Genomic DNA, 72,089 nt, shown 5'->3' on the forward strand with positions numbered 1-72,089 from the left:
CGTCATGCAGTAGGCTTGGTGGCTTTGGGGTCCAGAGCGGTAGTGGAAGCGCCTCTTCCACAACCTCTGGTTCCTCTCTGTGAAGGGGCACCTTCCCTGGATCTACCTCTGAACCTACTGGAGGGACGAAAGGCAGGCATGTGGGCGGTGGAGCTGCCGACGGAAGGAAGTGCGACTTCCCGCCTGTGGCCTGGGATATCCATCTATCCAGTTCTGGACCGAAGAGTTCGCCGTTAAAGGCCATGGATTCCACCACCCTTTTTGATTCCGCATCAGCCTGCCACTGTCGCAGCCAGAGGCCTCTGCGGGCTGAAATGGATAAGGCAGAAATTCTAGCCGCCACTACACATCTGAGGATGCCTCTATTAGGAAAGCTGAAGCATCTTGGATTTGTTCAGACAACTGCATAATAGTAGCTGGGTCTGATCAGTCACTCACCTCTGCCGAGATTTGTGACGCCCATACACCTATTGCTTTGTTCACCCAACGACCAATCTGCGCCGGACGCTGTAACACGCCAGCCGCTGAAAAGATGCTTTTCAAGGTCATCTCCAACCTACTGTCAGAGACGTCCTTGAGGGTGGTAGCCCCAGGGAATGGAATGACAGTCTTTTTGGACAGAAGGGAAACAGATGAATCCACTCCGTGGAATTTCCACTTTCTTGCGGCAGCAGTTGATAGTTCTGAAAGACCCTTTTAGGGGCTTGAAACAGTTTGTCTGGGTTTTTCCAGGCCTCAGTAACATGCTCATCCAATTCCTCAGCTACTGGGAAATTAGAGGACATTTTTTCTTTTTCCCAAAAAGGGAAGGACGGGAAGGGGTGTCAACTCCCTCTGTCACATTACAGGCCACTTTGACCATTTGAATTAGGTCCTCAATACCCTGAGCAGGTTGAGCAGGGTCTTGTGTGTCATATACTAACACATCCTGTGCATCCTGCATGTCGTCCCCAGGGGGCGCAAATTCTCCCTCCTCTAGGTCTGGCATATCGTCAGAGTCAGGGGAGTGGTGTAATGGAGAAGCCCTTCTCCTCTGCAAAGGTGGGGGCTGCCCGAGGAGGAAGGGCGAGGCTCAGCCTGCCCTGGAGCTAGGGCTCTAGTAAGGCTCTGGACTGCAGAGGCTAAGTCACTCTGCTGGTGCCTAGAGGTCTCTATCTCTCTGAGACTGTTAACTCAGAGGATAAATGGGACAACCTCAGTTGTGAGGCCCAGAAAGGTGGGTCCACTGGGGTTTGTGACAGAGGGATTAACAGTGCATTTTTCACAATTAAGATCCCCAGGGGTTGAAGGGGTAAACTTAGCATTGCAAGTCTTACAGGCAATTCTCTTGGAGCTTCCCCCTGAAATTGTAATATATATATATATATATATATATATATATATATATATATATATATATATATATATATATATATATATATATATATATATATATATATATATATATATATATATATATATATATATATATATATATATATATATATACATATACACACATATATATATATATACACATACATACATACATACATACACACACACACACACACACACACACACGTTGGCACACCATTGCGATAAAAAGTTTGGTACTTGTTTCCTAGCACGGCCACAATCGTATGGATCGTGTACCTTTAAGTTAAGGTACACGATCCATACGATGGACCCGATTTCCTTTGAAATCAGGTCCATTTGGCCGGCTAGGACAAAATATCGGGGGCATCGCGTCGGTCGGGACCATTAACAATGGTCACGACGCGACCGACGCGATGCCCGCGATTTCCCCATAGGCTTCAATGTTAAAAAATATTTTAACATTGAAATCGTGTCGGGAAAGGTAAAATATCGGGGGCATCGCGTCGGTCGGGACCATTAACAATGGTCACGACGCGACCGACGCGATGCCCCCGATTTTTCCATAGGCTTCAATGTTAAAATATTTTTTAACATTGAAATAGTGAAAAAATGTGAAAAATGTGAAATGGGCCAATATGACCCATTTCACATTATAGATGTCCCCGTCGTCACCCCACGATAGACGCCAACCCGAAGCGTGGCGAGCCCGCGAGGGGCGGCGGTGCGCGTCCTCCGACCTTTTCATTCCCCTACTATCCACGTCGGCGTGGAGGTGAGAATAGAATAGTGTGGCGAGCGCAGCGAGCCCCGCGAGGGGACGCGTATAACTTCACAGGTATACGCCTGAGCTCGCCACGCTTCGGGCTCGGTGGCTCGCCACACTATTCTATTCAACTCCACGCCGACGTGGATAGTAGGGGAATGAAAAGGTCGGAGGACGCGCACCGCCGCCGCTCGCCACGCTTTGGGTTGGCGTCTATCGTGGGGTGCGGTGTACGCCGTTAAATTTGGGGGGTTGGGAATATTTTTACATTGAATCCAATGTAAAATCGGGTCCCAGGGTCCAAAATCGGTCGGTCGCGTCGATCGCATCGCATGCGACCAAATCGCATGCGATGCGAATCGACCCGATTTTTCCGACACGACCACCCCGATGTAAATCGGTGTGGCCGTGCTAGGAAACAAGTACCAAAAGTTTTTAAAGTGAAATTTTTCAAAGATCCACTTTCTGCAGCGGAACAGTGGTAAAACAGCAATCCATACTTCGCATGATAACAGGTACATGGAATCACAGGTACATCACTGCAGGATCAGTCTGGCTCAACAGCTGTTTCAGCACATGGTATGCCGTCATCAGGAGCACAATTGACTGAACCTCAGTGCGCGTATATATAGCGTCACTAATTGTGTCTCGTCAGAAATCATTCAGCCCACCTGTGTATAGAACAAACTCACCTGTCCTAGAAGCCGGCATAGACTCGACGCCATTTCCGGTATGACCCGGTCATAGCGTCCGTCTCTTAGGCAACAGAGGACGTCGTCACCGGAAGTGACATCACTTGGGGTAACAGTTATCCGTCCACCGCGTCTGTAACGATGGCAACGCGGGGGATCACGCAATTGGTTCACAGCGGCTAGGATCTGACACTAAGCCAGATCCCGTCGCTGATCCCACAACTACGTAACCAAACCGCACGGAATCACCTATTTGTCATGGAGATACCCTCAGTGTAAGGCATCATCCCCTGACATAGGGTTCCTATTGGTGCGTGACAACAGAAACGGGCATATCGTTCAAAGCAGACACTTAGGACACCCTAATATCAGCGCAGAGAGGTGTACATAATCATATCAATCTTAAAGTGACAGTGCACATGCAAATTAACCAAAAAAGGAGAGAGAAAAACAAGAATTTAAACATGTAGGCTATACTAGGCAATTCATATGAAGCAATGTAAAGATAATTCTTCATTTAGACCTAATGGTGATACACAATTGAGCTTGCGAATCCAATAGCATTCCTTCTGCAGGACTGGATAGGAGAGATAGTGAAGGAAAGGAGCTGCCACAGGGTTTGAACAGCGCTATGGTATGTAACCAGGGAGCGCTATAGCCCTAGTTTTTAACACAGCCCAACTATCTCTCTCTAAGCTCTCAACACCCCACTCTAAAGGCCCCCATACATTAGGCCGACTTGTCCTAGGGACAAGTCGGACCCAATTTCCCTGCGAGCCGCCCGGCAGCTCCCCGGGAGGCTCACATACAATTTGGCACTTGATGTGCCATTTTTACATGGGATAAATCGCATGCGATTTATCCCATATAAAAAAAAACCCCAGGGAGCTGCAGGGCGGTGAGCAGTAGTGGGAGCGGGCAGCGGCAGTAGTGGGGACGGGTAGCGGTGGTGGGGGCGGCCAGCGGCGGTAGTGGGGGCGGGCAGCGGCGGGGGGCGGGCAGCGGGGACGGGCGGCGTTTGCGGTGAGCGCAGTGTACTTACACATAGCAGCAGCGGCAGGGACGGGACGCGCAGTGGCGGCTATTATATTTTTAAAATACTTGTCAAATGACCGGCCGCTCTCTGATTGGCTGAGAGCTCTCCGGCCAATCAGAGCGCGGCCGGTCATTTGACAAGTATTTTAAAAATATTATAGCCGCCACTGTGCGTCCCATCCCCGCTGCTATGTGTAAGTACACTGCGCTCACCGCACACGCCGCTGCCCGCCCCACCACCGCTGGCCGCCCCCACTACTCCCCCGGTGTCTGTATGCATATGCCTGTCAGGTGGCAGGCATATGCATACAGGGAGGTCGGACGTGATCGTATGTACAGACCGTCCGACCTCCCTGATCTGGTCCGATGCGCACGGGACCGCGCATCGGATCGGATCAAATGTCACATACCTACGATTTTGGGCCGATTTCATCCGATTATCGGCACAAAGTGCCGAAATCGGATGAAATCGTCCCAAAATCGCATAGTGTATGGGGGCCTTAACTCACAGTACCGGGAGAGCTTATAGCAGGACGGTCACCAGGATCAGCGATGTACTTGAAGCCTTTGGTGGGGCTGCAGCGGTACAGGAGCTTCCCACAGTCTTATCGCAGTGGCGCCACTGTAAAAAAGATGGCCACCACGCGTGTCTCAGAGAGCGCTGGGATAGCCGAGGCTGCTGGGAGTACCATGCAGTAGCTCCGCCCCCCGCCCGGCAGCTCTCGCTTCTCCGGCGCCAGGTTTGAAAACCCTCTGCTGCCGCCATTTTCCTAATAAACCCTGACCACCACCGCTAGCAGCGGCAGGGAATACTTACAAACTCGCAGAGATGAGATGGATTTTCAATCTTTCCACTCTTGCTCCCAATGGCTTAAATTCGAACTAAAATGGTTCTTATAATCTACTGTTAGTATCTGTAATTGGGTTCAAGATTGTATACAATGATTATCAGTGTAATATAGATGCTTTTTGATGCATAACATTTAGTGTTTTGTTGTTGTAAATGTAGGAACCATTAAATGTGTCTCCTGTTGAACATAATATACATGACACCATAGCCAAGATCTGGCGCGATTAGATATCACCCTTTGGATGAAATTAATCCACACTGAGGTTTAGATCCCGCTATTATAACATCACTTAATTGAGGATTTAAAGGATGGGTTATAATAAAACCCCGTGAGAGGGAACTATGTGCTCCGCATAAAAGACGGAAGACAGAGGAGTGTAACTTCCGCATTTGCGTTCCATGCCAGTCCAAATCACTGTCCGGACGTGTGTTCCACGTCCCGGAAGTGATGTATTATCATCTGGCTGGATTACTATGAACTTCCGCCGGCGCCTATCGCTTTACGGCTCAAGAGACAGACAACTGACTTCCGGGGCGTGCGTTCCATGCCTCGGAAGCAATGTCTGAGCCCGTTTCTTACAACTGAATTTTAAGAGATTGTTTTATAGTGACAACGCCGGAATAATTTTGAGATGCACTACCTCTAACTTTATATAAAGTTTGGAGACCCAGAATTACACTACTATTGGGGCTCTCCATTTGATCACCTCAATTATGGCGACCCGGAAATGGTTCCTACACCATGTATAAATATCCTGTTAGCTCACTCACTTAGCCTCCAACATGTTTCAGCGGTCCCAGCCGCCTTTCTCAAGGATGCCAAGTGAGTTTTATTCTTGTTTTTACTTTGTTATTGTGGCTTATGGCCATTTGGCCACAATATTATTGTTATTAAATCTTTTATACTGAGACCGGTCCCTCACTTTGTTTTCCGGTACTGCTTATCCCTTTGGGGGAAGTCTGTGGGGTAACCACCTTGAGGGGACTCCACCACAAAGATACCATTATATGTGTATCTCACCTGCCCATGCAGTGAGTATGGTACGCCGTTACCCATTTCTTCATCCAACCTATACCAGCGTGAATGGTTTGGCTCGAGTGGCTTAAAAAGATACCTTTTTATGTCTGAAATCTCCTGATATATCAGTGAGTACTGTACGCACCTGTTTGATCACCCATCACTATTTCTAGTATTGATTGATTTCCACTGTGGTGATCCGTTAGGATACCTTTATACGTCTTGCACCAACTATCTCCATGTGAGTTTTTGGTACGGGACACACTTCATATATTGTTTTGGGTATCCATTGACCCCCAAGATACTTCAAAATATTTATTTGTGTCACCGATACACCTTTTTATGTTTTTTCTGCACTAAACCTGAGGAAAAAAAATCACCACCATTGAGCATAACGGTCAAGCGCCATCTAATGTCCACCTTTTGTTCGGGAAATACTTACAAACTCGCCTGCCGTCGGCGGTGAGGACCGCGGCGTGCTTTAGTGGGCAGCGCCCGTTGCCTCCCGAGACGGTTGTCTCACAGCCAGGGAGCCGGGTGCGTTACCATGGAAGTGGCCGGCCCCCTCCGGCAGGCTCCCACGTAGCAGGCAGTGTATCACTATCTGCCTGTCCTCTGCGCAGTGGAAAAAACCCATTGCTGTTTAAAAATCTTATGTGCTCTGAGAGCACACTAGTGTGTGTCCGCTCCCTTTCAGGCACAAACCAAGACTGACCTGGAGGGGGAAGTAGAAGGGGAGGAGTTAGCCACTCAAATCTTTTATTTAAAGTGCCCATGCTCCCTGTGGTCGCCTTCTAGTCCCCAGTGTAACTCCAGTGACACCTAGTGGATGAAGGAGAAAATGGGGTGAGTCTTCCTTAGTTGAAATCGGCAGAAAGGGTCCCTGGACAAAAAAAAAAAAAAAAAAAAAAAAAGCTTGTTCCTCCTCACCTACGCGTTTCGGGCTATGAATAGCATAATGTGTGCGCATAATGTGTTCACACGATCAGATCGTATCGGGACTCGCATAGCACGACGTGCATAGAGTGGCACAATTTAGACTATATAGTGCAGATCTGAACTATAAAGTCTTGGCTGCCCTCTCTATTTGGCTGCCGATTTTCGCTCACATAGGGCACGCAAGCCCTAAAAAAAAAAAAAAAAAAAAAAAAAAAAAAAAAAAAAAGCATGCGATGTGGCTTCAGACTTTCACTATATCAGCAACATCAGAAGCCATATCTGCCCATGTGTACACACTATAACAGATGCAGCCAACCAACGATGCAATCAGATAAGTTTGTTAAAACAGCTCATGTGTGACAGTAAGTTTCACGGATTTGTTGCGTTCATAACTTTGCAAAGCAGATTATGTGCAAAACGGCTAACTGTATAATATATGCCCAGCCTAATGAATACCATTATTTCAACAAACACTTATAACTTTAAGAATATGTGCTGCTCCACTAATAATTAGCACATAAGGGTTCAGGAATACAGTGTAGTAATATTTGCCAGCTAGAACTTGCTATAAATGCAGAACGTACGCCTCTAATCAGATTTATTACCTTAATTTTCACATGGAAAGTCCTCATTTGTGGGATGTACATGTGAAAACCCCCAAATGAGGGAGAAGTCTGTACCTATGAACCAACTTGATATTACCTAAGCAATTTGCAAATAAAATCAAGACAGCAAGAGGTCAAAGTAATGTTCTTTTTAATGTAGATGTCTGTATACAGTATGTAAAATAAATTGAATGAAGCAATAAATAGCATTCAGAACAGGTGGAATTGGCTTCCAGCATAAGGTCATCCAGAAGAGATTTTACTCCTCTGTTTCGCCAGGTCGGCGTACGTCATCAATCTTCAAAATCATCTTGACCACTTGAGTAGCTAAGGAAATTTGTTGTTTTTTACCAATAAGTGTTTCTATCACATGCTGCTGCTTCATGTCTGAAAAAGGAAGGAAATATGCACACAAATATAAATCCATCAAAATTGGAGAGAAGAGGGCTTGTTGGACAGAATGTAAAAATTGCATCGCTCCGTATAAGTTAAACTTGCTATAAAAGGTTTTTCAAGAAAACCAGTGTCCTCACCACCTGTATTAAACAAGCCACTTTAGTAAACCCAGCGAGCTTGGGGAGAAAAAAACAAAAAACTTTGAATTCCCCATGTCTTTCACTAACTGAAAAATGTTTTAGCTAAATTCAAACCTTTTAAACGTTTATGAAAACAAAACATTGTACATTAGAGGGCTCATACAAAGCATCTAAACAAGAAAGCATGGAAGGGGTAAGCAATATCATCTTTAAAATGTCAGTGATTCTCATGTTTCTAGGCATTCATGCAACTGGTTTGATGAATAGATTAACTTACTTCATAATGGCAAAAAAAAAAAAAAAAAAAAAAAAAAAAAAAAAAAAACACCCTACAATTTTCCCTCCTCTTCCAGCTTGATCAACTTCAGAAGGACTTTCTGCTTTTAACACTTGTCTGCCCTCTTCTGCAAATCTTTCACGTCCTCAGTCTGCACCACACTGCTCTCTCTGGAGTGTCCTGCCTCTCTTGCCATCCTATCAGGAATTTGCCCAGTCTTCCTCTAACAGAGGCATGTCCAATCTATGGCCCTCTAGCTGTTGTGGAACTACACATCCCAGCATGCCTTGCCATAGTTTTAGCATGCCCTAATAGTAAAACTGTGGCAAGGCATGATAGTACCTGTAGTTTTACAACAGCTGGAGGGTTGCAGTTTGGAGATGCCTGCTCTAACAGTTTCATAAAATGTTGTGTTCTACTTTCTCATTAAGATCGTTTAACAGCACTTTTAGCCAGAAATAGAATACTATGCTGATGTTACTTTTTCAATCCTGACCTCTCTTCTCTGGTGTCTCCATTTGTTTCTGAGATTTCCTTCTGGATGCCCAGCACGGTCTTTAATGTAACATGTCTTAAGTCTGTTTTCTCACCTTTGAGTCCCTAATTTGTTAGATTTCACTATTATCCTCCTCACTACAATTTACATCCAGTCCGGTACTTATGTATTATCTGGGCTCCCATGTTAAATGCACCCCATTTTTTCATACCTCTACTATCCAACTACGCATGGAGTTGATTTTATATAGTGTGGCGAGCGCAGCGAGCCACCGTGCCCGAAGCGTGGCGAGCGCAGCGCGCCCCGCGAGGGGACGCGGTCTCATAAGAAAAACGGGAGCCCAGATATTACATAAGTACCTCCAGTCCTTCTCCCAGTCTTAAAACGTCAACCTGTAGGATCAGCTGCCTCACCCAGAAGGTAGCGAAGGCAACCATCCACTCACTGGTCAACTCTAAACTGGACTGCTACACTACTGCATTTTCTTCTCCAAATAAGCAGCTTCTGTCTTCCATCTACATCAGGCCCTATACCGGCTTCACCTAGCCCTCACTTAAACAATGTACATTTCTGACTATGCTGTGATCCAATTGTGGCACCATACAAGTAAAGAGGGCAACATCCAAAACAATGTAAAGGTCTCATAGTGCAAGGATTAATCAGACAGAAAATGCAATGTTATATGATATAGGATTAGAACCATCTTTTGAAGGAATACATTCCAGTACATTACATCTATGAGAGTTCTAGGAAAGACCCGTCTCTAACTTCAAGTAGTCCTCTATAATTTAGACTAGATTTTTTTTTTTTTTCTTTTAAATGCTCCATTGTATCATGTCTACTTTACAAAATTAGTTAACTTGGTAATTAAGCAGCCATGCATTAAAGTTCGTAAATAGTTTACAGAAATTGCCTGAGCATGTGCCATCAGGTTGCTGAGTGCCTACTGTGCAGCTGTGTTGTTGGGCAAGGTTCTACAAGTGCAATATCCCTGCATGCAAAAGATTGTTTCTTGGGCAAGAGGTTTTATGTACATCGACTTGAGAGGATTCTCTACGGTGTGTAAAGTCCTAATGGCTCAAGTGTTCCCCACTGGGATGCAGAAGAAAGGAGATTGATACTGTCAATTCATTTGGTGGTGGGATAACAATTTTTGCTCTGAAATGATCATTCCCCCCCATTACTAAATAGACATTTAGAAATTTTCAATTCACTTAATTAGTGAAATTTACATATTCTTGGGAGTCATAAAATGAAGAAAAAAAAAACTCAATTAACAAACTTTAACCATATCTGATTAACCCACTAATCTTAGCAGGCCAGTTTTGTTTGCTAGAAGCTGAACATATGTGGCTTTTGTTTTTAAGGAAAAATGCTTAAGTTTCATTCTACATAAAATCAATCTAAAAGATTGAATTAGAATCTTACAACTGCATTGACCATCAGAGTTTATAAATACAGAAATATATTGGCAGAAAAAAAAAAAAACCCTTACCATTGGTGCCTTTGTGCAAGCAGTCAATGCCAAGTGCAGGGTTCTTCTCTTTAACTTGCTTTGCACGTACTTCAGTCATGTTTTGAATAGGGTTCCTACCACTGTTCTCAGCAAGTGACATTGGAATAGTTTCCAAAGCATCAGCAAAACATCTCATTGCATATTGCTCCAAGGATGGACACTAAAGAGGGCAGGTGAATAAAAACAAAGTTTAGACAACAGGCTTATTGCAGAGCACACCAACATAGCATTTTTCAACGTCATGCAATTCTAATGTATTTGTCCAATGTACCATGTTTTTAAGTATGTTATGCGACTAATTCCTATGGGAGAAAAGCGCTATATAAATTATTAAAGTCGGTTTCATTTTATGTATAGTACTATGCATTAGAACTACGGGATTCAGTTATAATCCTGACACTTTCTCCCTCTATGGGTGTCCACGACACCCATAGAGTGAGAATAAATTAGTGTGCCAAGCATAGCAAGGCACCGGGCCCAATGCGTGGCGAGCCCACAAGGGGGTGTGATCCACATCCCCCCATTGTCAGGATTTCGGCGGTCGGGATTTTGAATGCCGGGATTCCGTATCAAACCCAGCACTACTACCTTACTTTCAGATTGTTCTCAGAAGTTAAAGGACTTACAAAAGGTAGAACTAAACTATACAATTTGGATAATATATATATATATATATAAAAAAAAAAAAAAACATTTGATGTGCTGTTGGTCCTAATGATCACGCCCATTTATTCCCCTTTTTTTAATCTCACGTCTATAAATACTTTTTTTTTTTCATATCAGAGACTTACGAGGTTTCCCAGGTGCAAGGTATTTTTTACTGCCTTCTCCCCATTTCTGCCCCTAATTAGATGCCCACAGGTTTACTCTACCCTCTGCCCAGCCATACAAGTTTATTCTTAAGCAGACGCCATTTAATTCACACTGCACTCGCAAAAAAAAAGTACTTGTGTAGTTTCACGGCGGCAGGCTACGCTACTTTGTCAGCATAGCCTCACGGCTGCCTAGCAGCCCAGCATCCCAGTCAGGCAGCTAGTCACTGTATTGTCCCCGGCAAGCCTAGTGAGCGCCTCACACTCCACCGGTAACCGCCAGATCATGTGGAGAGGGGACAGAGGTGGGTGGATCATGCGGGCGCCGGCTGAGAGGCACTCCATCTGTTTGAGACACAGGAGCGTCTCAGATGCTTGTGCGTCTCAGTAATTATTGCGGCAGGGTAGGACGCATTTGCCATTGCTCCATGTTACATTCTGGCAAATGCCTCCATTTCAAACCCCCACTATCCACGTAGGTGTGGAGTTGATATTATAAAGTGTGGCGAGCGCAGAGAGCCACCGAGTCCCACGGACTACTTGACTTGTATTCAGCTGCGCTCGCCACACTTTATACAATCAACTCCATGGCGACGTGGATAGTGGGGGTATGAAAAAGTTGGGAGGACGCATACCGTGTACGCTCGCAATGCTTCGGGCTGGCTTGGATAGTGGGGGTGATTCAGGAACACATTCACACCTGTCATGTCAGACAGGTTAAATGGTCAATGGTTCCCACACAATGTAATAAGCGCTGACTGACTACGCTAACTGCGTAACGCATACTGATTACACTAACTACATAAGCTCTGGCTAGCCGTGAACGGGTGGGAACACTACGCTAACTACGTAACTGCCGCCATGAAACTACACAAGTACCAACAAAAAAAAACACACCACATTACATAAAAATAAATTATAACAGTTATCACCACCCAACAACCAGGTGAATAAAAAGGATGAGAAAAATTACAAGGTTTAGACTTATATTAAGTTTGAAACGTCACCAACATTTTTTTAAAAGACGGAAGAATTGAATATCACAACATAAGCTGTGGGAAAAAAAAAAAATAGCCATGAAAAAGGGAACCAGAACAATTGAATACCCCCCCTGTATTTTAAGTTTAAATAAAAAATAAAATAAAAAAACACATTTACCTTGTCAGCAGCTTGGCTGACTGCTAAGGCACAGGATATTTCTGCAGCCCCACCACCATAGACAATGCGACTATCTCTTATCAAGTTGCGAATGACACACAATGCATCATGTAGTGAACGCTTCGCTTCTTCGATGATCTTAAGAGATAAATAAAAAAAGTTTATTAACAAGCTACAGCAGGAAGCAGAAGACTATATACAGGCATAGTGTAAATGTAAAAATGATTATATATATATATATATATAGCAAGAAGCAAGTGGGCACTTAAGATTTTTCACTCTGCACGGCAGCAGGTTTTAGAAGTAAATAAGTTTAAGACACAAGTTGAGTGGGTCAACGTTTCGGGCTCCTGGCCCTTTATCAAGACATCTTGCACTAATATATATATATATATATATATATATATATATATATATATATATATATATATATATATATATATATATATATATATATATATATATACACACACACACACATACACACACACATATATACATATATATATATATATATATATATATATATATATATATATATATATATATATATATATATATATATATATATATATATATATATATATATATATATATATATATATATATATATATATATATATATATATATACACACACACACACACACACACACACACACACACACACACAGTGTTCCCACTAGGTGGTTTTAGCAGGGCGCGGCGCCCTGCCCTATTTTTAAAGGGCAAATTGCGCCCTGCCCTTTTAGCAGCGCCCTGCTAAAACAGCCGGCCCGGGACTGTCCCCTCCACCGCATGCGGTGTCACTGCCAATGCAAACAGGCAAGTAGAGAATGGGGGAAGGAGCCCAGCAACTCCATAGGGGCTGGGCCCGCCCCCCACAGTGACGGTGGTGCCCGCCCCCCACAGTGACAGTGGTGGCCGGGCCAGCCCCTGACATCAGCGGGCCTGCTCACATTAAATCTGTGCCACCGCCACCTCCCAATACAGTGACTTTGGCGGCCAGGGGGGGAAAAAATCACACCTGTGGGAGCCGGTTAGCAGTGGCTGTTCCGGGCCAGCTGGAATAGCTGACAGCCGATCTCAGCAGGGGGATCAGTGGCATGTCAGCACGGCAGGGGGGGTACCTGGAAGAGCTGACAGTCTCCGTTGACAATGACTGTCAGCTCTTCCCAGTGCCCCTTGCCGCGCTGACACGCCACTCCTCAGCGGCGTATCAGCGTGCTGTTATTCCCTCTGCTGGGGGGGGGTGTTAAAAAATGTGTTGCTTTGAAGTGTCCTCCCGATTGAAAAATGTGTTCACTCGGTAGTCAGCACCATGCCCTAAACAAATCCTAGTGACATACATATGACTGGGATGCAACTGATGGAAACAGCAGACATTTATAAAGACATGGGTTCAGATCAATTTCAGAACATAATCACAAATCTGGCAGTCAGTCTGGGTTGTAGACACCATCTCATGCTACCACTAGAGTGAAAGCACCGCCAGCTTTCAAAAGTGACCAAAACATCAGCCAGAAAGCATAGGATCTGAGAAGTGGTCTGTGGTCACCACCTACAGAACTCCTTTATTGGGGGGGGGGGGGGGGGGGGGGGGAGAAAGAGAACGAGAAGAATGTTTGTGGCGCACTGAAATCAGTAATAAATTGTTAAATTGTAAATTTTATTAGTTCATAATAAGATGGTGATCCTTTGCCACAGCAAAATTTTTTTAAAAAACTGTTCATAGATAGTGTGAGAAATTAAATTAAAAAATAAATAAACTGTGTCCAGATTGGCTAAGTGTGTGTGTGTGTATTGATTTCCTTTATTATCTTGTAATACGATTGGGTGTATACCTGTATATTTCCAGCATATATTTGGTTGATTTAGATACTTAATTATTGTTGTGGCTAGCCAGAGATTCTGAACTTTGTTAGTGTTGCTCTTTTAAATGTAACACTTGTAATTTCACAAGATGTACGGGCTCAGTGCCCAGTTCCTACTGGGTGTCTGGTCACAGATCAAACTCCTATTTCACTGGAGTGTGTGTGTGTAATTAACAAGTAGTGATTTGTATGCAGCGTGCAGTTCCTTGCATAAAGGTTGCACAGTGAAATTCAGTGACATCCGTCTTCCAATAATGCCCACAAGGGAACTGGTGTATACTTTATCACGCGTACATTATCAAAGTTGTTGTCCCTTGGACTGTGCGATTAGATCTTAGTCCTTTTGTTGGTTACCCAGATTGTCACGACAGTTAATTAGTTATTCTAACATGGTTAGCATTCATTTGCTGGTGTAATTTTTTGCAGTGCACCAGGACCGATGCTCCTGCTGATCAGCTAATACATTAACTGTATGTATCTCCTTTATTCTGGTGCACCAGCATATATGCCGACTATTATTGCTCCCTGGGTGAAGCCCAATTCACTGAGGTGTATTTATTGGTACATACACGTTTATTTTGAAACGCCACATATATATATTACCCCACGGGCTGGGCTGACAGCTCTCAGTATATTTATTGCACATACACATCTAGTACAATATTGATGCAACATGGGCTGTGTTGATAGAGTTCCAGTACGTCTTATAAATTACACTATTTGCGTCAGCCGTTTATTAACTGTTCGGTGCCAATGCTGCCTGCTGGACATTCAGTGTTTGCTTAAAGTATAGTTTTTCCTGACAGATAGATGTATCTATACCAGCTGTTCTCAAACTGTCGGTCCTGGCCCCAAAGTGGGTCCTGACCTTCTGAGCATAGGGTCGCGACTCCATGTTGCTGACCATCAGGCTGATGAGTTTTCTAATCTCAGTCAGAGATAATTCAACAGATTTGTCAGACTCCTTGAATCAGTTATTTTTAGACTCATCCCATCATGTTGTGCCTCCACAATGCTGCCATGTATGTGCAGTCTGTTGACTACACATGTGATGTGATGACCTTCTGCATTAACTTGCTGGGGTCCTGTCATTTTTATAGTCTGATGGGGTCCCATAGCAAAATAGTTTTGACCCCTGATCTATACCCACGTGCCCAGTAATAAATGGTTATTTTATAGACTGTATTGGCAGCTCTCCTTTGCGTCCAATTTATGAAACGCAGATCTCTGTTTTGGCATCCGCTTGTTAGCTTTAAGCCCGCATGCCTATAGAGTTATTGCATGGATTTAGATTGGACAGTTGTATGCATATATTCTTTGAAACGCCCATATAGTGACAAATAAATATTGCCCTACGGGCTGGGCTAATAGGTCTCAGTCCTTCCCGTTATCTGCTCCTGTTCTCGCCTGCCACACTACTTGTCTATATTTCAGTTAGTGCACATGGTTGCGCTTAGACAATATGTCTATATCTAATCAGTACAGGTATCACATGCCTATTAAATTATTTCATTGAGGATCAGACAATTTATATCTAGCCGTCTGGCACACAGTTTAAGCAGATGCGAGCTTCGCTGGTGCTTTAAAAGGCCTTTTAAAAGTATCAGTGAAGCGCTGTGACAGACTTCTAGATATAAATTATGTAGAATACCCCTTTCACACTGCAGTTCTTAAACGGTAAATTGCAGAAGAGGAAAGGGGGTTTGGGGTTGCTTCTGCACCAGATATATGTGAATTTGTTGTAATGATCCCCAAAGATTAGTTACTAGATTAAATTATAGTACATCTTAAGTTGGGGGTGCTGCCGAAGACAATAAGGGCGGGATGCTATATAGCAGAAATGCGGTAAAAACCCCGTTTTCGGGGTTTCTACCGCATCTCTATATGCTATATGGCGCCTCCGCAGTGTCAGCGCTGCGGAGGGAATCGCCAGCTAAAGCTGGCGAATCCCTGCAGAAGCCTATGGGCTTCTTACCGCAGCGCTGTTTGAGGGATCCGTCACGGATCCCTCCCAGCGTGCCCTGCGGCCGGCGCCGGGGTCTGCGCATGCGCAGATGGACTCCCGGGTCACAGACCCGGAAGTCCAGTGCCGGCACCGCATCGCAAGGGACAGCTCTTACCGCAAGAGCTGTCCCTTGCATGAATAACGGCATATGTTATAGCATATGCCGTTATTAAAAATGCGATGTCCGGCGAAGGGGGCCGCGGATGTTACAACATCCCGCCCTAAGTGAGATGCAAGAAAGAAGGACAGAAAAAGGATTGTCTTTTTGCTGGCGCCAGCAGAAAAGACCATCCTTTTTCTGTCCTTCTTTCTTAGAGCTTCAATGCTCCAGGGTGCTTTAACCGTTTAACAAATACCGGTATTTGTTAAATGGTTAAAAAGTAGTGTGCAACCCGTTTCAGAGCCTTTTGGCAGTGTGAACGGCTCTATTTCTATGGCTTCAAAATGTGTTCCTTGGGGGTTAAATGGGTTGAATGTGTTATTGGTATTACATGCTATTTAAAATGGTTTGCACCTGCAATGTGAAAGGGGTTTAGTGGCTGAAACCAGTTTTTAAATACAGTTTTTAAATACCAGGTCTTAAACGTTAAGGCAATGTTAAAGCAGCATAAGTAGCAGAAATAAATAAATGGCACTGTACAGGTCACTTTGCTACACCCTCATCTAGAATGTGGTGTCCAGTTCAAAATAAATATCTCCAGAAGGATATAAATACATTAGATACTATAAAAACAAAGGAAATAAAGATTGCACATGTCCTACAGCACAAAACTTGCTGGGGGTGGGGGGGGGGGGGGGGGGGGGGGGGAGACGGGACACGGAAAGACAGCAGTTTCTGACTTGAGGGGTTCAGACCTATACAATAAAGGGCTGTTTTTCTGACAGGTCGGAATGCTCCGACCTGTCGGAAACCACATGGAATGGTGGGATAGCCGCAGATCCATATGCTTCTGTTGGAAATGCAGACAGAATCAGCCAGGTTTTGGCCCAGTTTCCGGCAATCTCAATGTGACTTTAAAAAACCAGTCTGATTGAGGCAGGGAGGACGGCGCAAGGTGAACAGCAGCAGATCACCCAGACACCGACCTCCCGCCGTTCACCCTGTCCCACCGCCAGGGGAGCACTCTCCATCATCCCGTCCGCCTTCTCGGTCGCTCATAAACGTCCCGGCCGGGTGAGGAGAAGCAGCAGCCAAATCTGATAGTTGGATTTGGATGCTGACATGTCGAAATGGATCAGACTTTAATTGAATATATCCAATTGTATGAATCCTCATGTTTTATATAGCTATGATAACACTTTGCAGGGTGTGGGATTGGAGTGGATGATCGTGTAATTAGCTAATAAAAGCTTTTATAAATGTGTTAAATCTATCCACAAGCGCACGCCTTCCAAATGTATTTGTTAAACCTACCATCTTATTTCCCCCTCTGATGAATATGGTTGCAGCTCTGGAGTTCTTGCATTGCTCTATAACAAGCATCCGATCCTTGGTTGTTCCAAATGATATTTCTCTAACTATTCCAGCAAATCCAAGTTTCTCAGGCATCAGCTCACAAAAACGCGGAACAATACGACCTCCAGTAGCAATAGCAATTAACTGGAAGAACAATGTATATTGTAAAATGGTTAAGGATGTAAAGCAAATGATAGTGATTATTTATTTACAGTTTCTTATATAGCGCAGCAGATTCCATTGCGCTTTACAATAGTGATTGCAGCAGTCTTCTACTTACCTCTATTTCAGGACCTCCAACCCAACGGACAGCAGGAAGCTCATTTTGCAGTAATAAGTGATTTGCTTCATCATCAAAGCCCCACTGACATATAGCAAGATTAGCACCAGTGTCTTTAATCTACAGGGAAGAAAAGACAAAAAAAAAAAAAAAAAACAGCATGATGCATATCAAAAGTCCATGGTGGATAGCATAAGCATGGGTAATAGTTTTGCTTAAATAGAATAGGAGAGATTGTTAAATACTATTAATAATGAAAGATGATTCTAACATAGGGTATAGTATAGTTAAATAAATCTGTAGGGATAGCTTAATTTTGAATGTACAAGTTAAATTTTTAAAATAGTGGTTCCCAAACTTTCTAAAATCACAGCACCCTACAGTGTCAGAATTTTTTCACAGCACCCCTAGGCCTTAAGTATTTTAAAATGTATAAAAAATAAATAAAAAAAAAAAGTAAATGTTTTTAGTCATCCTTACGTTCATTTATGTGGTGATGGATACCATTTGCTTCTAGAAGTTTTGTCTGCCGCTTGGACCATAAATAATTTAAATTGGTCCTGGAAAACCAATCCAAGGCACCCCTGCAAGTGTCCCAAGGGTAACATGGCACAGTTTGGGTACCACTGGTTTAAATGATTTAGGAATAGGATTTAAATTTAATATATAAAAATATGTATCTAGTTGTCTTACTGCAAATTAAACCTAACAATATTGTGCAGGATTACAGGTTATGTAAGCCATTTAGACAACACAAATATTTTGGACATTACACTGGTTAAACCCATTATTCTAAGTAATTTCATAAACAGATACTCTAGGTGGCCTTATATCCTGCATGCCACTATAAACGGAGGGCTTACTCAAGTAGCAAGAAGTGTTAGTACCCTTCCTCAGTTATCTATAATTGTATTAATAAAGCAAGCAAGTTTACATGTACAACATATATGTTTGATTCCAGTACAAATAAATTATACTATAGTAGCAGCAGCAGCATGTGACCCTGTGTAGAATGGGTATGGATAATTGAGTCCCCAGCACGTACATTGACAATCATTAGGTTGACGACACTAGGTCGACATGCAGGAAGGGCGACTTTTTTCTTAGTATTTTACCTGAATTTTGACAGTCAACAAACACTAAAACGTAGCACCATGCCCCCTCGCATGGCTCGCTACGTTAGTGCCGTGATGGCTAACCTATGACATGCGCCTGACTAACTGGTAGCTGCGTTTTTGACAGACACTGTATTAATGCAGCCTTCTTAAATTATATCTTGCTCTTTCACATTGACTTTCACATGTATAACGGGCACCACGGTGTGTGGCACATTTATAACGGATGCAAATATCACCAAGTTGATATTTCTTGAAGTTACACACGATTCGAGGAAGGCCACACTTTTACAATTTTGGACACACCAAGCTGAAAAGGTTAGCAATCACTGCCCTAGTGGATGGTAGGGCATGAAATACCGCCAGTTGGCACAAAAAAAAAACCCCCACACGTAAAATCCCCAGGTCGACCTTCCCTTTGCCAACCTAATGACCCTGTCGACCTTCCTGCATGTGGACCCAATGACCGTAATCCATGTAGAACAGACCACAATTTTTTACACAAACAGGTTTCTAAATTACTCCCATTACTCAAAGGGATAGTAGGTTTTAGATTTTGTTTCATCTCTGTTTTACTGGTATTTTCAGGCTCTATTATAGTTTTAACAGCAAGTTTCTTATTTTTTTAGCAAAATGCTTCAACGATTAATGGCCTCACAAATCTATTTGTAAATAGAAGCTTTAGATTAAGTCCTTGATACCACAAATTAGGTACTTAGTAAATAGAAATGGTATATATGTCACTGCTATCTTGTTTCAGCAGCCTCAATATAAAAAAAAAAAAAAAAAAAAAAAAAAAAAAAAAAGGAAGGGTACACATTTTTGGGGATTTTAAGGCGCTTGTAGTAGTCGTGCTGGGATGAAGTTGTGAAAAATGAAACAATGTGCTTGCCTGTAAGGAAAAAATGGGTTAGAAAGCTTTTTGCTTTAAAAGGTTTACAGCCCTTGGAGTTAGCTGTGGTTGGGTATTTGTTGTTTTATATTAAAGATGGTGGCATCGGGGATAACGCACAAAATGAGCAGACCTACACTGTCCCTACAATAACTCTCCTTTGTTTGCGGGGATTCGTGTAGAGCTTTCACTGTTGATGTCTTTCTGCATCTCCGTCTCCAGAGTCCTCTGTCCGGTCATGGAAACCGTAAGTTGAGGCAGCGTGTTTCCGGCTCTTCGTTCGACGCTCCCGACAAGTTCATCCAACGCGTTCCGAGTTCACCACTCTTTGTCAAGGATGTTGGACCCTTGTTGGGACTTCCTTTTTATTCTTAAACTAAAAAAACAACTTTATTTAAAACTTTAAAAAAGCACATTTGTTTTTTTCGCAAGCTATCTTTAAAAAGGTGGAAGTTGCCATTGTTTTGGTGGCAAGCACATGTTCTATTGTTGTGTGTAGATCTAATGCAGGTATTTTACAGAAAGGGATTTAGGTCTCTATCGATATATAAGCCTGCTGGAGTTAATGAAACAAGATCTACGAGCTAAAAATATTCTGTTACGATGTCACCTCCTCGCCAGTGCGGTGTGATTTTTTTTGTATGGTCAATTTCAAGGTTGATGGGTCTTTGTGAGATTTTGCATAGTGGTCTGATAACAAGAGGGTTAACAACCCACAGTGTATGTAATATATGTGTTCTGCTAGTCTGATCTTCATTTTTCTTTTTGTCTGACCCACATATTGATAATTGCACAGGCATTAATACATAAATGACTCCTATGGTCTCAACTTATTTGCCGTTTTAACTTGTATTCCTTCTTCGTTTGGTTTGAGAGAATTGTTTGAATTGGTTTAGTTGTTTTTTTTTTCTTGTTGCTGTGCATCCCATACAGTTCAAACATGGGAAAAAAACCCAGTGAAATCCTTTTCTACTCTTGATCTAGTGCAGTGGTTCCCAACCTTTTTTCTCTCCCGTACCCCTTGATTAGGCTTTTCATTGTTAAGTACCCCCTCCTCTCATTTTGAAGTATGGACAGTACTTAGCGTTATGCATGTCCTTATATTAAGGAGGAGTGGAGGAGTAGTATACAGCAAGGAATCATGCCCTTCTGTGTCTAGAGACTCGTTGTGTACTATCTCCAGGATTCCCGCTAACACCGGTAGGATTAATGCCGCTGCCTTCTCCACCTTTGTCAGTGCTGGGTAGATGAAGGCTGATGTCTGAGGGAAGCACGGGAAGCTCCCAGTGGATTGCTGGTCAGACATATGACACAACATGGTTTGTCTCCATGGCAATGGGTCTTCTTCAGCCATCAAAAGACCTTTTCACCGTCCGCCATTACCAATATTATTTTCAAGTACCCCCAACTGGTCTGCAGAGTACCCCCAGGGGTACTAGTACCCCAGGTTGGGAACCACTGATCTAGTGGGATAAAACTTTGTGAGTTCATTGTTTGAAGTAGTTGCTCGCCTGTATATTTTTTCGTTTTTTGTGGTATGATTGTTTAATTCTTGATCTAGTTGTAGATCAATGTTTATTGAAGAGGTCTTCTATTTGTCTGAAGTTACTACTGTACTGGGTAATGAGACTTGTGGATCTTGGTTTATGGTAGTTTTTTGTTTGTATTGGATCATTTCTTGTCTGTCCATTTGGTATACTTTAATTCTATCTTCTTTTTCAATTTGGATTCTTGGTATCCTTTGTTCATGAAATTCTGTTTTGCAGCCATACTTTGTACATTGTATGTTTCTATTTCTGTTCAGTTCCTTTTGATCCGTCGGAAGTTGCCGTTGGGATATTTTGTACCCATTTTCTGTGGTGGTTGCTGTTGTAGGGCAAGATGTTATTCCCATCTACTTGTTTTGTATGGGTCCTTGTCATCGCCATGTTTTTGATATAGATCTCCAGGTCTAGGAAGACCTAATTTCTTTGCTGGTTACTGTTGTCAATTCGAGGGCATAGGTGTTTGTATTCAGATGTTCTTTGAATCGTTCAAGGTCGTCTTCTAGGCCGTCCCATATAAAGAGGACATCTATGTAGCGTTGCCAGCTTTTGACGTTCTTTCTATAGGTGTTATTGGACCAGATCTGCTTGATCTCCCACTGCGCTACAAAGAGATTTGCGTATGATGGTGCGAATGTCCCCATAACAGAGTGATTCTGACAGGGAGCGGGAAAAACACTGACTACGCAAATAATATATCTGACTGACTACGTCAATTCTGAAACCAGAGTTACGCATAAAACACTACAGAAATAGTACTAAGTACTGAAATCGCATCACATGCCTTTATTGGTGACCATGCAATGCGATTTCACTACAGTGACGTACATATGTTAATTGGGCGCCGTGATAATACACAAGTACCGAATTTACAGATTTGATATCAAATTTTTTTTTATCATTGCTAGTGTTGGGTGGTGGTACCAGATATATGGACCTTGCGCACTCCAATAATATAGTTGCAGTGTTCAATTTTTCTGTACTTTACTAACAGGTGGGATATATTACTGCAAGACAGGGCCTACACCTTTTGTTCTATAGATCTATATGTGGACAGTAACAGTTGAACACACTTAATTAGCAGTCAAAAAAAAAAAAAATGATTATAAACATCCCGTAATTTGTGCAAGTTCGCAAAAATTGCAATTATGTCAGATTCAAGGAACAATCTCATAGAAAACATAGAATTTGATGGCAGATAACCATTTGGCCCATCTAGTCTGCCCCTTTATCCTTCAGATAAACTCAACCCTTTTTGATCCTTATTTCTTTGTAAGAATATTTATATGCCTATCCCAAGCATGTTTAAATTGTTCTACTGTCTTAGCCTCAACCACCTCTGATGGGAGGCTATGCTACTTATCCACTACCCTTTCTGTGAAGTCATTTTTTTTCTAACATTTCCCCTGAACCTACCTCCCTCCAGCTTCATGTCCTCGTGTTCTATTACTTCTTTTCCTTTGAAGAAAATTTCCCTCCTGTACTATGTTAAAACCCTTCACATATTTGAATATTTCTATCATGTCCCCCCTTTCCCTTCTCCTCCAAACTATACATGTGAAGATCTTTTAGTCCTTCCAGGTAAGTTTTGTGATGTAGGCCATGCACCATTTTAGTTGCCCTTCTTTGTACACTCTAATGTATTATTTATATCCTTCTGAAAATATAGCCTCCAGAACTGGACAAGAGCAAGAGATGGAGATAAAAACGATCCCACAGACTTGGTTGAGAGATGCAGGCTGGAAGCAAAGGCTCACAATAGATCGGGAGTTATAAATTTAGTATACAAAAAAAAAAAAAAAAAAAAAAAAAAAAAAAAAAAAACACAGCCCACCACCTTTATTCCCTTGGTAGTTTATTTGCACTCCAGTGTGATGGATCAAGAATAAAAAGAGCAAGTGCACGAGACAGAGCATGCGAGAGGGAAAGCAATACAGAGCGATAAAGAAGCAGTAGTAGCTTCACTTATTTGGAAGTAACTGACCCATAACAAGCTCAGCCAGAGAAGAAGTGGTACTACGCAACACCAGGCTTTGGGGTCGATCCCATTAGGTCCAAAGGGTGCGAGGTGCAAGCGCTTTTAAGCAAATTTAGCCCGCCGTAAAGTGTGCCTGGTGCCATGATTCACACTAGCGAATCATACGCACGGAATAGAATTGTCCCCTTTGTCTGATAGTCCATACAGTATTTTAACATTACACTGAATGCAAGTAAAACCCAGCAATAACCCCCCCCCCCCCCCATTGTAAAAAAAATAAAAAGTTGTACTTAAGTTTAATCCTTCTCTGAGTCCACAGGAAACACTGGAGTGCTTTACAGTGGGGAATAAATGGTAACCACAAGTAGCATGGGCACTTTAAGTATTGAACAGTGTGGCTAGCTCCTTCCGTCCCCCTCTCTTCCCTGATTCTTACTACGCTGACTATCTTGCAGTGGTGGAAAATGCACTATCCAGCATTTCTCTCCCCCGGGCACCACCCCCTATGGTGTGGCTACAGGAGCATAAACTGGGAAAAACAAAGTCCTATTTAAAACAAAAACTAAACTACCTAGTCTAACATACAGGAAAAAGACTGAGGGGCAGATTTATTAAGCTTGGAGAAGAGATAAACTGGAGATACAGCGGAGAAAAGGTAAAAAGGAGATAAAGCACAGCTAATCAGCTGTGTTTAAAATAGACAGTTGGAAGTTGATTGGCTTGTACTTTATCTCCTTTTACATTTTCTCCGCTTTATCTCCAGTTTCTCTCTTCTCCAAGCTTAATAAATCTGCCCCTGAGGAGGTGAAGGAGGTATATGTACCCAATGTGGGCAGAGCTACAAAAAAAAAAAAAACCTGTCTAAAGTTGGGGGATGGTATCTAAACATAGAGTAATGGCTGCCATGGAGACCAGTTTGTGCTGTAGTACCTGACGGACCAACAACTGAAAAGAGTAAACCCTGTCCTGAGGCAAGACTACTTTCTGGAGGGACATGTTCATCCCCAGAAATAGCAGCTTCTGTAAGGGTAGAGGCTGCAACTTCTGGAAATTGAGAATCCATACGTGATGTATTAGGGCAGTGGTTCCCAACCCTGGTCCTCAAGTACCCCCACAGTGCATGTTTTCCAGGTCTCTACACAGAATCACAAGTAATATAATTAGCTTTACCTGTGGATCTTTTAAAATGTGTCTGAATAATCTGTGCACCTGCTGGGTGACCTCGAAAACGTGTACTGTTGGGGGGGTACTTGAGGACCAGGGTTGGGAACCACTGGGTGCTCGGTGTCAACTGGACGTTGTGCACCAGAATCTCTGGTGTAGCGGCTTTAATGAGATCTTCCAAGTAAAAAGTTATTATGATACCTTGTGCCCTTAGTAGCTCCATCATCACTGCCATGACCTTTGCAAAGAACTGTGGCAATGACTAAAGGCCAAAGGGCAGGGTCCAAAACTGGAAGTACATGTCTGTTTGTGAACCGTAGGAATGCCTGATGAGGTGGCGAAATAAGGATGTGTAAGTATGCATCCTGTCCAGTGACACCAAGAATTCTCCCTTTTCCACTATCATGGTCTGTGGAGACTCCATCCTGAACTTGACGGCCTTTAAGAAAGGATTGAGCTGTTTCAGGATGGGCCTGGCCGAACCATCCGTCTTCGGCACAAGAAACAAACTGGAGTAGAACCGATATTTCTGCTGATCCTGAGGTACAGGAATGACCACCCCCATGTTTATGTTTAGTGGTTTGCCAAAAGCTTACCCCAAGATAATGTGCTTGTCCGGAGAATGGCCAACCAGTTGTAAAAAGTAGTGTGTGAGTGTGTGTGTGTGTGTGTGTGTAATTGAGAAGTTCCTACTGTAACCCGAACACAACCAACTCCCTAACACAGGCATCCTGACACTAGACCCAAGTGGGTGAGATGCAGTCATGCTGAAGGCTTTGATGAGGTTTAGGGTCAATATAGGCTGAGGAGAAAGCACCCCGACCTCTGGTTCCTCTAGAGGAGGATCACACCCTTGGATGGGTGACAGGACCAAAACTACGCCCCCTGAAGGGTTCTACTCTATACACTATTAGTATAGGATAGTAAAGAATTACTGTACAAACAGGAACGGCTTTGTCACAATAGCGCTATGGTATTTGAATATACAGAGCACTAGGAAAGCAAATTTATACATAGTCTTTGCTTTAACAAGCCACTAAACCCCACTGTCTGGCTCTCAGATCCAGGGGTAGCGGCAGCGAGACACAGGACACCTCCGCTTACTTCTCCAGCAGCATATGTTAGGGAATGCTGGGAGTCAAAGCGCGCAGTGTAGCTCACCCCCTCACTATGGTGCCTGTATTTTAAAATGTAGCTTTTAAATTCCACCTGAGGTTTTTGCATGGACTCCCTTCTAGCAAGCGGAGGACCCCAACGTGCAGCACAAGCAGCTAGTCGGCCCTCACTGTAACGGAGGTTATAGCAGCAGGAACTCTGGCTCCCACCGCACGCAGTGACAGAGACCCCCGTCAGCACACATGTTGCAGGCAGGTAGTGGCAGACGCTACCTGCATGTCCTCTTGATGAAAAATACAATTCTAAATAGCCCATGAGAGGCAAAAGCTCCAGCTCCTGGAGCTACCCATACCATTTAATATTTAAAGTGCCTCTACTCACCACTGTAAAGCACGCCAGTGTCACCTAGAGGATGTAGGGGACATATTGTATTACTTTTTGCCTTGCCTGTTTCATCAATCTAATCACCACACTGCCCAGCTATATATAGTGGTGTATGGGTCATAGGGTCGACATGCATTGTGTCGACCATTGAGATAAACATGCGCTTAGGTCGACCGGTCATTAGGTGGACACAAGCATAGGTCGACATGGGGTTTTTCACTTATTGCCACAAATGTCGACAGTCGATATTGACACCGTATTGGTGCTCCGCTTTCTGTCTCATGACTTACCATGCTTTGGGCAAGGTGCCTAGCTACATTCGGCACACTTTTATTCTTCAACCAGCCCTAGTGGATGGTAGGTTATGAAATACCTCCGATCAGCACAAAAAACAAACAAAACATGTCGACCTTTAGTGGTCAACCCAATGCATGTCGACCTGATGACAGTAAACAGTATACAGTGGACCCAACTGGAACAATACCGAAGATAGAACATTTTTATACATTTATTTACGGTTTCTTATGTAGTGCAGCAAATTCTGTTGCACTATGAAAATTAAACCATACAGAAAGTCACTGCACTTCTATATATTGATCCAGCCCTGTAAAGACACAGAAACTTACAGCATCACCATACAGGAAAGCACTGATCGTATAGCACCATCTAAAAATGGGAGTGCGCGCCCTGTCCCTGGGTCCAGACAGACTAGAGTGTACTGGGGAGTCCCACCAGTCAGTGCTTCCCTCAACCCTGACTAATATGGAGAGATCTGGTAAAAGTAATCTTAATATCAATCAGCAGGTTAAACTCTTATCAATCACTCCCTGTGAAGAGAGGTTAACAGCATTGGCAATTTTTTTTTTTTTTTTAAGTGTTGTGTTATACATTCTGCAGTAGGATGAGGTTTATTTACAGTCCCTCATCTGGTATCCCATTCGATAAGGGGAGAGAGTTTCCCATGTTTCCAACTAGAAGATAGTTTACGTTTAAAATTGGCCAGCTACAGTTTAACATATGCTCTATCAGGTCCACCTTGTATGTCCTTCTTGCAGTTGTTCCAGCAAGAGGGTGGTTAAGAGTAAAACGCTAAGTAAAGGTTTACACACTTGGAAAAAGGGCACAGTGGAGCGTCCTTCTAAAACAGACTAAAGAAGTTCCCAAAATTGGTGATCCAGGATCAAAACAGTATTTATAATTACTGTAATATACACTTAGTACTGTTAATCATAAAATGTGTTGCCAGAGGTGCAAACATGTCCACAACTGCATAACCAAACCCAAGAATGACATTTAAGCATAATTTACTTCATGTCACTTCAGTTTCTTAACAACTCCGTAAGAAGCTTTAGGCCTAGAGTGCGCAACGATTCAAGTTTTGGAACCACTGGAGTAATGTAAATGAGGTTAACTCTCAGCATAAGAAACAATACAAGCTATGGAAAACACTGAAAACCATTCAATTCAAGCTGCTATTCTTGAAAACTAGGGTGGCCAATCCCAGGATTGAATCACAGTACTAGAAAGAGAAAAAAAATGCCCTGAGATTGGCATCCCTACTGCAAACCAGCTATCTTTAAACTAAGTTTGTTAATTTTTAAGAATAGGAGGTAAAACATAGCACACATCTATAAAAAGATCATATTGCCAACCTGTTTAATCATCTCAAGGAACTTTTCTCGCTCATATTTCTGAAGTGCTTTATAGTCCTCCACAGATGTCACATCAAGCTTATGCTTAGTCTTTGGCTTCGGTGGCTCAAATGGACAGGTGAGAATAGCGATTTTAGCATCTTTTACTTCCTAGAATTAAATTAAGTATAAAATATAGCTTATATTGGACAAAATGTAAGAAAATCTAAAATTAATATACAATGAAGAACTATTATCAGTATAAATGGCATCTTCTGAAGCAAAAAGTGCTCAGAAAAATCAGGAAGTTATGTACAGGTTTAGTATCCTTTATCCAAAATTCTTTTGGTCCCGAGCATTTTGGATAATTTATATATTTCCATTATGTATCTTGCATTTCTGTTGTACAAGCACATCAAAAACATGAAATACACACATATTTTATTTCTGCATGAAACAAAGTTTGTGTACAATCTCGGACACTGAATTTGACATAATTCCCTCAGCAGTATCAGTTACAAATGTCCCCAGTAGGGTTTTTTGACTATGGTTTTCGGAATAATTTGGATAATGTATTTTGGATAAGGGATACTCAACCTGTAACAGAATATCTACACTGCACTCCTACAGTCATTTGCAAGTCTGAAATAAATAGAATCTACCAATGGATGTTAAAATAAAAAAAAAAAAAAAAAACTGTTTCTTCCACACACCTTGTCACAATATATATCTAATGTCTTGACCAAATGCTGCCAAATGTGCAGGGCTTCAGTGAGAAAACCTATGGAGGCAACTCAAAATCAGTTAGTCAGAGTAAAGCCGTTAATATAGAACAGGAGTGTTCTATTTAGCCATGCTAAAATGGTGGCAGGGCATGCTGGGATGTGTAGTTCAACAACTGAATGGCCAAAGTTTCCACATCCTTGCTATAGAAGGATAAGCTGTCCTCATTTCTCACCCAGGGGGCTAATGGCATCTTAAGTCTGTCTATACCAACAGGGAGCGATTATTCAAAAGGCCATTACTTGGGCGTTCTGAGCTATACTAGATCACTCAGCACATAGCTATGTGTCAGCGCTTTGTGCGGAGCCATCTGTCAGGGCCATTGTTCTCCAGTGAGAACACTGGCTCTGACCGATTAACTGACTGGTGAACTGACAGTTAACACTTGTGTCCCTCAGGGGTGTGTTTTGAGCCCTCTGCTATATTCATTTACTTATGATTGTTTTTCTAGTTCTGACTGTCCAACTTATTAAATTTGAGGATGATATTGCCATACTGGGTCTCATCACTGATGAGGAGTCAAAGTATAGGTTGGCAGTATCTAAATTGGAGTCATGGAGCAGGGAAAATTGTCTGATTCTGAACGTGAGCAAGACCAAAGAATTGCTTGTGGATTTCAGGAAGTCTCGTAAGACCACGTATCTTCCACTGGTTTTAAATGGTCAACAGGTGGAGACCGTTGACACTTAAGTTTCTGGGTGTTAATATATCCAAAGGTCTCTCATTGAGCACTCATTAATATTGTCATTAGAAAGGCCCACCAGCGTATGCATTTTCTGAGGAAACTGCACTTGGCTGGTATGAGTAAGGGGACTTTGGTGAACTTTTACTCATGCGTGATTGAGAGTGTTCGCACTTATGGTATTGTGGCATGGTTTGGTCCCTGCTCGGCAGCCGACCGGAAGTCCCTTCAGAGGGTCGCGTCAACTGCAGGTAAAGTAAAGCAGTAGGGGTTGTTTTGCCAAGTTTACATGACATCTTTAAGAAGTGGCTTCTTTCAAAGACCAATCGTATTTTGAGAGATCCTACTCACCCAAATAATGATTATTCTCTACTTCCCTCAAATAGGCGTTATCGTTCAGTTTTATGCAAAACTAAACGATATAGGGAGTTTTTTCCCAGTGGCTGTTCGCACTTTAAATACTCAGGGTTAAAACATCGCAATGTACGTATAAATCTTGTAGTCATGTGTTACCGTTTGATGTCTCTGCTTGTATATTTGTATCGTTCACAATTTATTTTCGTTTAATGTTCATTGTATGTGGGCATTTTATGATAAAGATTCTATTATCAAGCATCCTGAATATTAATCGCCGGGCAACAGAGCATCGGCTATGGCCCCTACACACGAAGTGATGTTGACATTTTCTAGTGAGATCACTTAGAAAATGTCCCTAAAATCGCTTTGTGTGTAGACCCCATTACACTATAGCTCATTTTTTGTAGCTTAACTTCTGCGCTTATTAAGTGCCTAATAACTGGACATGTCTGTAGTTGAGACAACCGTATTTAATAAAATATTAACATAAGTAACCCCCATACCTACATTTATCTTTTGTTAATAAGGTACTAAACACAGACAACACCTTTGGTACGTATTGCCAATTGCGCTTTCAAAATTACCTTTGGCATCTGTGGGTGGCTGAAATCCTTATCCACAATTACTCCTTTTATTAACTTTGTATCCTCAAGTTTCCCACCAACTTTACCCTCAACTTTTATTAACTCAAAATCCACATCTTTGCGGTCCAGATCAGCAACAGTCAGAATAGCATTCACTGCAATTTCTGCCATGTGCCTGTGGCAGCGGTTAATTCTAGAAAAAAAAAAAAAAAAAGAGGGGGGAAAAGATTAAAATGAAGACAAGAAGGGGGACTCGGGGGAGGAATCCACTAAACTGATAGTAATTTAAACACTCATAAAGGTTCTCAAATGGCCCGAAATGTAGCTACCCAAATGTGGGCAACCATGGTTCCCAAATCTTTTTAAAATTTAGAACAGTGGGTGCTCTAATGGGGCGATAAGGTTGAGCGATGCTAGATGCGTGGTGCTCTCCCCACATACCTATACAAATGGAGCAGTCCTTATCTACTGCGCCAGCGATACATTTCTGGCGCATGTGGACGCTTGGCTAGATGAGAACAGCTGCCTCTGTACATACGCATATTGCTCTTTATTTTTGTAGAAGGTGAACAGCATACCAGGTAAATACATTATAAAAAAAAAAAAAAAAAAAAAAAAGGCAAGAATGGTTTCAGCATACAGGTGTCAGAGAATAGTACAAAAACACTTCTGGAAGCTCCACTTGTCCCCACTGTAGGACATACCCCGGCCTATTACTTGGGCAGCTGTTTAACTATCAAGAGCAAAGTACCCCCAACAGTGCACGTTTTGCCTGTCTCCACACAGAATCACAGGTGAGATAATTAGCTCCACCTGTGATCTTTTCAAATGTGCCTGAATAATGAGTGCACCTGCCGGGTGACCTGGAAAACGTACACTGTTGGGGGTATTTGAGAACCAGGGTTGGGAACCACTGCTCTAGACTGGAAACACTTATATAAGGAGAACCCATGTGCTGCTTAATCAGCCCAACCCAAATCACCTAAATTAGGAAACCTGGACTGGATCTAATTTTTCTGCTGCTGATCTAAAACCTGATCTGGATTTTCCATATTGTCCTCATGTGGGAATATGCTATATCTGCCACAACATACACATCTCACACATACCTCCCACTACACCTACTGGGGCCTACATGCGTTGCGATTTAGAGGCATTTTCTTTACGGAATTTAGATTTCCCTTAACTGTAACTAAGTGTTAAGTCAAACCATAAGAAGAGTCCACACCATTATTTTCCCCCTTTAGCTAACAATGTGCATCAGCACAAGAAACATTCTCTTGCCGAATCTAGATTCATCTTGACTTTCAGATTACTATGTGTCTAGGGAAATGCATCAGTTTCTCACAGCATTAGGATCCTCAACCACTTGTGGTGGCTTATAAAGAAAATATCTTTCTATTTAGATATTTTTATTTTCTCTCTATATTTGGGAAGACGATATCCTCCACACTCCAAATCTACTGTTAATTTAACTAGAACCAGGTAAAGGTTTTGGAAATAAGGCTGTAAAATCCAATGGGGCAAGGGCAAGTATTTTCTTTGATTGCATACCTCTACTACTTACTTATTGCAAAACAAATATGAAAAACTTACACTTTGGAGCCTAATGTAGTCATTGCAGTTTGAATAAGTGGTTCCACATTCTCAGGATCAATAGGAAAATTATCACTGATCTTATCTAAGTTCTCAATAGCAATTTTTGCCGCTTGTTCATAACCATCTGCAATCCTGATCGGGTGAATACCACGATCCAACAATTGCTCAGCTTGTTCCAGCAATGCTCCTGCAAGAACTGAAGAATTACAGAATGAAGGTTATAACAAATTCACCTTGAAGATCCGCACAAAGTACCTGTCAGCAATTCAATAAAATTATCAGCAATAATATACTTAAAAAAAAAAAAAAACAATTACAAATACATTATACAGTATATTGTAGTTTAAATAGCCTTAAACTATTTTAAATAAAAAAAAAAAAAGCACAGTTTAAAGAGAAGTTGTTAGTTTGAAAACAACCAGCATATAAATAGGATTTTGATACCTACTGTTAAATGCTTTTCTCCACAGGGTACACTGGGTATAGATGGTGATGAATAGAGCTGGCACTTTAAGAAACCTAGACATGCTCCTCCCCCTCTACCTGCATTAGTCCTAGTTACAGAAACTGAGCCCAAGAGAATATGTAACAAGAGTGGTAAAACTAAGAACATGAAGACACCTTACAAACAAGACAGCTATGTGAAAGAGATAGGAAGGCACACAATGTACCCTGTGGAATCCAATTAGTAAAATTTGGAAAGTACCAAAATCCTATTTTATCCACTAGAAACTAAAAGGCAAGACAATGTGAACAAAGTTTTCCCTTTGGCAAGAAGCCCTGGTGAAGCTGAAAAAAAAAAAAAAAGTGACTGCCTTTCTTCTCCCTTCCATGCCTAATGGTTTATTAAAAGGAACTAGGCCCTTCTACTTAAATTAGTTTTTTTTGCTTTATAGTCCCAGATAGGAACTTCTGCAGGAGGACCCACCCTAGTCTTTATTTTATTTTTATTCCTTTTTTCTATTGTCGGTTCTCGCTCGACTTTCTCTAATAGTTCTCTTGGTTTAATTATCTGACACTGAAGTAAATCATGTCAGCTTTCAAGTCCATTGTCACTTCTACCAGTTTTATTACATACTTAAATCGGATACTTGTGTTTCAACACTGATTCATGTTCAAATGAGACCATGGATTTAATGTGCCATTATGTCTTAACTGTATGGATCAGTTTTTTGTACAATATTCAAGAAACCGATCTTAAATATATATATATATATATATATATATATATATATATATATATATATATATATATATATATATATATATATATATATATATATATATATATATATATATATATATATATATATAATACATTTTTTGATGGCCAAAACTGGAATCAGAAGCCATGCAACTATCGGTAATACCAACATATTTACAGTTTCTTATATAGCGCAGCAGATTCCTTTGCGCTTTACAATTGTAGACAGTGATAAAACAAACTGGGTAGGAGGGCCCTGCTGCAAGCTTGCAATCTATAGGGACATAGGAGGGAAACACAAGGACAGGCACCAGTAATAGCATAGCAGTCCCACCAAGTTGCAGGTCCAGAAGTGAAACTATTTAATACATAAGTGTCTCAGAGGGTTATGCGTGTAGTATTTAAATATGATAGGCGTGCCTAAAGAGGTGAGTTTTCAGGGAACGCTTGAAAGGTTGGAGAGCGTCTTATTGTGCGTGGAAGGGCATTCCATAGGTTGGGAGCAGCCTGGTGAAAGTCCTGTAATAGTGAATGGGAGCTAGTGATCTGTGCAGAAGAGAGGGGCAAATCTTCAGCCGAGCGGATTGGCCAAGATGGGAGATATTTTGTGATAAGTAAAAGATATAAAGCTATTAACCATACTACACCAGTATATATGAGAGTAGAAGTATTTTATATTGAATACGGTAAACTACAGGCAACCAATGGAGGGATTGGCAGAGCAGATCAGCAGACGATGAGTGTCTGGCTAGGAAGATCAGCAGCATTTAAAATGGATTGCAGTGGCGAGAGTCTGTTCTTGGGAAGACCAGAAGACCATTGCAATAATCAATGGGGCAGATGTATTAAGCTTTAACAAGAGAGAAATCCAAGGGTGATAAGGAGAGATAAACGTCCAGCCAATCACCAGCTAACTGCCATGTTGCAGCTTGCGTTTGAAAAAGTCAGAAAGGAGCCGATTGGCTGGACATTTATCTCTTTATCACCCTCGCATTTATCTCTTAAGACTTAATACATCTGCCCCAGTGCGTGATATGAGTGCCTGAATAAGAGATTTAGTAGTGTGAGCTAGGGTCCCATTTTGGATATGTGTTTATTAGATGCATGTAACATGATTTGGAGATAGATTTAATGTAGGAACAAAGGACAGTTCATAGTAGATGATAACCCCTAGGCAACGGGCTTGTGGGGTAGGGTAGATTGTCAAGTTGTCAACAGTTATGGAGATATCAGGATGGTAACTGTTCTTGGCCGATGGGAATATAAGTAATTCCGTTTTGGAAATATTGAGTTTGAGGTGGCAGACAGGATGAAATGGCAGAGACTTGGCCCAAGACCACTGGTGACAACTCTGGGGTTGATAGATATATTTGAGTATCGTCCACATACAAGTGATACTGAAATCCGAGAAGAGCTGATTAAAAACAAATTTTAAATGCCTAGTATGTAGCAAGCTTCAGAGACCACATCTAGAAATAAGATTCCCGTCTGTCCTTCATTTTGCCAAAAGCGGCAGTAAAAGCTAGATTTTTCAGTAGCAGGCCAGTACAAAGTATGGAAGTATGTAACATTGGCTTTGATGGTTATTTGGTTTTAAAATCTAGCCATCTGTAGCAAATTAAAAACAATAGCTTAAAAATGCTATCAATGTATAGAATGTTTAGAATTCTTACCAACAACTCCTGTGGTCCCATCACCAATTTCATCATCTTGAGATTTGGACAGTTCAACCATCAGTTTGGCAATTTGATGATCAACATCCATCATGCCAAGGATTGTGGCACCATCATTAGTCACAGTTACCTGACCATCATTGTCAACCATCATCTTATCAAGGCCTAGAGGAAAATGAATAACGATCAGTAAAATAATGTAAACTAACTGGTAAAGACCAGAAAAAATAAAATAACCAGTTTACTCACCATTGGGTCCCAGTGAAGTTCTTAGGGTATTAGCAACTGCTTTGGCTGCCATTATGTGAGACTGAAATATAGAAGGTTTTTAAACTTGCTGAGCCAGCTTTATATAAAAACATGTTAACACTTAAGCATCATTCCGTATGTCAATACGTTGACCAATCTACTTCATTGATATTTTCCCAAGAATGATTAAAACACATAGGGGCAGATGTATTAAGCCTTAACAAGAGATAAATGCAAGTGTGATAAGGAGAGATAAACGTCCAGCCAATCACCTGCCAACTGACATGTTACAGGCTGTGTTTGAAAAAAGTCAGTAAGGAGCTGATTGGCTGGACATTTATCTCTCCTTATCACACTTGCATTTATCTCTTGTTAAGGCTTAATACATCTGCCCCATAAATCCATACAAAAAAAAGGTTTCAAGTGGCTTCTTGTGTACAGCCATCTCACCAGACCCCTCTGGACAACTCCATCCTTGATACTCTTCAGTGTGGCTTGCACCCACTCCACTATTGAAACTGACCTTGTCAAAGTAACCAATGACCTACATTGAAACAGGTCCCGAGGTAACTTCTCACTACTCATACTATATCATCCACTCCTCCTCCACACCCTCCAGACTATTTGCCTCTCTGAGCACTATTCTGAACTGATACACCTCTTACTTCACTAAGCCCTCCTTCTCAGTGGCTGCCTTTGGCCCCACCTAACCCCCCCATTCAATCCTCCCTGTCAGGGGTCCCCCAGGGATCTATCCTAGGCTGTCTTTCTCTCCTCAATGTACACCTCTTGCATTTATAAGCGCCTTTGGTCTTCAATAAAAACTCTATGCTGGGGACAAGCAACTATACCTCCCCTCTTCCTGCCATCTCACGCTAGTTGAGGGCTCTCTAAAGCTTAAGATGGACAAATCTGAACTCATATTTCCTCCACCCCCACTCTGCAGCTAGACTTCTTACTCTTCCACCGCTCCTCTTCTGCCAGAATTTTTTTTTTGCACTGGCTTCCATTCCCCTACAGACTTTGCCCTCTCTAACTCCACTGCTTCCTACATCTCCTACCTCATTACCGGTCAGCCAATGGCCATCACGTCTCCTCTACCTAGGTCACCCCTTCCCATGCTGGTATACAATATCTTGCCCACACTACCCTACCATTAATGGAATGAGTTCCCTCACTTTATTAGACTCAATTACCTTACAAAGCTTAAAACGCCTGTTCATCAAAGCATAGCTTGCTGCATAACCTAGCACTGAGGCTGCGCCCCTTACCTGCCAGCTCCTGTCTTGGCCATCCATGTCATGCTCACTTCAGGAATCTTTGCCTGCACCTAATGTCACTTGTCTACCTGACCCTCTAGATTACGAACACTTATTAAGTTTCTTATATAGAGCATACATATTACGCAGCACTTTACAGAGTATAGTTGCACATTAACATCAGTCTATGCCCTAGTGGAGCTTACAATCAACATTCGTTACCACATGTGCACACAGACATTCTAGGGTTAATTTTGTTGGAAGCCAATTGACCTACCAGTATATTTTTGGATTGTGGGAGTAACCCCTGCAAACACAGGGAGAATTTCTAAACTCCATACAGTTAGGGACATGGTGGGTATTGAACACATGACCTCAGCGCTGTGAGGCTGTAATGCTAACCATTACACCATCCATGATGCTTTATGCAATAAGTACCAGGCAAATGCATGTTAGAGTCATTATAAGAAACAGTGTGCCTAGTTCAATACTATGACAATCCTACTGCTCGTCTACATACAGCTGTAGACCATGGATGGGGAACCTTTGGCCCTCCAGATGTTGAACTACACATCCCTGCATGCCTTGCTTTTTGCCCATCTTAAAACTGTTAAAGGGCAAGCTGGGATGTGTAGTTCAGCAACAGCTAGAGGACTGAAGGGTTCCCCATCCCTGCTGTAGACCAACAACTTTGGTACACACACACACACACACACTCTCTCAAACAGTATTTTATTCTGTGAATAAGAATAAAGGTGCGTACACACGTACAGATTCTCTGTCTGGAGCAGCTGGCAATCAAAAAATTGTTCTTAAACGCTTGAAAGCAGACAGTAATCAGTCAGACAAACTGTTTAAATCATTCTGATAACAAATTTATCAAAGCATATATTTATTTCTGTTTTCCTGCATTTGGGTGGAAAGGTTTTATTGTCATTTGCTCCCATTCATTTCCAGGTTTATGTTCCCACCAGATAGATCAGACAGAAAATCTGTACGTGTGTACGCACCTTTAGAGTTATATTTTACACCACTTTGTCATACATTTCTGGTTGCAAACAGGCACAGACCTGGGAAACAGCACAGGTTAAAGCTAGGGCTACTCCTTTCACGCATGAATAAGGACACAGACTTTCAGTGGGGATTTGGAGAGCTTATCTTCAAGTGTAACAGCCCCAGCCAATCAAATTTTTTTTAGGTGTTAAGGTGCCCATACACGTACCAATTTCCCGGTACTTTTAGTGCCAAAATAGCATCGCATTGCATGCACAACGATGCTATTTTAGCACAAAAAGTACCGGGTAATTGGTACGTATATGGGCACCTTTACCGAGACCCAGGTCACACCTTTCAGACATAAATTGGATCTAAGTAGCGTCATAGACCAAGGACTATCTACCTGGGTTGATGGATTTTTTTGTACCAAAAGTAAGGATTTCCTTGACTTGAGGTAGCGGGACGTTAAGATATACAGTTTACACACTAGGCAAAATTGTTCACATTATTGCTCCAAAAGCCCTTTCTGAGTGATAGTGTGACCAATATCATATATAGTGTATATGGGCCTTTAGATTTTTAAGCGATGTCCCTGTTCAGAATAAGGAAGTATGCATCTATGGATATTAGGAAATCTTCCCTTTTCAAACCCATTAGGATAGGCTTTGGGGTGTCTCCATGTAAAACTTTCTTCTATATCCTTTTAAAGTTTCTTAATTCCAGATTAGTTTTGAAATCTTCTGAATTATTTTTTTTTTTTTTTTACAATTAATAGGCAAGAATAGAATCCTGTTCCTTCTTCTGCAACGGATACCTTCTCAATTCTCTTAAACTCTACATTAATGCCATGACTGTTTTTACAATTGGAGGTCTTGAAATTATAAATTAGTCCACTCTTGGTCTGCTGACGAAGTCTAGTTGATAGTCCCTGGCAACTATATCCAAAATACATATCTCCTAAAAGGATTGGTGGAAAAAAAAAAAAAAGATCTTCCCATTCCTGATGGAGTATTTCTCTCTATAAGGACGCCCAGACACTTACAATTTAGCCTGTATAAAATACTATATTAAAGACTGTTCCATGACTAACATGAGGTAATCTTATTGATTTCCCACCAAATATTCCCTGGATCTGAAGGTGGACATACACGTTACAATTATTGCATACAATATCGCATCTCATCACATCTCGGTTTTGCGATGAGCTGTAGTACAAAAAGTATGTGCTGCACATACTTTTTGTATTAGATCTCATCTCAAAGCAAAACAGAGATCCGATGAGATGCGATATTGTATACAATATTGTATGCAATAATTGTAACGTGTATGTGCATCTTTATAACTAAAGCTGAGTACACATATACAGTATACAATAGTTGGGCCGTTCTGGGTCGGACAGCCGTTCGATTGTATAGGTGTGTACGTTGTCCCGATTCCTGCTGTGCGATCGATAAACAGCAAAAAATGGTTAGTCCGTCCATACTCAGTCAGTCGAAGGTCCAGTGCTGTTTAATATTCATCTGACCGGACGGGCCCATATCGGAATAAAAGTGCAGTGTGTACGCACGTTCGATATGGAGAGAGAGAGAGAGAGAGAGAGAGAGAGAGAGAGAGAGAGAGAGAGAGAGAGAGAGAGAGAGAGAGAGAGAGAGAGAGAGAGAGAGAGAGAGAGAGAGAGAGAGAGAGAGAGAGAGAGAGAGAGAGAGAGAGAGAGATGTTCCCGCTAGGCTGTTTTAGCGGGGCGCTGCGCCCTGCCCGATTTTTAAAGTGCAAAATGCGCCCTGCCCCTCTGGCAGCGCCCCGCTAAAACAGCCTGCATTGTCCCCTCTATTGTGACCGGGGAAGCCCGGGGTCGCTGTACTTAGCGATGCCCGGCACTTCCCCGGCAGTGTACAGCCGTCCGGGTGGCCAGGATGCAGGCGGCCGGTCCCGCCCCTTTGCGTCACAGCCCGACCCCCTCCCGCCCTAGTTCCTAGAAGGAACACACACACACACACACACACACACACATATATTCTCCTGGGTATCAAGTAGCACTCACAAAACTCCTAGGTGACAACTGCTGGGGTGTCTGTGTAAACTTAGGTCAAGAACAAAGTCCTCCAATGCATGCCATATGTATCCAAATACGTTGCTTGGTACAACAAAGCGCACTCACCAGGCTTTATCCACTGTTAAAAGGTAATTCTTTAATCCATATCAGTTAAAATCATCCAGCATAGACGACGTTTCGAGTCATAAACGACCCTTTGTCAAGACAGCTTTACGGTGTCATTACTCCATTTGAGCAGCAGCTTTTAACAGTGGATGAAGCCTGGTGAGTGCGTTTTGTTGTACCAAGCAATGTATTTGAAGAGAATATATATATATATATATATATATATATATATATATATATATATATATATATATATATACATACACATACACACACACACACACACACACATATACATATATATATATACATATATATACATATACACATACATACATATGCACACACACACACTATGATCTTTTATCAGATATCACATATATATACATACATACATACACACACTGCAATGTTGTGGCCATAGCATGTTCTTGTATGCCTTTAACCCAGCCTATTATGATAATTTTGTTTAGAATGAATGGATAGATATCATGTCAATAGCCCAAATCGAGAGTGTGTGTACGGTGGTTTAATCTTTTTCTTGCGACTGTTTGGACAGGAGTACATAGGATGTCGCAAGTAAAATTGTACAGGTGTGTACGCCCGTATCGACTGGTGTTTCTGGATGGTCGGTCGCGTCTATGGTCGCAAGAAAACAGGGAATGTATAGGTGTACCCAGCTGTAGTTTGCAAAAAAAAGTGTGTGTTGGGGGGGGGGGGGGGCTTCAAAACAGCAACATTGAAAGCTAATTTTTTCTTTTTTTATAAATGGAGTCAGCTGCCCAGGATCTGAGCCATTAGGCTCTCCTTGCCACCATTCCAGGGGTGATAGATTTTGTGAAAATGCCGCCAGCTAAGCAGATGAAAAAAAAAAAAAGGGATTTTTGTAAGAACTTACCGTTCGAATCCCTTTCTCTGATATGGTCCTGGTGACACAGCTTCACATTGGGATGTAGGAGGGTCCGCAGGAGCCAGGCACCTATCCTAAAGCTTTTGGAGGGTAGGCTCCTCCCCTACTGCATCCCAGATTCCTCAGTTCAATCTTTCAAAGCCACTGGAATACATTAACTCAGTACAGACACCTGCACATATTATATGCACAATTTTAACTTTTCAACCAATTATAACATGAAACATCATGAACACTGGCATACTTACTGAGCGTAAGGGAGGGATCGCTGTGTCACCAGGACCATATCAGAGAAAGGGATTCGAACGGTAAGTTCTTACAAAAATCCCTTTTTCTCTTTCAATGGTCCTGGTGACACAGCTTCACATTGGGACGTTCCAGAGCCGGTCCTTTTGGGTGGGTACGCTCAGGTCTGCAGTTTTCATCACTGCTCGCCCGAATGATGCGTCCACCGACGCGAACTCATGGAACCTATCGAATTTGGCAAAAGTATGAACAGATGACCAAGTGGCAGCCCTGCAAACCTGCTCAGCTGTTGCCCCATGTCGAACCGCCTAAGAGGTGGCAACCGACCTGGTGGTATACGCATTAATCCTGGCCGGTACAGGCCTACCAACTTTAGTATATGCAAACGCAATAACAGAGCGCAACCAAGTAGCAATGGTCTGCTTAGAAGCAGGCCAACTAAGTTTGTGTATGTCATACAAAAACAGTAAAGTATCAGTCTTTCTGACACTCTTAACTCTGTCCACATAAACGCGCAGGACGCGCACAACATCCAAATTCCTCAATTTGTCCCTTTTCCTAACAACCCTCTGGGGGTTGAAACACAGGCAGAACAATCTCCTGATTTAGATGAAAAGCAGAGACTACTTTTGGTAAAAAATCTAGGGGTACTGTCCGAAAGACAGCCCTATCATCATGACATATAAGGAAGGAAGACTTGTAGAACAAAGCTATCAACTCGATACTCTTTTTTTTTTTTCTCTGACACCACCGCCAACAAAATACCAGCTTCCCTGTTAAGGTCATCCGACCTTAACGGCTCAAAAGGCGCCTTTTTAAGGTACTCCAGAGCCAGAGATAATTCCCCTGGCGCTACTGGTTGGTTGTAGGCAGGTTTCAATAGAGAAACCCCCTGCAGGAAGGCCTGTACTTCTGGTTCTAACGCAATCCTTCTTCGGAAAGAAATTGCCACGGTCGAGATATGTACTCTGAGTGACTGAAGGCCTAACCCAGAGGAAAGGCCCTCCTGTAAAGAACTCCAACAATCTAGCTATTTCAAATCTCGATGTGTGTGACCTCTGTCTTACACACCACCAAATATAGGTCTTCCAGGCCCCAAAATAATTTACAGAAGACACTGACTTTCTGGCTTTACTCATTGCGTTAACCACCGCCTCTGAGAATCCTATATTCCTCAAAATGGCGTTTTCAACAGCCAGACCGTCAAAATTAATCGAGCTGAATCCAGCTGGTTGAACGGTCCTTGTTTTAGAAGGGCTGACCTCAGAGGTAGACGTAACGAGTCCACAGAGAATCTCTGAAACCTCGAGTACCAGGATCTCCCTGGCCAATCTGGGGCCACTAAAATTACTGGAATTGTCTGGGCCTGTATTGTTTCAACACTCTTGCCAGCATTGGAACTGGCGGAAAATCATAAAGAAGATTCCCCTCCCAGGGGATAGTCATGGCATCCACTGCTTCTGCCAGTGAATCCCACGTCCTGTCATAAGACCTGGGTACCTGATGGTTGAACCTGTATGCCCTCAGGTCCCTATCCGGGGTTCCCCCCTTATTGTAATCTAGTGGAATACTTGTGGATTCAGCCTCCATTTCCCTTCCATCAGTTTCTCCCTGCTCAGGAAGTCGGCCTCTATATTCTCCACTCCTGGTATGAATATTGCTGATAATGCTAGAACATTCTGTTCCGCCCACAAGAAGATTCGGGACACCTCCCACATGGCCAGATTGCTGTGTGTGCCTCCCTGGTGATTCAGATACGCCACAGCTGTGACGTTGTCGGTCTGAATGCCTAAAAGGGAGCTCTTGTAATCTTTTCTCCCGCCAGAGAAAACCTCTTCCACACAGCCCTCAGTTCCACGATGTTGATCAGTAAGGCAGACTGTAAAGTATCAGTCTTTCTGCTCTAAAGTCCCAAGCCCTGCAGACGCAGGTCCACGACTACTGCCCCTCAGCCTCTGAGACTGGCGTCGGTAGTGACTACCAACCAGCTCCAGGACTGCAGGGACCGACCCCCCGAAGGGAATCCACCTCCATCCACCATTTTAGGAAGGATCGAGTTTCTGAAAACAACACCATTTGTTCTGACCTCATGGTCTGAGTGTTCCCTGACCAGCCTGTCAGAATGTTCCACTGGGACACTCTAGAGTGGAACCTGGCAAACTAACGTCTCAAAAGACGCCACCATCTTCCCCAGCAGTTTGAGGCACCTCCATACTGATGTGCTCTGAGACCCGAGGATCTCCTGTACCAAGGCAGCCAGATCCCTGGCCTATGCCTCTGGTAGAAACACCCGATGCAACTGGGTATCCAAAACAATCCCCAAGAATTGGAGTCTGTGACGGCACCGATTGAGACTTTTGTAAATTTAAAAGCCAGCCGTGAATCTGCAAAACCTTATGGTTTCTGCCAAGTGACTCTTCACTTGTCTGCTGACTCCGCTTTAAACCGCAGGTCGTCCAAAAATGGAATCACCATGATTTCCCTCAGTCGAAGCACAGCCGCCATTTCTGACATTATTTGGTGAATACCCTTGACGCTATGGCCAGGCCGAAAGGCAACGCCTGTAATTACAGGAGAAGGTCTCCTATTGCACACCCCAATAGTGCCTGATGTTCCGGGTGGATAGGAACCTGCAAGTATGCGTCCTGGACCTTCATAGACGCTAAAAATTCTCCCTGGTCCCGGCTTAGCAGCACAGACCGTAGAGACTCTATTTTGAAATGGTCTACCCACAAATGGCTATTAATGCCTTTAAGTTTAGGATCAGCTAAAAGACCCGTCTGGTTTGGGCACCAAAAACAGAGTGAAATAAAAACCTTTTTTCCCTCCGCTCTGGGGACCGGGACTACCACACCCTTCTCTAAAAGAGAATGAGCCGCTCCCAAGAGAGCTGTACGGAGCTGAGCCTCCTTTGGTAGTGGTGTAGGAATGAACCTTCTCAGTGGAAGAACTTTGAAGGGAATCTTTTAACCCTGGGTTATATTTCTAACCCAAGAGTTCCGGTCTAACAGTGCCCCTGCGTCTTTGAACAGTGACAGACGTCCCCCCTCCTTAAACACCGCCGGGCAAAACCCCTGGCAGTATGCGGAGGATTTTTCCTCTCCTTTGGTTTCTTATAAAAAGAACCAAATTTTGACTTTGGGGCCTTGCCCCTGGAGGACTGAGACTATCCCTTAAAAGACTGTCCTCAAAAGGACGCACCTCCTCTAGGGGAGGGCCGAAAGGATGGCCTGAAAGCAGAAAACCTTGATGTCTGCTTGGCTGCAGGGGTAGGCAGGAAAGTGCTTTTTTCCACCTGTGGCCTGCTTATTAATCTCTTCCAGTTCTAAACAAATAACAGCTTTCCTTTAAAAGCTAATGCCTCTAAGCCTTTTTAGACTTGTTATCTGCCTTCCAAACTATAAGCCAGAGCACTCTCCTGGCATTCACAGACACTGAGGAAACTCTGGCAGCCATTTTGAGAGCTTCCTGCTCAGCCTGGATCACATTTCTGCAGCAGCATTAGACTTCTCTGCATAGTAACAACACACAAAAAAAACAGTATGTCAACTAGAGCACAGGTCACCGACCCACCAATCCTGGCCTTAGAGACCCAGACTGAAGCTATCAGAGGGCGGAGTGTAGTCCACCCTTTTAACCATTGCCTTGCTTGAAGGCTTGCACTGGTAGCACAGTGGCTTTTGACAAGTATGCCACAGAAGCCTCTACCACTGGAACATTCTCCCAGAGGTCTGCATGATCCTCAGGCATGGGATACAGGCTTAACCATCTATTCGGCATCTAAAGCCTTTTGTCAGGGGTTTTCCAATAAATCTTGTAAACCCTTGTCTGCAGAGAGATATCATTTCCCTCACGCTGTCTCTTAAAAACAACCTTAGTAGGAGTTTTTACTTCACAGACAAATTCAATGCCTGTTTAACAGCAGTAATCAAATCCTCCACCCCTGAGGATGAGGACTCTTCAGAAACATCACCCTGAACCCAGGGTATGTCTGTGTACTCTCCCTCCTAATCAGCAGCTAATAATGGCACTGAATAAGACCTTTTAGGGGTCCCCCCAGAATAACCATAAAGCTTGTCAAACAAGTAATTTAAACCTGCTGATTCCCATAGCAGTAACCTGCATGACCTGTATAAGTCAGGATCTGTCTGGGTCCGAGGCAAAGAGCTAGACGGACTGCTGAGAGAATGGCAATGGTCTAGGGAAGTTACCAGCCATCACTCTGCCTGTCCAGTAATGCACCAAAGCATTTTCAGACCTGCCTCAGGGACTTAGCCCTCGCAAGTTCCGATGCACTACCCTCTGGGGTTCACTCCCCATGGGAGTCACAGCAGCGCAACAATACATAAGCCCCCCTTATCTGCTCAGGGACAAACTTCAGTGTACAACCACTGCAAGCGCTCAATGCATTAAAGGCTCCCTCCCCCAAAATCACAGACTGTTGCTCAGACATGATGTTCTCAATAACACAGTAACAGCATTAAATGTACAGGCATTATATACAGAACCAATGTACTCAGTCACTTAGCTTTCTGTAGTCTTCAGAATGGGGAAAGCGATGCCCAGGAAATCCAATCACTCTGTCAGGATCTGTAAGCCAGCTCAGCTCCGCTGCAAGCGTTCTGAATGGTGCCAAAAGCGTTCTGAATGGCGCCAAAACAGAGTGAGGGAAGGGACCAAGTCCCTGCTGCTGCGGGGTCTGTGACTTTTGGCGCCAACTACCCCCAGACAGCCGCTCCCATTGTAGGATCTCCTAGTTCCAGTATCTCCCCCTCAGCTGGGGACCACTCGGAACATGCCTGTAACAACACTGCTGTCCTCTCATATCAGGAGCTCAGTGTGTAAGCTCCGCAGAAAATGGCCGCCGCCATCACGGAGCGCCTGTCCCCCATGATCCCCACCTAGCGTGAAGCCGGTTTCAGAGCGCTCCGGAGCCCAGGCAGCTTCTTAAAAGAAGCTGTAAGCGCTGCACAGGGAGGCCAGACAGCGTCTCCCTCGTGCACAGAGAGCTGACAGGACTCGCTTCCGTCAGCTCCTGCTGCGCTAGCAGTGTGAGGATTCACTAATGAGAATCCTCACACTGTGCCTACCTAGCTAGTGTAAAAGTTAATACAATAATAAAAACCCTAACTAACACTACTCCTTCGGCTGCTCCAGCAGCCCTTTAGAATAGCACCCACTCCAGTGGGCACCTAACACGAACTGAGGAATCTGGGATGCAGTAGGGGAGGAGCCTACCCTCCAAAAGCTTTAGGATAGGTGCCTGGCTCCTGCGGACCCTCCTACATCCCAATGTGAAGCGGTGTCACCAGGACCATTGAAAGAGAAAAAGGGGGGGGGATTTTAATTATCTACTAGTAAATCCTTTTATCGACGTCCATATGGTATACTGGGAAGATTGGGGGCCTCCGGAGTCTTCAAATTAAAACTGCGCATGCACCGGGTATACAGCATACCCTGCAAAAATTACCCGGCATATGCACAGTTTTAATTTGAAGATGCCGGAGACCAACAAGCGGCGCCAAACATGGGAAACTGCACATGTGCTGGTGACACAACACGTGTCAGGGAAACTGGCGCATGCGCAGAACACACAGCCGGGGAGGAACGCACATAAGTTATGGGAGGATGCGTATCCCCATCGGGTGGGGATAACGCACTCCCATACTGTATAGTTTAAAGTTAATACATTCAGGAGATGTGCGGGGCCGCTTCACCACGATAAAGTGGTGAAACAGAACAGGGAACATACAGAACGAAAAAGAGCTGATAATAAATCCACCCCTGAATCATTATAAAAGCATTTTCTAATGCATGGATCCGAATCATTCGATCCATAATTTGTTTTTACCCCTGATGAAGTCATTTTGATGAAAGGCATTGGGTATCTTTTTTTAATAAAAGATTATACTCCACATCGGACTGTGCATCTCCTTGTGAATACACACCTATGAATTGTGTTCATCATTACTAATGTTGGGTGATGGTATGATGAGAAATTGATTTGGCGCACTTCAATAACTTTGTTGAGAGATAGAAATTTTCCTTTAGACCCCTGGCTAGTGATCACTTATGTCCAACTGTGATACAGAGGTATTCTGTTGTAGATGACATGGTTGTGAGCTATGCTTGTCGGCACCGGAGCCTCTGATCACAGTATGTGGCTATAGAGATACTCCATCCTGTGGAGCGGGTGGGCGTCCCCCTCACCTGAGGAACCTTGCACCAGCAATGTATATATGGAACCCTTGGAATTCAAACCCAGCCCTTTATGTAAAAAACCTTTTATAATGAAAGATTTTCAGCAAAGTCTTTCACCTCCTGAAAAGCTCTCGCTCATTGGGGAAAATAGCTCAGTGTGTACGCACTACTTGGGTGAGAGATATATCACAGATTGACAAAGTCTTTTGAAATGAAAATCTTCTAGTGTGTATGGGCCTGCCCCGCACACACTTCATTGAGGCAGTCAGCAGGTAACTACCCCCCCCCCCCCCCCCCCCACTAGTGATAGCGCTGGCCAGGCTGCATACTGTAGGATGCTCCGTTTGGAGAAGGGCGGGCAAGCTGCGTACAGTATGTTTAAGGCCCATACACACTTGCCGATTTTCTGTGCAAAATCGCTCAAAACGGGCGTATATGTATGTATAAATTACTGACATGGCTGCCCACCAATGTATATTTTTTATGAAGGTAACATACATGGCTGGCACAAGCCAGCCATGTATACGTTACCATTGCCACGGGCCAAAAATGTATATTTTATTATTGCGGTAACAGATACATGGCTGACGCAGGTGAATTGATTTCTCCTACGCGCATGGCTGCAAATAAAATTGTAGCGGTAAATATGGGTGGGATTTTGCCCTGGCGGGGCGGGGTTTACCCGATTGATTGGGCTCCAAATATATGCAGCCCAGCGCTGAATCAGGACCCAAGAACAGAAAATGCACTGAATACAATGGCCGCTGCTCCCATCCTTGGAATTTAAACCCTGCCTATTATGTAAACACTCCTTTATATGAAAGATTTTCAGCAAAGTCTTTAGGCCCATACACACTTGACGATTTTCACCTGAAAGCAAAGTCTTTCGCCTCCTGAAAATCTCTTGCTCTTTGGGGAAAATAGCTCAGTGTGTACGCACTACTTGGGTGAAAGATATATCTATCAGAGATTTTGGCAAGGTCTTTTGAAATGAATATCTTCTAGTGTGTATAGGCCTTTAGGAGCACCGGAGGAAGCGGGGCGGGCTGCATATGGTACTATGCTCCATTAGGAGCAGGGCAGGCGGGCTGTGCGCTGTATGCTCCGTTAGGAGCAGGGCGGACTGCATACGGTATGCTCCATTAGGAGCAGGGAGGGCGAGCAGGGCTGAAAGTGTCTCATCTTTCAGCCCGGCTGCCGTGCACACACAGCGATGATGGATGAAGAACCATCCCATCATCGCTGGCATGCTGGTAAAACCAGCCGACGGTGGACTTTGCAAGCGATGATGCGGGAGCGCGCATCATCGCTAGTCGGCCACCGCTGGGTCATACACATTTGCAGACTCATCTGAAAAAGGCTCAAAACAGGGGTTTTGAGCCATTTTCAGGTGGGAAAAAAAATAAAAAAAAAATCGGCATGTGTGTATGGGCCTTAAAAGTTTAAGCTGCAGGCACCCGAGTCCCTGTAATCTGCAGAGTAGTGAACACATTAAAGCTAGATTCAGACTGGACTGTACTTTAAGGGGTATATTCAATTGATAAAAGATGGCAGTTTGACATGAACAGGTCAGAAGGGGTTCCGATCTAGTCAATGCTAGCTATTTTTTTGATGGAATAGCCACTAATCCACCGGCTTCTGACAGAAACACAGCCAAAACCGAAATGTTTGGCCATGTTTCCTGCAATCTCAATCAGACATGAAAAGATGTCGATTTTAGGCAGGGAGGACGGCGCTGGGTGAGCAGCAGCAGTTTACACAGTGCCATTTTCCTGTCTGTCACCTCCCGTACCCATCTGCCACACTCTCCTGTCTCGCCGCCAGGTCCCGGCCCGGCTCGGCTCCCGCCGCCTCCAGACACACTCACCCGGTCCCCGCGCCGGCCGGCCAGGTGAGCATCAATCAGCAGCCAAATCTAATATCCGTATTTGGCTGCTGCATTGAATAATGGGTGACTGATCCAATATGTTGATGATCCTCCATTGTACATGCAGGATGACATACTGTAGGATAGGGATGTGGAGCCTTCGGCCCTACAGCTATTGTTGAACTAAACATCCCAGCATGCCCTGCAACAGTTGTAGGATGTACACAGACTGAAGCAGGGCATGATGGGATGTGTAGTACAACAGCTGGAGGTCCAAAGGTTCCCCATCCCTGCCGTAGGACATCACAAGCAAAGGCCATGCTATGCCCCACCCCTAATCGTGTACTACGAACTAGAGATGACTCACTAAAAAGGAGTGGAGCTCATTTGATCACTCTGAGGAGAATTAGTTCTTTTGAACCGTTCCACTAGCTCACTTTGAATAAAAAGGATGGCTATTTCTGTTATGAGTATAGTATATTTTTGTTTTATTTACATTTCGACTGATCTCTAATTTAGTCGGTACCAATTAATCACAAATAATTATTTAAATACAGTATAGATAAATAAGGCATACAATGACACAGTGGGACCCCTTTGGGGGAAGAAGACATTTTTTTACCTCTGTATAAATACAAATTAATGCATCCAGCAGCAGTGTACTACTAGAAACATAGAATTTGACGGCAGATAAGAACCATTTGGCCCATCTAGTGTGCCCCTTTTTTTACCCTTCAGGTAATCTCAACCCTTTTTAATCCTTATTTCTTTGTAAGGATATTCATATGCCTATCCCAAGCATGTTTAAATTGTTCTACTGTCTTAGCCTCTACCACCTCTGATGGGAAGCTATTCCACCTATCCACTACCCTTTCTGTGAAGTAATTCTTTCCAACATTTTCCCTGAACCTACCTCCCTCCAGCTTCACTCCAGTACTAGATGTATGACCTAGCATTAAGTGCATTTCTGCACTTAACTGGGTTAGGATTACGTTTTTATATGTATTATGAGTGCACCTAACGTGCGCTAGGAACAGCCCACGAGTAAGGCTGTCCCCTGCAATCCCCACCCCAGTAATTAGCGGCCAAGGCGATGTATTAACAGCTGCCTAGGTGCTAAATCACCCAGATGCTTCACCAGACCAGGGCTAGCATTGTCCTATTCACACCGTGGGGACAACGCTAGCCTTGCTGCTGGCGCTGAAGCGGCCTGCCTTGTGCGACGAGTGTCAGCAGCCGGATGTCAGCCAGCCTCCCGCAGGCGTGGATACAGAGGAGGGGGGGGGGGGGGGGGCAATCATATGTGCAGTAGTGTGCTGCTAGAGGTGTGGTGACAGCTCACTGGGTCACAGCGCTCAAGTGTGGGACTGTCTCAGTGTCTTCCACTATATCACAGCTCCGTCCCCACATGTGTGGTGTCACCCGGCTCCTGTGCTGAACTGTTTCGGGGTGGGGGTGTTTGCTGCTGTCACTCATCACAGCTCAGTCCTCAAATACAATGCTAACCGCAGCTGGTGTACCACCTCTTGCATGGAAGAGTGTAGTATCGATCAGGAATGGAAAGAGGGGGGGGGGGTGTTGTAAAACCGTGGGACCAGTTATTTTACAAACGTTAGGGGCAGATTAACACATCTGCCCCAGTGTTAATCAGCTCGCATCTAGTTAGCAGTTGCGCTTCAGGAGACTCCTTTAAGGATTTTTTGTTTCCTCTTAATATTAATTTCAGATAGGGTCTAAACTTTGTGGATCGTACAGTATGAACTACATTGTCCTGATGACTCATGAGTCCTTGTAAGTAGTTCACTGATTCATACAGCCTAATAAGTCAGTACAGTTCCTCTATGCCAGGCATGGCCAAACTATTACCCTACAGTTGTTGTGAAACTACAAGTCCCATCATGCCTTACCACAATTTTTTTCTAGTAAGGAATGCTAAAAGGCATGCCAGGATGTGTAATTTCACAACAGCTGAAGTGCCACAGTTTGGCCATGCCTGCTCTAAACTGCTGTGCTCAGGTAAATGCATTGTACGAAAACAGAATGTGTCATAACATTAGGACTTCAAGAAGAACTACCATTCATCTTTTAGTGAGCTACAGCTCACACGCTCTTTAAGAACTGGTTCACTAGCTTACGGCACATCTCTACTTACTACAAGGAATGGCCATCGAACCATCTTACATCGATGGCTAGAAAACATTCCATCGCCGGCCATCAATGGTTCCCGACATCGCTTATCCGCACATGCGCAGAACGGGGCGGGTCGCACTGCCAGGAGGTGCGTGCATGCGCAGTAGAGACCGACCTTGGCTGCCACTCTAGTTTTCTACTGCGCATGCGCACCTCCGGCCGAGGTGCCGCCGCCAGGTGAATCATGAGTGACAGACTCATTACCTAGCGGCAGCCAGCAGCAGCGCGACTCCAGACCACTGCAGTTCACAACATGACACGGTCGACTGCAGTGCGCAAACATGTCCACACGCTGTGCGGCTCAGCCGCAGCACAGCAGGCACATTATACGCACACCTGGCTGGCGGCCAATTGAAATGCGTTGCTACTGATACCCCTTTCAGACCGCACCAAAAAAAAAAACGGTATTTTGCCGATTTTTAACAGTTTTAAAACGGTTATATGTGCAGTCTGAAAGGTGCAGAGTGATTTTACAGTTTCCCCAAAAAAAAGTTTTTTGGAAACCGTAAAAAAAGCAGGGTCCTGCCCGTTTCAGAACCGTTTTTTTTTGTGTCTGAATCGGTATTTAGGACCCTGCCACTCCGCTGCCCTATAGCTAAGCTGCAATCTCCAGTCCCCTGTCATATGAATGACAGCTGACAATGGGGAGCTGGCACCGGGAGGTGCGGGCACTTCAGTCTCCGCTGCTGCTAGTAATGACAGCAGTGTCGTGGTCTCCACAAGCCCCCAGTCGCGGTTAGCTCAGAATTTGAGCTTGCGCGGCGAGCACCAGGACCTGTTCGTGCTTGGACATGTTGGCCCCGCCGGCGGCTGCACACATGCACCTCTCAGCTAGAGCGCAGGTGAACAGATGCGGGAGGAGGCCTTGGAGGTGAGGCGCTGCAGCGGGTCCCGGCATAGGATGAAACCAGGCTGGGTGTTGAAGGAGACGCCGTACAGGGGGGTGAGGGGCTGTGCGGGGTGGCTAGAATGGTTATGTAGTGCCAGAACGGGCAGCCAGGCTCCCGGAGTGCAGACTGGCACAACCCGAAGCGTCCCAGCACCACCCTCACTGCCGGGAGCTTTCAGCAGCACTGTGCCCAGGGCACAGGAGAGAGCGGCATCAGGCACAGGTAGGGAGGGGGAGGGGGGGGGGGGCAGTGAATTATACCGCTTTCCACTGTTGCTTTCACACCACAAACCTGCTTTAGACCAGGTATTTACCTGCGGTGTGAAAGGGGTTAAACTTCCTCTGACCCGTTTTAAATACCTGGTCTAAGCAGGTTTTGCGGTGTGAAAGCAGCATGAGTCGACAAAGACCACCCTGTGAGTGTCGATCATCGCTGGCCCTGGCAATAGAAGGCAAGACGCCGCAGCGCAAACTGCAGTGACAGAGAGTGAGATGACAAGTGGTAGTGGGGCGGCAGCAGCAGTGTGTGGCAGGGGAAAAAAATAAAAAATAATCACCATCGGTTGCCGTCCATCGATGGCATAAAACTATTCAACACTCGCCTATCGATGCCCAAAACATCGAGCACTAGGTCCCGGCCACCGATGTTTTGGGAACATCGACAGTCGATGGCCATCCCTACGGTACAAACTAGCTAAAGAAGGCGGCTTCCACGTCGGGTGCCGCCAGAGGCAATGCCGCTGTAGTGTGTATCCATTATCTAATCTGCGAACACGTTCCATTATATCCCCATACCAAGTATTTAAGTTGAACAAAAATCTATTACAGAGACGTAATTTACAAGTATATAGCCTCACACTGTATAAATCACTAGTAACCAATCTCTACTGTACTTTCACAAATAATCCTAACATATCTAACGAAGACAGACTAAAAACAAACCTGACTCCGCATGAAGACATTAGTGCAATGACGTTAGAGTAAAATAAAAGGCAAGATCACGATATTGCCACGAGGCTGGGAACATGAAACGACAGACACAACAGGGCACATGGCCCGCCAGCTCTCTTACCTTTAGAGCCTCCAACCCGGACAAACGGGATTTGCGGTCCTGATCCTTGATGATAATGAACGGCCGCCCATACTCATCGAAGGCGAGTGTGCCCAGAGAGGACATGGCTACAGCGATACTGGTCGACAGACGCCTAGCAGGAAGACAATGAAGCAAACGCTATCAACACGCTGCCGTACTACGCATGTGCAGCTAACGGTAACCGCCACCTTCTTCGCTTTACGGCAGATTCTAGAAGTATCCACAGTGGGTCAGACCAACACATGATAATTGCAAGGGGGGCGGTATAAATATTTATGACATAAAACCATGTATTCGTGTACTTTATTTAGTTAGCATAATGATATATGTTTTGGATACAAGAAAGTAACGACTGTAGGAAGTCCCATCATGTGATGCGAAGTGGTTTGTTCTGAAATCTTTGGACAAACCATTCCTTTATGGTTGTGTCTAGATCCACTTCAATTCTTTTACAAGGGACGGATGTGACGTTAAGTGAGGGCGGAAGTTGCAGTTGCTCTTACAGCGTTTTTTATTTTATTTCTAATTTCCGTAGGTAATTGCATTTTATTGCAGCTGGATTGTATTTATTATTATTTATTACCAGTTATTTTATATAGTGCACACATATTCTGCAGCGCTTAACAGAGAATATTTGAAACATTCACATCAGTCCCTGCCCCAGTGGAGCTTACAATCGGGACTATGTAAAAACCGTACCCGGACAAAACGGACCACCGCACAGGACATCAAAATCTGCAGTCTGGAGCTTGTAGGGTCCGGGGGGTGTCCTGTTCGGGGGGAGTCTTGTCCGGGGGTCCCTGTGATCAGTGGTGCAAGTAAAAAAATTTTCGGTACTTATGTATTATCTGGACTCCCATGTTAAATGCACCCCATTTTTTCATACCCCTACTATCCAACTACGCATGGAGTTGATTTTATATAGTGTGGCGAGCGCAGCGAGCCACCGTGCCCGAAGCGTGGTGAGCGCAGCGAGCCCCGCGAGGGGACGTGGTCTCATAAGAAAAACGGGAGTCCAGATATTACATAAGTACCAAATTTTCTTGGTGGTACTGACAGCCTCCACCAAAAATGGGCGTGGTTATGTTTCATGAGGGGGCGTGGTCACACAAAGCTAGAGGAGTGACTAAATGACAATAGTAGCATGGAATCAGAAGACAGGGAATGAGAAACAGGGAATGACAGGGGGGGCGGGTTGGCTCTTGCTTGGGGGAGAGCCAGGCAGCTTGTGCTTACAATAGTGGAGCCTGCTCTTCATGCTGTCGGCGCTGCTGATGCCTGTCAGTGTGTCAGGCTAAATCAGCAGTAGCCGGTAGCTGCACACAGCACCAATCATAACGCTGGGTGGGCTGCGGATGCATTATATTTAGACTTAAAATAAAAATAGAACTGACAGTGGCTCAGGGGGTAAGTGGTACTGCGTACCTGCAACATATTTCTTACAGGTACTCCGTACCACGCCGTACCCCCTTACTTGCAACACTGCCTGTGATAGCTATCACCAGGGACATGGGGGAGGGGAGATTACAGCCTCCCCCTGTGGTCCGGACTGTCCGGTTTTTGCTACATGCCATACAGGGAGACTTTATTCTACCCGTCCTCCTCTACCTGGTGACAGGTGTGACAGGCAGCCCCCCCGGACAGGACACCCCCCGAACCGGACGCTACAAGCTCCAAACGGCAGAGTTTGATGTCTGGTCCGGCAGTCCGGGGGTTTTGTCCTGGTCCGGGTTTTACCCATACCCCTTACAATCTTTATTCCCTACCACATGTACACACACACACACAGACATTCTAGGGTTAATTTGTTGGGAGCCAATTAGCCTACCAGTATAATTTTTTTGGATTGTGGTAGGAAACCGGACTACCCGGAGTAAACCCACGCAAGTACGGGGAGAATATACAAACTCCTCACAGTTAGAGCCATGCTGGGAATCGAACCCATGACCTCAGTTCTGTGAGGCAGTAATGCTAACCATTACACCAAGCATGTCCAAAGTCCGGCCCGGGGGGCCAATTGTGGCCTGGGATGTCCCTTCAAGCGGCCTCCAGCCAGAAGCGGGTGGCTGGAGGCTGACGTGGGACGCGCAGCACAGGACTCTAGAGGTTGGACCCCGGCAAGCGCGCCTTTACCTTGCTGGCTTGCTGTCTGAATTAGTGAGGTTGTGCTGGCTGCCACTTTGAGATGTGTTTGCAGTCTTTCAGATGAGTATGTGTCCAACTCCTGGTGCTGCAATTATTTATCACCCTCCACCGCGATCACAGTGACCGCAGTGTGCGGGAAGGGGGGATCAGCAAAGTGGAAGCTTGCTCCCGTAATATGCGGAGCAGAGAAGGGTGGCGGCGGGAGCCCAAGCATCTGTCTCCTGCAGGGGAATATACAGTGAAGGGAGGCAGCATGTGGTACATTCAGAGAAGGGTGGGCAGGCTGGGAGACATAGTGAATGGGGCAGAATGGGGGGCATACAGTGAATGGGGTACATACAGCGAAGGAGGAGCAGTTTATCGGAATATACAGTGAATGGGGGCAGGCTGGGGGACATACAGCGAATGGGGGCAGGCTGGGGGACATACAGGGAATGGGGGCCATACAGTGAATGGGGCAGGCTGGGGGACATACAGTGAAGGAGGGGCAGGCTTGGGGACATACAGCGAATGGAAGCAGGCTGGGGGACATACAGTGAATGGGGGCATGCTGGGGGACATAAAGTGAAGGGAGGGGCATGTTGAGGGACATACAGTGAATGGGGGCAGAGTGGGGGGCATACAGTGAATGGGGGCAGAGTGGGGGCATACAGTGAATGGGGCAGAGTGGGGGACATACAGTGAATGGGGCATACAGTGAATGGGGGCAGATCGAGGGACATAAAGTGAAAGGGGGTAGGCTGGGAGAAATACGGAGAAGGGGGTTCAGGCGGGGAATATACAGTGAAGGGGCACGCTGGGGGACATACAGTGAGTGGGGGCAGAGTGGGGGACCATTCTGATGTGATTAATGGTTCAAAAAATGTCAGGCTGAATGGACGGCCCCCACACATTTTCACGTCACCATATCTGTCCCTCTTTGCAAAAAGTTTGGACACCCCTGCATTACACCACCTGTACTGTACCCTCATGGGCTTGCTTTGCTCGCCCGCCACTATTACATACCTCCCAACATGACCCTCTCCAGGAGGGACACATTGCTCTGCTCCTGGGATTTCCTCTTAATTTTTGATTGCCATCACCTGTGGTGAAACACCTTTCTTATTAGTTAAATGGTTCAAAAACAGGTGATGGCAATCATACATTGGCCCTTATTCTGATTGACGCGGACTTTACCGCATACTTTCGGATCGCGTCTTTACGGCGTTTGCGCATGCGTGGAGAACGCTACGCGCATGTGCCACGCCTTGACTCGGTACCAGTTCAGCCAAATCCCGTCCAAAACTGTTCACCGCTATCAGTCGGGAAATATGGGCGTATTATGGGCGTCATGCGGAATGTCACATGGGCGTAGTTTAAAAGTGGGCAAACGGGGCGGAAACATGGGCGGACACGGGGGAGTACACTTATGTTGGGGGGCGTACATTCGGATACCACTCCGAATGCACGCGATCAAAAGGGGAAGAAATGTGCGGTGTCCACAAGTGTACTATTGCTTTGCGGACACCACTCGTTCATGCGGTAGGCGAACGTACGCCTAATGACTACAAGCATTAACACCTGAACCCAATAGAATCTACTCCTTTACTCATTACTCACTAATAGGCCGCTTGTCAGTGCTTTAATTGAAACCATTGCTGCTTCAAGGAACCCTTACTAAACACCCACATATCCTGTACTTGTCAGACACTTTAAAACTGCTAACAATGGACATGACAGAATATTAATACTAGCAATACACATGTGTATTCGACATGTACTCATGAAACCACACATTTTGGGTAAAGTAAACACATTTATTTATATTCATGTCACAGTCAATGCCACTGTGATGCAATGACCATGTCATGTGATGTATTGCAGAAGATACTTCATAGTGGGTTGTTTGGCGTAAATACTCCGCTTACGGGCGGTAGCACCGCTTGGCTCCCGTTCGGATGCGGTATTTCCGAGCATACTCTGTAATACTCTGTAATACCGTGCAGAATCGGAGTGTTTCTCCCGCACACGCATGGTTTGTATGTCGTCCGTAAACACGCCCTGTTCTTAAAGAGTGAGTCCGTCCGAATGCGGAGGACACGTGGGCGTTTCTACGGACGATGGCCGCATGCGGCAAAACACCGTGGCGCGCGGACCGCTCCGTAAGAATGCGGGAATATCCGCACCGATCAGAATAAGGGCCATTAAGAGGAAAGTCCAGGAGCAGAGTAGTTTGTCCCTCCTGGCACGGGTCATGTTGGGTGGTATGCTATTATATTTCCCCTCCAAGTATACGTGGACCCAGGCATGATGGGAAATGTCACAAAACTGGAGTGGTTCCATACCTCCCAACAAGACCCATTCCAGGGTGGAGACTATGCTCTGTTTCTGGACTTTCCTCTTAATTTATGATTATCATCACCAGTGTTAAGCAGGTTGATTGATAAGAGAGCTGTATCACTCCAGGTAATAGCAATCAGAAATTAAGATAGCTGGGAGGTATGTGGTTCTAGCCACAACTATTCCTTTATGCCTGGACTACGCCATATTTATTCTTCCATTGCCATTGATGACCATATTGCAAATGGCCATCGATCTTTACATGCTGTGCAATAGTTTTCAATGGTTTAATGTATTGATGGTCACCCCTTTTGTTTGACTGGCTTGTAGGGCAATCAGAATTTGGGGGCTGGGCTTCACTGGTCTCAGGGGTGAATTTATACTCTGTGAGAGGAAAAAAAATTAGTTATGCTTGCCCAGAGCCTGCCCTAGGCATAAGGCAAGCTAGGCAAATGCCTAGGGGCATACAAGCCTGCCTAGGGCCAGCAGAGGTCATGCTTTAGGCGCCGCTGGCTAGTGTGATCAGAAATCGAAGTTTTAATCAGGCAGCTCAGGCAGGAGCCACCCGACAGTAACAAGTGAGGGCAGTGGTGAGGTTGAAAAATGGCCATGGGAGGAGGGCTGCTGCAGCTGCACATGCCCAGCAGAAGCAATTCCTCTTCCCATGGGCCTTTAGCAAAGATACGCACCAATAGGTCAAATGTATTTCCATTCAACTCAGTATGACAGCCCACTATTGTAGCCCCGCCCCCTCACAGCTTTATGCTGCAATTAGCAGGTCTGTCAGGAGGGGAGTGAATCCAACATGCCCAGGTGGTAGTAGCTAGTTCCCCTTCAGTTCTCATTCATGAGTACGTCATCATACATCACGTGATCAACCTTTGATGATCTGATCAGGGGCAGGAGTCTGAAGATCAGTATCAGACAGAAGCACATTGTGGACAGCATGGAAAGTATCAGGTACACAGTCATGCCGCCCCGGTTCTCCTACAGGACCTGATATTAGCAGGTGGTCACAAAATAAACTACTAACCAGAAACAACACTGTTTAGCTGCCAAAAGCAGTTGGAATTGGGCCTAAACAATGTGGTAAGTCTTGAGGTGTCGGCTATTGTGTCTGTTTGACCTCTTCCAATTGTCTCTACTGGTAATACAAAGAAAAAGTTTCCAATTTGTATAGCTAGAGAAAAAAAACAATTTGGCATAAATGTGAAAAAACCTACAGCACCCATGTTCACGTGTGGTCTCCCACCCAAGTACTAACCAGGCCCTACACGGTTTAGCTGCAAAGAACAGAAGAAATTGGGCCTATAAAATGTGGTATGGCTGTAGGTGAGATAAAACCACTTTCTTTATCCTCTTCTACTTCTATCTACAAGAAATCTAATGAAAAAGTTTCCAAACTGTATTGCTGGAGAGAAGAAAAAGTTTCCAAACCTGGACTGGCAGCTAAACCGTGTTGGGCCTGCTTAGTACTTGGGTGGGAGACCACACGGGAACACCAGGTGCTGTAGGTTTTTTCACATTACTGGCAAATAGTTTTTTTTTCTCTAGCTATTCAATTTCGAAACATTTTCTTCGTATTACCAGTAGAGACAATTGGAAAAGGTTAAACAGACACAATAGCCATCACCTAAAGACTTACCACACTGTTTAGGCCAAATTCCAACTGCTTTTAGCAGCTACTGTAAACAGAGTTGTGCCTAGTTAGTAGTTTAATTTGAGACCACCTGCTAAAATCAGGCCCTGTTGGTCTTTTTATTTTATTTTTTTGTAAATATGTTTATTGAGGTTCACACATCAAGATAAAGAACAGTATTTAGATAAATAATAACATTTACATCAGAGGTTAGGATGAGTTTGGGTTTTATAACAATGCAGAGCTAATTAAAATCAGCAAACAGTTTCAAGTGATCAATTTTGTTAATATACACGGTGAGTCTAATTACCTTATTGTACGATTGAACATTGTAAGATCACCACCGCTTGATGTTATATGAAGATAAAAATCATAGAGTAAACATTGTCGTAATGAGAACCTATATTTTAACATTTTATAACTTTCGAAAAATATATTAACAGATAACTCGTAAGGGTAGGGGGTAGGGGGGGGGGGTGAGGATTGTGGGGGTATGATGGGGGGGGGTAGGGAGCAGCAAGTAAGTCATTAAAAATTAACAAATTATGGTTACATTGTGGTGTTTACTGGAATCACCACTAAATCTTAGTCTAGAGATACATTTGTATCGTTCGCATTTTCAAAAACTTTGTAGATAGTTTCTTTGAGTATATTCGGCCTACTGTCTATAAAGGGAGCCCATATTCTATAGAAACGAGATACAGGTGCATGAACATTTTTAATAGTGTTGTAACGATCATAATACATGTATTTCGTTAAGAGGGTTTCTACTTCATTTACAGAGCGGGTGTTAGGATTTATCCAGGCATTTAGGATGACTTTTTTTGGCTACCGTTACCAGCATTGTCAGGATCATGAGGAGGTGGGAGTGAGAAGGGGTTATGGACCAGGTTTCAAAGTTTGCGAATAGTAGAGTCTAGGGTAGCCAAAATATGAAAGGTGTGTTTAATAAAATAGACAATTTTATACCAGAATTTCTTTATACACCTACAGGACCAGAAATTATGGAAGAATATTGCTGTGTGAAATCGACATTTTGGGCATGATCTGTTCTCCTCTGGAATGAAGAGTGATCTCCGGTGTTGGGAGATGTATGCCCTATGAACCAGCTTAACATGAACTTCCTGTAACACCCTAGAATCTTGATAGTTTTTTCATAATGCTTAAAGATATAGGGCCTTATTTTGGTTCACTCTTTCTGACAAAATACTTCTTAGATGGACAAAACCATGGCCCTTATTCTGCATCGTGCGGTACGGCCCGCGTGCGGCCGTACCGCCGATGTTTTCAGTCTGCACATGCGCAGAGGTCAATCTGCGCATGTGCAGGCGAAATCGCCGCACATAAAGTTTCGCCGCCGCAAAGGGGGCGTATAGGGGCGTGAGGGGCTTCATACCCTCATTTCCCTATGCATACGCCCCGCGTTTCATGGGCGTTCCCATGCAAACGCGGGGCGTATGCATGGTAATGAGGCTATAACGCCACTGATGGGGGCGGAAAGCTGACGTCGCCGGATGTCAGCTCTCAGCCCCCATACAAGCTATCACACGGACGATTGTCCGTGTGGTCTCAGCTTGCGGGAGCTGCTGTGGCGTGCGGCCCTGCCTTCGATGGTCGACGACCATCGAATGCAGGGGGCAGCTCCCACCATGGTGGAGGCGTACGCCCCACCATTTTTATGCGGATCGCCAGCCGTCCGTGTACGGACGGCCGTGGCGATCCGTCTCGTGGGCGGGGATTGGTTTGTGCGGCCGGAGCACCGTGTGCGGCTCCGGCCGCACCAACCAGAATAAGGGCCCATGTGCACTGCAGGGGGGCAGATGTAACATGTGCAGAGAGAATTAGATTTGGGTGAGTAATTTTGTTTCTGTGCAGGGAAAATACTGGCTGCTTTATTTTTACACTTCAATATAGATCTCACTTTAAAATAAAACCCCACCCAAATCTAACTCTCTCTGCACATTTTGCATATGCTCCCCTGCAGTGCACATGGTTTTGTCCATCTAAGAAGGATTTTGTCAGAAAGAGTGAACCAAAATAAGGCCCATAATCACTATCTTTTGACCAACTGAGAGATGTAGAAGACCAATGTTTTTCTTTAGGTAAAGAGGACAGTTCTGTGTACAGAAGTTTGGTTTTAAAGTTTCCTCTCTCAAATTTGGATACCACCAATGCCATCTTTGATCTTGGTACAGATAGGGGGAACAGCTTTGGAAGGGATTGAGCATAGTGGGGTAGTTGATGAAGTGAAAACCCAAAATCAGGGGGTAGGCCCATAGAACGCTGGAGGTAGGAGATCGAGTGCAATCCGCCTCCTGGGTCGAATACTTGGGACATACTGCACAGGCCTTTTTGGCGGAGTCTACGGAATATGGCACAGTCAACACTAGGTGGGAACATGGGGTTTCCCCATATTGGGAACCAGGGGGAGATAAGGATCACAACCTAGGGCTCCAGAGACAGACCACCAAGCCGAGTGTATATCAATGAATAATTTGTTCTTCTGGGGGGGGGGGGGGGGGGGGGGGGAGATGTGATTTTGGAATATGGAGTAAGACTCCATGGGAATATGGGGTACATATGGCGCTATCTAATGTGTAGTCTGAATAATTAGTGAGTTCCGACAGCCAGCCTAAAGCACAGTGGCATAACAGGGCTTTAGAATATTGTTTCAAGTCGGGTATGTTTAGCCCCAACCAAGACTTTTGGGTGTAGTTTTATGTAAGGAAATGTTTGCCCTCTTGTTATGCCATATGAATTTGTTAATGCCGTGGGTGGATACGGTCCGCATCACGGGATTTTATTTTTACTCTGAGCTGCATTATGTATAGTAGTCTACTGTAGGTAGAATCACTGATTTAATTACTTCCACTCTTCCCAACAGGGACAGGGGTAAATCTGTCCAGGTATCCATGGATTTATGGAGTTTAGGTAAAAGAGTGTCAAAGTTAGCCGAGTATAAATTATCTATGTGTGAGGGAATCTGCACACCCAAATATTTAATCTGTGACTTTTGTATCTTAATGGAACCAAGGTTAGATTCTGGTGCGAAGAGCGGAAGGGGGCCTCTGAGCATCATAAGTTTTGATTTGTTGATATTGATTTTATATCCAGAGAAAGAGCTAAATTGGTGTATAAGGGTGAAAATTTCAGGAAGGGAGTGGGCGGGAGCTGTTAGGAAAAGCAGCATGTCATCCGCAAATAAGGAAAGACGTAAGTCCACATGGCCTATTTGTATACCTTGAAATAACGGGATTGACGGAGACCAAGTGCTAGGGGTTCCAGGGCTATAGCAAAAAGAAGAGGGGACAGGGGGCAGCCCTGCCTGGTTCTGCGTAATATGGGGAAAGGTTCAGACAGGGAACCGTTGCATAAAATCCTGGAGGCAGAATCTGTATAAAGTGTTTGTATTAAGTCTATAAATTGTGGGGGGGAAAGGCAAATTTATGTAGTACAGCGTATTGATGATCCCAGTGGACCATGTCAAACGCCTTTTCTGCGTTAAGCGACATTATCGCGAGCGGGGCGTCCGACCTACCCCACTGGGAGCATTGTAGGGCTGCTAAAACCTTACGGATATTGGTGACAGGGTTTCTGCCCATGACAAATCCTGTTTGGTCCGGATGGATCAGGGAGGGGAGGAATATTTTTAACCGTTCAGCTAATATTTTTGTGAGGATTTTATAATCAATATTTAGGAGAGAAATTGGGCAGTAAGAGCCTGGATCAGAAAGGTCACGTCCAGGTTTGGGAAGCACTTTGATGGTGGCTGTGTTGAAGTATTGTGGGGATTGATGAGAAGTAAGAATGGAGTTGTATACAGACACCAGCACAGGAGCTATTTTTGGACTCATAATTTTGAAAAATTCTGAGGTAAAACCATCGGGGCCTGGGCCTTCCCAGCTTTCAGTCCCGCAATGGTGTTTTGTACTTCGTCGAAGGTTATTTCTTTAGACAGTGATGTGGCACCCGATGAGGGAAGCTTTGGGAGGACTAAGTTATTCCAAATAAAATTTGCTGGATCTAGATCGGAGGAGGGGTGGCGTACAGGGAGCTATAAAATTAATTAAGGGTTTGCGCTATTTGGGAATTTGTGGTTGTAAGCATGCCGTCTGTGCGTCTGAATGGGTGAATGGTGGACGGGGCTTGGTGTCCTTTTAAAAGGTTAGACAGAAGTTTGCTGGATTTGTTTCCAAACCTATGGAACCTAGCATTCGCTGCGAAGGAATATAGGGACTCAAATATTGATTTTGCTTGCTGATATTGAGTTTTGTGTGTGTCAGTAGGGAGATCTTTATAGCGCGTATATGCTAGGGTTAATGCTTCTTGTGCTTCTGTTACTTCTTTTGCTAAGGATTTATTTTAAATGAGGTATGGGAGATAATGGTACCTCTGATTGTGGCTTTAGAGGCCTGCCAGAAGAGGGCTGGGTCAGATTGTGCTGTGGTATTATTGTGGAATTCAAAGTCCTCCCACGTGTTAACAATATTTTTTTTTAAGTTTTCTGAATTGGCAAGAGATGAAGGGCATCTCCATGTAATAACGGATTGTTTTTTGGGAGATATCCCTATTTTAGTCCATATGACGGCATGGTCTGACAATGCAATTGGTTCTATGTTAGTTGCCATAACTTTGGGGAATAAACTGGATGACAATAAGACATAGTCAATTCGAGAGAGTGTGCCCGCCACGGCGGAGAGGCAGGTATAGTCACGATCTTTGGGGTGAAATACCCTCCAGATATCCAACAGGTGTAGTTTCTCCGCCACAGCCGACACCCCCAATTTTGGGAGGGGTCTATTAAATGGGAATTGTCGGTCAAGTTTAGGATTAGATATAAGATTCAGGTCTCCACACAGGATGATAGGAAGGTGAAGGTAAGGGGTTAGTAATTTAATAATACTCCGGAAAAATGGTTTGGAATAAGCATTTGGGGCATAGACATTTAGTATTAAGTATTGGGTTTGTGCCACAGAGATGCGGCAGAGCGTTAATCTACCTTCAGGGTCTGAGTGGATTGTTTCGGCTGTTATTGGGGCCTGTCTCTTGGCCAGAATCGCAACCCCCCTGGACTTGGAATTAAAGGATTAAATAGAAATAGAACCATGAACCTGTTGCTTGTAGTCCTTCCATCCTCTTTACCAGGGGTCTTTTATTGCTCTGTCCTTTAACTTTGCTCGTACAGGTTGCTCAACCTTGGCTGCCTTTCAATCTTCCCGGAACAATGCCTCTAGCGATATTTCCTCTCTTTCGCTCTCTTCACAAGGGGATTCCGGGTTACTGGCTTTCTTGCAGTGGAACGAATGTGTCACAATCCTGCCAGAACTCAGTGTGTTTGTCCTGTCTTACCTGCCTGTCAGTCTTGTTTCTCATCCTGCTGCAGCAAGATCTGAGTATGTGCTTGTAATGAGCACCTGGGTGATTCTGATTCAGCCATTAACTCTGTGGTTACCACTTGAAAGGATTTATACAAGTTCCCTGTTGGCCTCATCCAGAGACTGTTCCAGGTGTGGCCATTCCCAATCACCCGGATGGCCAATCAGTGCTGCTCTGAGGGGTTATCCTCCCAGCCCTGCATAGACGCTTTGCTTTTGCATTGTTGTCAATAACTTGGGAGGAAGCTTCAGCTTGTGTTCCTGCTTTAGCTCTGTGGTATTCCAGTTACCCAGCATTTGTATCCTGCCTCCAACACCCTGCACCAGCGTTCCTGCACCTGTGTGCCTCCAACACCCTGCACCAGCGTTCCTACACCTGTGTGCCTCCAAAACCCTGCACCAGCGTTCCTACACCTGTGTGCCTTCAAGACCCTGCACCAGTGTTCACCTGTTCCTGCATTACAAGTACCTGCACCAGTGTTACCCTGTACCTGTATCCAGTACCTGCTTCCTGTCCCAGCACCTGTGTTCCCGAGTCGCCTGCACCTGTGTTCCCGAGTCGCCTGCACCTGTGTTCCCGAGTCGCCTGCACCTGTGCTTCCAGTTACCTGCACCTGTGCTTCCAAGTTATCTGCACCTGTGTTCATCTGTGCCAGTGTTCATCCGTACCTGTGCTTCCGAGTTACCTGCACCTGTGCTTCCGAGTTACCTGCACCTGTGCTTCCGAGTTACCTGCACCTGTGCTTCCGAGTTACCTGCACCTGTGCTTCCGAGTTACCTGCACCTGTGCTTCCGAGTTACCTGCACCTGTGCTTCCGAGTTTCCTGCACCTGTGTTCATCTGCACCAGTGTTCATCCGTTCCTGCATTTCGAGTTACCTGCACCTGTGCTTCCGAGTTACCTGCACCTGTGCTTCCGAGTTACCTGCACCTGTGCTTCCGAGTTTCCTGCACCTGTGTTCATCTGCACCAGTGTTCATCCGTTCCTGCATTTCGAGTTACCTGTACCTGTGCTTCCGAGTTACCTGCACCTGTGCTTCCGAGTTACCTGCACCTGTGCTTCCGAGTTACCTGCACCTGTGCTTCCGAGTTACCTGCACCTGTGCTTCCGAGTTACCTGCACCTGTGCTTCCGAGTTTCCTGCACCTGTGTTCATCTGCACCAGTGTTCATCCGTTCCTGCATTTCGAGTTACCTGCACCTGTGCTTCCGAGTTACCTGCACCTGTGCTTCCGAGTTACCTGCACCTGTGCTTCCGAGTTACCTGCACCTGTGCTTCCGAGTTACCTGCACCTTTGCTTCCGAGTTTCTTGCACCTGTGCTTCCGAGTTACCTGCACCTGTGACCACTTGCACCAGCACGCTCCAGCATCTGCACCTGTGTCCACCTGTCTCTGCGTGCCTCAGTACCTGCACCCGCAACCACCTTCACCACTGCCTACAGTGCTTCCGGCACCTGCTCTCCAGTGGTCCAACTCCGTGCTTCCGGCACCTGCTCTCCAGTGGTCCAACTCCGTGCTTCCGGCACCTGCACTCCAGTGGCCCTACTCTGTGCTTTCCAGCTCCTGTGCTCCCGTGCCTCTACTACGTGCCTCCAAGTAACTTATCAGTTCCCAGCTTTCCAAAGACTTTTACAGACTTTCAAATGTCCCCTGTACCAGTTCATTATATGCAATAAACTTTACCAATTTGTATCCACTTGCCTCCGTCCTGTTTCCATTGGGTTGTCAGCTAGCCATCAAGGTCACTCCCGGGTCCCAAATCCCCAGTCGTGACAGTATGCAAAAGCCCCTGGACTTTGCTAGTGACTTTAAAGTGGCTATGCAAAATCTGACAGCAATACCAATGGGAACCTACCACCACTCACTTATCCAGCTGCAAGAACTTTTGGCAAAATTTTTTCCCATAATAACTACGTTACTCAGTTACACTCCTGAGGTTGTGAAGCCCATCAGCTACAGCTCCAAAGTGAAAGGAGTCTCAGTGATAGTGCCTGTGAAATCTGAAAGGCCTCCCAACCTTCAGAGCGAAATTTCTGTCCAGGGCAAGCGGAGGTCCCAGCTTTCAGAATCTGAACGCCAAAGACGCAGGTCTCTCCATTTATGTTTCTACTGTGGTAATCCAGACCACTTCATTGAGAATTGTTCACTCCGGAAGCCCAAGAACAAAGTGATTCTGACCACATCCAGTCTTCAGCCCCCAGAGGGGGTCCGCAGTCTTCAGCCCCCAGAGGGGGTCCGCAGTCTTCAGCCCCAAGTGGGGGTCCGCAGTCTTCAGCCCCAAGTGGGGGTCCGCAGTCTTCAGCCCCAAGTGGGGGTCCGCAGTCTTCAGCCCCAAGTGGGGGTCTGCAGTCCTGTGTCCACTCCGGTTCCAGCCGGTTCAAGTACCTCCATTGATGATCCGGTTCCAGCCGTCAGTCAGGAGGCTCATTCGGTTCCAGCCGATTCCGACACCTCTGGATCTCATCCGGTCCCATCCGTCAGTCCAGAGTCCACTCCGGTCCCGGCCGGTTCAAGTACCTCCAATGATGATCCGGTTTCAGCCGTCAGTCAGGAGGCTCATTTAGTTCCAGCCGATTCCGACACCTCTGGTTCTCATCCGGTCTTAACCGGCAGTCCAGAGTCCATGCCGGTCCCAGCCGGTTCAAGTATCTTAAGTGATCATCTGTTGCCATCCATCAATCCTGAGTCCATGCCGGTCCCAGCCGGTTTAAGCATTTTTAGTGATCATCCGGTCCCATCCGTCAATCCAGAGTCCCTGCCGGTCCTAGCTCGTTCAAGTACAATCGGATGTCCTCCGGTTCCAGCTGGTCCAAGTTTGTCTACTTCCAAGTCTGTACTATCCTTCAGCCCAGAGACTCTTCCAAACTTACTTGATCCTGATAATTCCAGCCTGTCTTCTATCGACTACCACTGTGTTGAAAAAACAGTTAGTACTCTAGAGAGTCTATACTTTAACACAGATTTAGCTCAGTCCTCCAAGATGGAACTCCCCGAACAAGATCAAGCTCTTCTTGACCAATATATAAAAAAATTTCGGGCTGCCAGAAAACAGGCTGGTTCACAGTCGTCACCGAAGACTCAGTCCATAGATATGGAACTGAATTATATGGCTCTGTCTCCTTCCAAAGATTCCTTCGAGTTTTCTGCTGAATATCCCACATCTTCAAGGTCTGTACCCATGAGCTTAAGAGTTGGCTGTGTTTCTCTGTCTCATCCTCAAGTGGAACCTTCTACGGTACCTTGACCCAACAAGTCTTCAGAAACCTCCAGTCAGAGCAAGGCAGTCTTAACTCTAGACATGGATTCTGATTCCGAGTATGAGGAGGATTATGACTCTACCCCTTTCCTTGAAAATCCTGTTTCACCTTGCCATGTCTTACCTCTGAGAAAATTTCAGTTAGATGCTAAAGATAGCTATCCGAAAGCCCCTGGATATCGAACAAGATTTAATTTGAGTCCTAGTGGTGCCTTAGCCTCAAGAGCCCGATCTTCTCGTCTCTCAGTTCCAGTCAAAAATACTTCGGTTATCCCTGATGAATTTGATTCTACGTCTTTCTCCAGTGGTCCTCTTTGTCCAAGTCAAGTGTTCCTTCAGGACGGAAGTCATCCTCATTATCGTGTCCAATGGAACGGGAATTCCGTTTACATCGACGATGGATGGTCCACCTGTTCTGACGATGAGGCAGAATTGTGACTTTTCTTCAAAGTTCCTGAAGTGTCCGGTGGCCACCCAAAAAGGGGGGGTACTGTCACAATCCTGCCAGAACTCAGTGTGTTTGTCCTGTCTTACCTGCCTGTCAGTCTTGTTTATCAGCCTGCTGCAGCAAGATCTGAGTATGTGCTTGTAATGAGCACCTGGGTGATTCTGATTCAGCCATTAACTCTGTGGTTACCACTTGAAAGGATTTATACAAGTTCCCTGTTGGCCTCATCCAGAGACTGTTCCAGGTGTGGCCATTCCCAATCACCCGGATGGCCAATCAGTGCTGCTCTGAGGGGTTATCCTCCCAGCCCTGCATAGACGCTTTGCTTTTGCATTGTTGTCAATAACTTGGGAGGAAGCTTCAGCTTGTGTTCCTGCTTTAGCTCTGTGGTATTCCAGTTACCCAGCATTTGTATCCTGCCTCCAACACCCTGCACCAGCGTTCCTGCACCTGTGTGCCTCCAACACCCTGCACCAGCGTTCCTGCACCTGTGTGCCTCCAACACCCTGCACCAGCGTTCCTACACCTGTGTGCCTCCAAAACCCTGCACCAGCGTTCCTACACCTGTGTGCCTTCAAGACCCTGCACCAGTGTTCACCTGTTCCTGCATTACAAGTACCTGCACCAGTGTTACCCTGTACCTGTATCCAGTACCTGCTTCCTGTCCCAGCACCTGTGTTCCCGAGTCGCCTGCACCTGTGTTCCCGAGTCGCCTGCACCTGTGTTCCCGAGTCGCCTGCACCTGTGTTCCCGAGTCGCCTGCACCTGTGCTTCCAGTTACCTGCACCTGTGCTTCCAAGTTATCTGCACCTGTGTTCATCTGTGCCAGTGTTCATCCGTACCTGTGCTTCCGAGTTACCTGCACCTGTGCTTCCGAGTTACCTGCACCTGTGCTTCCGAGTTACCTGCACCTGTGTTCATCTGCACCAGTGTTCATCCGTTCCTGCATTTCGAGTTACCTGCACCTGTGCTTCCGAGTTACCTGCACCTGTGCTTCCGAGTTTCCTGCACCTGTGTTCATCTGCACCAGTGTTCATCCGTTCCTGCATTTCGAGTTACCTGCACCTGTGCTTCCGAGTTACCTGCACCTGTGCTTCCGAGTTACCTGCACCTGTGCTTCCGAGTTACCTGCACATGTGCTTCCGAGTTACTTGCACCTGTGCTTCCGAGTTACCTGCACCTGTGCTTCCGAGTTTCTTGCACCTGTGCTTCCGAGTTACCTGCACCTGTGACCACTTGCACCAGCATGCTCCAGCATCTGCAGCTGTGTCCACCTGTCTCTGCGTGCCTCAGTACCTGCACCCGCAACCACCTTCACCACTGCCTACAGTGCTTCCGGCACCTGCTCTCCAGTGGTCCAACTCCGTGCTTCCGGCACCTGCTCTCCAGTGGTCCAACTCCGTGCTTCCGGCACCTGCACTCCAGTGGCCCTACTCTGTGCTTTCCAGCTCCTGTGCTCCCGTGCCTCTACTACGTGCCTCCAAGTAACTTATCAGTTCCCAGCTTTCCAAAGACTTTTACAGACTTTCAAATGTCCCCTGTACCAGTTCATTATATGCAATAAACTTTACCAATTTGTATCCACTTGCCTCCGTCCTGTTTCCATTGGGTTGTCAGCTAGCCACCAAGGTCACTCCCGGGTCCCAAATCCCCAGTCGTGACAGAATGTATCCAAGTCTCTCTCTCTGTGACTTTAACTGAGGTAGTGCTGGTCAACAAAACTTGGTACGGTCCTTCCCAACGGTCTATCAAACAACCTGAGCGTAAAAAATGTTGGATCATAACAAAGTCTCCTGGTTTAAGATTATGACAGTTCTCAACAGGCATGTCAGGTGTCAACAAGTTCAGTTCTTTTTGCTGTTTCCTCAGCTGTTTGTTTAGCTTTAGGATATATTGAACAGTCAGTTCATTGTTACATTTTAGATCATCCTGTGGGTCTATCATGACGTGTGGCTGCCGGCCAAACAATATTTCGAAGGGTGACAAGTTAAGCGGAGCTCTGGGAGTGGTACTAATGCTATACAGCACAATGGGCAATGCCTCTGGCCATAACAACCCTGTTTCAACCATAACTTTACCCAATTTGTTCTTAATAGTACCATTCATTCTCTCAACTTTGGCGCTCGCTTGGGGTCGATATGGAGTATGAAGTTTACTATTAATTCCCAGGAGTTTACACATGATTTGGGATAATAATAAAAACAAGGGAGGTTACAATATATACAATTTTTTAGATATGGTATCCTTTAGTGGGTGATGGTTTCAATTCTAGGGTCATATACCAAACCCTGGTCTTCCTCTGCATCCCTCGTTCTTACACTCATGATTTCAGTACGTTTGGTCTTTCCCCGGGTCACTATTTTAACACATTTAAACAATAAAACAAAGACTATGATGGCACCACTGATGCAAAGAAGTAGTTTTCCGATATTAGCTATGATTCCTTGCGCCCATTCTCCTAACCCGGAGAACCAATGCATTGGGTTCAACAAGGAGGTCCATTCGGTGACCTTATCACCTACTTCTGCCAGGCTGACATTGTGTTCCCTTCTAAATTCCCATTTAAGCTGAAGAATCTCATCCGATGATCGATGATTTCTTCTGGGTCTTCAGTATTGTTGGTAATGTAAGTACCACACTTTACCCCAAACTGTGTAGAGAGAGTGACACAATATCCTCCTGTCATGGCTGTCAGATAGTTCAACACCATCCGATGTTGAACTAGCTCTCTTTTATAAGCTTGTAACTCCATCCCAGTGTATCTAAAGGTGTCATCATAAATCTCAGTAATATTGTCTACCAAGCTTGCTAATGCTTGAATATACTTAAAATTAATGACTCCCCTGGCGGTATGGGTAATGTCTAACGCAATGAGGAGTTGGATACCGAATGATTCGTGTATCAATTCAGAGGCTAGGAGATCCTTCTTGATTGTTAAATCCCTTTTGTGGATTTGGTCATAATGGGTATGAGTGTAAGGAGGCGGTATACCTTTGTGTATGCTTACCATTTCATCATGTGTAAGGGTCATTACTTCGGGTAACACTCTACCTAAATAACAAATTCCAATGTAGTTCATGGAGAGCCATTTGTATGCCCTTCTACCACAAATATAATAAACATCGTCAGGGAGAAAATAAGGGACAGAATATTTCATGATTTTATCACACACTATCCATAAGAACATTCCCATTCCCTGCTCCCTGACCTGTTCTTCACAGGTTTCTGGTTGTAAGGTCATATTACAATAAACGGCGGATACTCTGCCAGCCATCATTTTATTTTTCTTTACAGTGTAAACCTATTTATAGTGTCTTCCACTGGTGCGGATCTTTAATAACATTTCCTTATCAATAGGCTCTCCATCTGGACGCTGGGAGTAACTTATCGTCTGGTTGTACCATGTCACTTCCCAAGTACCAATCTGTCTGGAACTAGAAAAGTTCATACACACCAGGGACTTGTCCACTTGGTATGGATGTAATCTAAGACTAGGGGACCTGGTATACAGGTATCTCTTATCCAGTGGCCTCCCCTTATTTAAGACGCTTATTTTAGGTATATTTAAAGGATATGGGACTAGGCCTACACTACTCCTTTTATGTAATACTTGTGAACACACCCAGCATTCACACACGCTGTCAGATGTGCCGGCTCTGAGCGGCGTGTCTCGCTTATCGTCATTCAGCCGCGTTCTATCAGGAGGTGCGGGCGGCGTGAAGAGTAATAGGAGGTATTAAATGGGACGCCCCTGGAAGTCCAAGTGTCCCTGGATGCTGCTATCAGCGTCTTGTCTAACCACAAACGATCGTTTCGCCGTTAGGCTTTCTCAATGTGTGTTTCTCACACACATTGAGAAAGCCTAACGGCGAAACGATCGTTTGTGGTTAGACAAGACGCTGATAGCAGCATCCAGGGACACTTGGACTTCCAGGGGCGTCCCATTTAATACCTCCTATTACTCTTCACGCCGCCCGCACCTCCTGATAGAACGCGGCTGAATGACGATAAGCGAGACACGCCGCTCAGAGCCGGCACATCTGACAGCGTGTGGGATCACACGCTGACGAGACCCAGCAAGACGCAGTCAGAGAGCGGGTCCCGGGGACATAAGCTTTTCTCACCAGCCAACGTTCCTAACACCGCCTGCACCTGCCGAGATCCAGCAAGACGCGGTCAGAGAGCGGGTCCCGGGGACATAAGCTTACTCCACCAGCTAACTTTGCTCACGCCGCCTGTACCTGCTGAGACCCAGCAAGACACAGGCAGAGAGCGGGTCTCGAGGACTTAAGCTTATTCCACCAGCTAAAGTTCCTCACGCCGCTGGTACCTTCTGACAGGACGCTATTTGACAAGCCGTAAGATAGACCGCTTGAAGTTGGCACACCGGACAGAGCACAGAAGTACACGCTGTCGGGACTCTGTTACACACTGAAACACAGCGGGTCCCGGTGATACCACTCCATCTCAGCAA

At 44.7% G+C, this 72,089-nt stretch overlaps 1 protein-coding gene across 1 annotated transcript; it reads right to left on the reverse strand.

The window, feature by feature from the left end:
* Positions 1-7,395: 7,395 nt before the first annotated feature.
* CCT5 (chaperonin containing TCP1 subunit 5) lies at positions 7,396-52,636 on the reverse strand. Its single transcript, XM_083188365.1, has 11 exons — positions 52,414-52,636; positions 34,626-34,686; positions 34,377-34,541; positions 31,497-31,695; positions 29,901-30,093; positions 27,516-27,665; positions 17,671-17,790; positions 17,349-17,534; positions 12,057-12,194; positions 10,066-10,246; positions 7,396-7,648 (listed from the first exon to the last, which is right to left on the reverse strand). Exons 1-11 carry the CDS (start codon positions 52,516-52,518, stop codon positions 7,521-7,523), a joined length of 1,626 nt encoding a protein of 541 aa, XP_083044491.1. The 5' UTR covers positions 52,519-52,636; the 3' UTR covers positions 7,396-7,520.
* Between the last annotated feature and the right edge of the window lie 19,453 nt (positions 52,637-72,089).

This window comes from Crinia signifera, chromosome 5 (assembly GCF_055691185.1).
Source record: "Crinia signifera chromosome 5, ASM5569118v1, whole genome shotgun sequence".
Taxonomy (NCBI): domain Eukaryota; kingdom Metazoa; phylum Chordata; class Amphibia; order Anura; family Myobatrachidae; genus Crinia; species Crinia signifera.

What these genes read in the sequence shown, in the direction of transcription:
- CCT5 (XM_083188365.1), bottom strand. Translation starts at nt 52,518, where the DNA reads ATGTCCTCTCTGGGCACACTCGCCTTCGATGAGTATGGGCGGCCGTTC. An exon ending in ACTACATTAGGCTCCAAAGT is followed by an intron (nt 30,094 to 31,496) that starts GTAAGTTTTTCA and finishes TTTTTTTTCTAG; the next exon opens with AATTAACCGCTGCCACAGGC. An exon ending in TCAGAGGGGGAAATAAGATG is followed by an intron (nt 12,195 to 17,348) that starts GTAGGTTTAACA and finishes TTATCTCTTAAG; the next exon opens with ATCATCGAAGAAGCGAAGCG.